Here is a 62,500-nt window from a genome sequence, read left to right as displayed (position 1 = left end):
ATTAATGTGCAGACAAACTAGTACAATATTTTCTTATCAGTTATCATACTGAATAGATTTTGCACCATCAAGACTATGAATGTACATGTGGTAATTTAATATGGGGGGGAAAAAGCAATATTATTGACGTACACGAATGTATTCCAGTCTTGAAATGGTATTATTGCTGTTTGCTGAAGGCTTGATGTTTTTCTGGCCTTGGCTCTCAAGACAAGTTCTTAAGACAAAGCCAGGGTTCATTTAAGTCAATAAAGGCTAAATGGCTATTATTGAAAAAACAAGATTATACATGTAGAAGACCAGAGTAGGTCACTCTACTGCAATAGTCTGAAACAGATACAGGTCCTTTCATCTGTGAGGTCTTTTTCCTTATCCCTTTCCTCTTGTTTTTCCTTTTTTTCTTTCCCTTTTTTGCCTCTGGCTCCTGTGTTTATATAACAATACCGCCTGAATCATTCTCCTCGGCTGGCTGAAGGTTACATGGGGCAAGAGGGGTAACAAATGGACTGTGTGCAGCGTCTGAGAGATAGCAGTCTGAAGACTGGATAATAGCCTGTCATAATGGACAATACGGCTAGGAAAGCGCCTGAGACCAGAAAAACCAAAGAACAAGTAGGTTTGAATTATTCATAGTCTCTGTGGAGGCCCGCGTAGCTGCATTACATTAGGCTCTTCATTAGGGTCTGTATTATACCGAAAAGGGGAAGAAAAAAAAGCTTTAAAATAAAATACGCCCAATATTTCACCGTGGAGAGAGAAAGGTGGGGGGCGTGGGTGTGCGTTGGGGGGGGGGGGGGGGTGGGGGGTTGGTAGGAGGAGACATTATCGTAAGCTCTCCGGAGGATTTTGTCACTACTTAAATGTGCCTGAGAGCTGACCTTCCGCTGTCTACGGTAATAATGTGCTAGGGATTAAAATGTGATTTCATTGCCGACAAGAGCCTTCTCGTGCTTATTCTAATGGCGGTTGCCGTGTGACAGGCTCTGGCTCTAACACCGTAACCGCAGTTATCCTGCCGTAATAAGACACTTAACACCGCCCCTCTTCTCTCCCACACTCTCCCTCTCTCTCTGCCATGAGAGAGGCGACACATGGCAGTCCAGGGATTTGTCATTTGGTGGGGTGAATTTGTCAGTGAATCCATAGCATCAGAAATAGCTGGGCTTTAGCTAAGCTTTGATGCCATCTGCTAGTATCGGTGTTGGGCTCTGCGGTGATACCTGTTGGATAGGCATTCTTACGTCTGCAGACACATACACGCACGTTTCTGCCCGCCTGTACGACGACCCGTAAAGCCTCATAAATGCAACCGGCTTCCTTTTTCTTTTCAGCACAACAAATCTTTGAAAGAAACTAAAACAGAAGTTCATCATGGCGCAGAGGTTAATTACAGCTGATGAGACAGAAAGAAAGAATTTACCTGTGTAGTTTGACTAATTATCCAAAATGGGAGTGATCTCCCTGTGTCCAAAAATATAATGGCCAGGTCGCTTTGCTAGCCTGTAATCTCATTACTCTCTGACATTCACGTCTGTGTCTTTGTGTTTGTGCCGTTGTATGTGTGTGTGTGTGCGTGTGTGTCTTTTGTACCTGCCTACGCCGCCTCTCCTCTCTGTTCCTCTAATTAACGCTGTTGTCTCTCTGTTTTCCGACAGTGGGGTTTGTTTGCCGTGGAGTCAGTCAGCAGTGGTTCCTCTGAGGAAATAAAGACGTGAGCACTAGCTTGTCACACCTCATCCCACTCCTGCCTAGCCATCCCAGCCAGCCTGCTGCAGCCCTGCTCTCTACACTAATGATTTATTCATAGTGTGCAGTCAGTCAGTCAGTCGGAGAACCAACGTTAGCTCTTTATCTAGACGGCCATGCCAGCTGGCCCGGCCGCCCGCCAGGGTTTGTATGACTGAAGCACAATACCAAGGTGAACAGAACTGCACAGCAATTAGGCTGTGATATCAGAGCAGGACTTCCTTTGCTTTGCCATAAAATGAGACTGTTTGGCCGCTATATAGGTAATTTTTTTTTTTGGAAAACTATAGGTCATTTTACTGACATTGGTTGTTGCAGCAAAGTGAGGCTAGTTGGATGGCGTGCATTGTTTTTTTTTTTTGCGCACACACACACACACACGCACACACACACGCACACACAGAACACAGCAGAAGCCTCTCCCTAGAGAAAGCATAGTGATTAGCGTTTCTGAAACACGAGTAGTTATTTAAAAATCAATGTATTGTCATTAAAGCTGAAGATTGTTCCCCGGGAGTGCAGGTATCGATTCAGTCTTGTGCCCACTGGTTATCGACCAGGTCAGTAATTTGCCTCCAAACATATGTGAAGCATGGGGGTGTGCAGCAATTATTGCCCTCCACTATTACTGCTGTCTTACTCAGCAGGCAGGGCACATTAATTACAGTCAGTGGAGCTTACTGAGAAACATCATTACAGTATTAAGGCTTTATGTTCTCAGACTGATGTTCTCAACACTGCTAAGAGAAAATTTCTCATAACACCAGCATTTGGGGGGTTGGGGGCAAGGCCACGCGAGGACTGCTTTGCTGTCAATTGAAAGAAGTGTATTGAAATATCAAAAGTGCTTTGAAATGAGTTGCCGTTTGTGGTTGTGCACTTATTGTACATTAAACAGTGATTTTTATTTAAATAATTCAAGTTGATTTTTTTCCATACAATCAAGACTGCAGCTGTAAGAAAATGACTTGTCTGTATACTGGAGTCTTAAAGCATGAGTGTTTTATTGTATGTGAATTATTTAAAATACAAGTGCTGAAATTTAATCAAAAGAATTTGAAAAATGTACTGTGCAGCACCTCAGCGTCCACAAGACACGCGCACACACACACACACACACACAAACGCACGCAAACCACACAGAGCGACTAACGTACATACAGACACATATGCGCACACACACACACACAAATAAGCACACATGCACACACACATAGACACACACACATACACACATTCCTGAGACGTTTCTCTAGGGAAGATCAACAAAGTGCGAATTGCCGTCTGCCGATCAGAAGTCTGTGTACACATCCCCAAGCGCCATAACTCTGTGGCTTCACTAGGTTTGTGTGATGAGCAGAACAATAATACATTATTTAAAGGATATTACTAAGAGGCAATTTAATAAGTACAGTCTTCTCTGAGGCGTAGGCCTTGAAGCTTTTGTGTTGATCTAATCCTCTGAGTTTCTGTAAGCTCTTTTTCTGCACTGTGTACTGGAACAAAACCCAATCATTAAAAAAACCCTCTCCTTTATATGCATAATCTCTTTTGAACTGTATCTGTAGTTTAAACTGATGACTCATTCAAAGAACTTATCTTTAATCCTCTCTTTGTACTGCAAGGTTTTAAACTTGGAGGAAAAACAGGTATAAGCTGTCAGTATTGGAATGCGTTGATATTCCAGGGAGACATAGATAATCAGGAGAAAGAAAGAGCCAGTGCAGTGGCAGTTGTGAGTGGTGAATGTTAGAACACATGAGAAGAGGCATTACATGACAGTTCAGTTAGACTGACCTTTGGAACATACAAGGAAGATGGTGAAATGGTGGATTATCATACGCCAATCGTTTGTTACAACCTTAAATATATTCTGTTATACTTAATATGTTTTGTACTATGCATCTTAGGCCTCTACAAACGTGAGGGATCATTGTAGTTGAAATAAAGATTTAAAAAAGGATCTCATTATTTAGAATAGCAGTGTACACTTTCAGTTTTAAAACCAAATGCAATTACATCATAAAATGATTGTCAAATAGAGACAACGCAGAAGTTGAACAAAATCACTGAACACTGAACAAGTAGCAATTTTGTTTCAAAAGCTTCCAGACTATCACAAGATTATCCAGCAATAAATGTCCAATTTATTTTCTTATGAGAAGTAACTTCATCAGATGGTAACACATTGTTTTTTTGTATGTATGTGTGTTTGTTTGATTTGACTGTGACTGATGATTTGAATGTTGCTGGAGACGAGGCTTTATTACTTATGGATTTGTGGTCTCCACGAACAAAGTTTATAAGAAGTTTTAATGACACATGACAAGTTGAAAAGATAGCTTGAATATGATGAAATTTTGTTTGACAGAGAAAAAGCACAGTTCTTGCTTTGCATGCAAATCCATTTGCACCCACCGCAGGAGGTAGAAGCCCAATACAGTACACAGCTGACCAATCACAGCAAACGTTCACTTTAAGACAACCAATTAAAGACATGGATTCAAAATTCCCACACCAACATGAGCCTTCATTTTTTTTTTTTTTTAAAAAATGCCAAGCATTAATTCTATCAGGGTTTCTGCGCATAAAACACCACAGGAAGTACGGTCTGCTTTTAGTGTCTTTAAAAAAAGAGTCTGTATTCTTCCACATCTAATCTGAATTTAACTTGCACTGCAACGCACTGCAGAACAAGGAGAAAGTGAAACAGAAGCTTTTGAACTCTTAAGAACTTTAAATAATATTATGTACAATGACAGCCTTGTCTAACATCTCTCAGTCGTCCGCCAATCAATAAAACATGCAGGCCTGCTTATGTTCTTATTAGCATATATTATAGACCCCGTTACAGTTGTTGGTACTGACAGTTTTAAAACACTCTTTGCTCCTCTCTTATTTGATACCACTGACGGAGACAGTTGAACTGCAAATGACTGAACAGTACAGACAGAGTCAATGTCTCTGTGTTGCTTATGTATGGAATTGATTCTCAGCGATGCCCTAGTGGCCAAGAGTTCTAATTTGCCTTGCCTAATTTGTAATTGGATAACGAGTGGGTGTCGTCAAGCTGCCAAGCCAATTGGCTTGTAGGACCAAAACGACCGTAAAGCGATTGATTCATATTGAAAAGGGAAGGAAAATGTTTTTACTTTCCTTAAAAATCACGAGAGAATCACATATTTTCAAAGAGCACTGAAGTATAGTTTTCTTTTTTTTTTCCCAAAACATGAAAGGTTAAGAGGTTAGCTGGACTCAATACCACAACAGCTTGTCATGTTTTGGAGTATCTTTGACGAGTATATGTGCTCTGGAATTGTTGTAGCAAACGCTTGCCAAAACAATTTGGAAAAAATTCTTTCACCATTATCCACTCTCTCGATTTATGAAATCTCAGTGAACCACAAGCAAGACAGCCTGTTGAGGTTAGTTTTTCAGATATTTTATGCCATGTTGGTCTTACCCAAAATTATAGTTTACCACTACAACTCTATCTTTACCATCATTTGAAGAAAAACTACAATGCTTTTGAAATACCAAATTGAGAATCATAGAGTTGATATTTATTTTGACATTTGATATTTTATAACGACATAAAATACAAATTTACAAGAAATAACCATGTCATAAGCACATTACAACTATTTTTGTTCACCCTGCTAGCTTTGCCATATCAGTATTTATAAAAAAGTTCTTATTTCCAAGTCTTGTGGTCACAAGATAAACACAACTATTTCCCATCCAGTCATTTAATGCACATTAGCCAAAGACCGACATACCAAGCTAGTCTTTTATTTACCACAGATCACAAACAGCACGTACAGGGTTATCCCCAATCCCCCACAAACCGCTGAAACCTGACAACGAAACAGAGACAAATCCATAAACAATTTATAGGGAAAAGATTGCATCATCTCTTTCTCATAAGATGTCATTGTAATATGTAATGAATTCATTATGAGGCTCTGGGCCTGAAATAAGGGGAGAGTATGACGCCCTGTAGTTTTGAATTGATTACCAGGGGGGTTTATCTGTTCCCAGTACCGAGAAAGGAAAAGCCAGGACACATATCACAGGAAATGAAAGAGCCGAATCTTCAATCGAGGTGGATAAAAAATGTATCAAAGGGAAGATAAGAGAGGCAGGCCATGAAATATCCTCCCTGAGAGCTTTGGGATTTTACATGGATATACGTAGCTATGGATACCAATCAGCCGTGTGCGCCACGACCTGAGATTCGGGTGAGATGAAAACTTGACTTGGAAATTTGGTCTGACAGTGATATCACTTTCCGCAACACGGTGCTGCGGTAAAAGTCTGTCTGTAACGCTGGGAGAGGGGAAGGCTGACAGGCAAGGCTGCTCTCAGCCTCTTCCCCAGATGGCAGGGACCCATGGGTGGTGCAGCTTGTAGTTTCTGATGAGCTGTGCACATGCAAAAAGCAGAACATCTGGAGCTGCCATGTGGCCCTTCCATTTGGCTAACCTCACACCTCCCTGAGCCAGATGCACCCAAACAACTGTGAGCTAAACAGCATGAATCATTCATAGGAACAGAGAGAGAGAGAGAGATGTACATACTCATACACACACACACACATACACACACACACACTTACACACTGCACACACAGGAGGCCCAACAGTGACTTTGATTAGACTTCTAAAAAGCAATGAATATGCAGCAGGCATTAAGACCGCTGGGAGTGACTGATTTGTCAAATTGTCCATGTTTCATCAGGATAGAATGAAACCCTAAGGGCTTCATAATTAAAAAATAAAAAAAAGGAATCCACCGTTTGATTGCCATGTTATCTCAATTATTAAGCTCTTCTGTGCTTAATTAACACTCACCAAGGAGTTAAGGAGCAGCCTGTTGTGATTGGTGGTGAGGGTTTAGGTGAATTGCATGCGAAGGTGAGTCCCTGCAGATTGTGCAAGAGAGAAACACACTCATGTGAGCACAAGGACAAAGTGTTTCACGCTCACCCCGTCAGTGTTCGATTGTTTTAATCAAGCTTAATTGCCGTTAGAATTGCAACGATGCGCTTGCTTTCCAATATCAAATCACTCAAGCACAAAAGACTGCTGGGGAGAGAGAGAGAGAGAGAGAGAGAGAGAGAGGACAGGCATAACTCAGAGGGCTGATGGCATGCAGCCAGACGTTATTAAAGGAGCACGTTAAATGCTAGCGCGGTTTAGTGGGTTGGCGGTCTCTGACAAGTGTCTAGATCATGTTCTTTGTGTTTTAGGGAACACACTGCGGCATCTCTGTGAAAGAGTCTCTTGGGAAAAGATAAACTCATGTCTACCAAACCACTATTATAACAAGTATGAAGAAATTAAATGCCAACGTTATCCCTTTCAAGGTCAGTGCACTATTTTCAAGGTCACAAGTTGATACGACACCTTTAGAGTGAGGTACAGAGCAGGAGAGATACAGTAGTTCACTGGAAATAAACACAGTCGTGTACACAAGCTTACTTGGAAATGTGTAATAATGTGATAAAAGTGCAGTTTGAAAACCATTTAGTTTAACATTTACATCAGAATTCCAGGCCTTTCAGCACAGACTCAGCGTAATAGTTACGGAGGTAGTGATGCGTAAGTGCATAGTGCAGGGGTGAGGCCACATAAGGGCCAGGGAGGGCCAGTGCCACCCAGATTGACAGCTGGCCCACCCAAATAAAACTGTTGTAGCCTATGGTTTGAAAATGAGAGAAGGAAAGAAAAAAACAACATAGCTTGTCACATGTGAAAATAACTCAACTAAAATGTATTTAATAAATTAGAAGCCTGCTCCACATACTTTTAGAAATACGATTTTCTTTAATTTCGAGGCTTATGCTTTATATGATTGGGTAGGCTACTCAAATGTAGCTAGCTACGTCAACGTTAGCTACATCAGTCGCTAACATTGGCCATATGCATTGGCTAGCTGAGCTAGCTATAGTTAGTCATTAGCTGAGCTTATAAACTAGCCGCTGTAACCTAATCATGTCGAAACAAACAGCGTTGAACTACTTAAAAAAATACACACAGAGGAGAACTAGGGATGAACTGATCCAACTTTTTCAGTTCAGATACTGATACTGATACCTGGGCTTTGGGTATCAGCTGATACCGAGTACCGATCCAATATATATACCGACATATATATATATATATATATATATTGAGAACCATTTCTGTTATTTTTGTCGCTTTCATACTATCACTGTGTAGTTTCTCGTGTCTTTTCAATACACCCAAAAAAGTTATCTCCTTCTTTGAATTGTCCTCTTTTTTTGTTTGGTTGAATTCGTCGTGTCCTTTGGCATTATGCTTCTGGAGGTGCTTGCCCTGTCCACGCTAACCTTGGTAAATGATAGTTTAATTTTAATGTAATATAGTTTACGACAGGTTGCCTCCAGTTTTGATTTTACTAAATGATAGTTTAATGTTAACGTAACATAGTTTACGACGGGTTGCCTCCAATCTTTGGTAGCTAGCTAACTGTTACATTAAGTTAGCTGGCAAGCTCTAGTTCAAGTTAGACGAGCTAGCACATATTAAAATCTCTCAACATTGTCAGGGCAATCATGGTTTGAGCAGAATATCAGAGCAACTCAAATTACACCATGGCTTGGTAATGCAGGCTAGTTTGACCATTTCCTAGCAATAACACTAATGAAAAGGAACTATCTTGCAGTCTTTGTCTTGCCTCTCATAGGAACAAGGCTTTGTTTAATTTTAGCTTATTGACCTTTTTTACATTCCTATTTTCACTTCGGTAATGTGTGTAATCAACATTGCATAAATTTGTTTCCTTTTAATTTCAAAGTTTCAGTGGTTAAAGTTACATGTAGAAATGAGTGAAGCAAAGAGGAGGAAGCTTACAGACTTCTTCAAAAGGTACGTCAGACATCACTGCTGATCTAGCTTAGCTAACCACACGTGCCAAAGCCAGTTGTATCTTTTGGTAGCAATATATTCACTAGGTAATCCAATCATGATTTCATTTCTTGATATAAAAGTACCAAACTGAATGGCCAAGCTAGTTCAAGTTGTCAACAGCTCTAGTTTTGCACACTGCCAACAATATCTAGAATGACTCTGATTACTGTTGTAGTGTTCAGAGCAGAGGGTTGTCTTACCTTGTTATATTTTATTTACAGTTTGTCAAATGATATCAGTTAGATTTTGTAGTCTATGCACACACGTGCACCCATGGCAACCCTGAAACCACAGAGCCCCCCCACATAACAAATCCAAATTTAACACCTGCATATCGTCCATGGGAACGCCCCATCTTTGTCACCAGGCACCTCTCGCTCATGAATGAGAGCACTAGACTACAATGAAATCATAACTATATACAGTATGAAGCCAGGGTGTTTATGTCTTGTGGTCTAACATGCTGAACAGGACAATGCAAAACAGGTAGGAGAGGTTGTTTTATAGATTAGCTAATGTTCATAAAATATGCAGCCGTAATGAGCTTGATTAGCCCATAAATATGGTTCGCCGTAATGAATCTAGGCTACCCCAGACTTTTATAACTAAAAAACGGTGCAGGCTGGTGACAGGCTTTTCTCTCTCTGTCTTCTCCCACCCCCGACCTCCCCTGCCATAAAAGTGGCCATCAGGCTGTGGAGTTCAGTTTTACGAATTTTTCTGACCTGTCAGCCCCCCTCAGCATACACACATACACAAAGATGAATCATTGTCATCACGTTCCATTATGTGGTCGGAAATTGTATCGTCCGAATCATGCATTTGTTTAATCAGATGTAAGTTTCAAAAAATAAATTTTAAAAAGGGGCTCTCTTCACTTCCATATGGTCATTTGACAGAAGTTTGAGTGTACAAAATAGTGGCCCACCCCATTTCACAAAAGTCGATCTTAATATTTTGTCACTGGTACAGTGAGCGTGTTCAGGCCAGCCATGAGCTGGTCAACTCATCTGGGAAGGGGAAGGACATAGTGAAATGGAGAGACAGAAGCTGAGAGAGTGGTGTCATCTGCCATGCTTAAAGCGCGTGGAGACTTTGCCACTCTATGCCTAATGAGATGAGCTCTCTGTGCTAATTAACTCATCCATAACTCTGAGCACTCAATTAATCATTGTAGCTAGCTAATTGAAAATAGATAAAGACTGACAAATGTTTTGGGCCCTCCTCAACGTCTCGTCGAGATTACAGAATGTGTTTGTGTTTTATTCAATCAATTAAAACAAATAAATCCGTTTCTCATTTTATTGTGCATTCTTTAACGAGGGCATTTATCCTGAATGGCAGATGACTTCGCCGTTTGGTCTATGCCTTGTCGGGGGTGTCTCGGCTGGCGTCAGGTTTGTGTTTTCACATTAATATCAATTACCGTCTAATGACAGACGAGGACAGAGGCAGGATTTATTCACCTTGCTTTTCAGGACACACCAGTTCCTCTCTGGCAGAGCTTTTTTTTAATGAAGTCAGTTGGATATTAATTCTTAAATGAAGACTGATTGAGTTTAAAAAAAAAAACTTGGACGTGGTCGGAATGTGGTCTTCTCTTCTTATATTTCTTACATTGTGACGGTTATACTGATTCACCCAGTGCTTAACATTAACAGTAAATCTGGTCACACATTTATTTCTTAATTAATTGAGGAGAAAAAACAACCACCTAACCACACAAACAAACAAAAAAACAATATGTTCCTTGGGTAATCTGTCCTCCCATGACCGGTTTGGAGAGAAACACTAAGCTTTTGTGCCTGCGCCGTGGACATGTCTATAGATAAGAGCAAAGACAGAAGTCCTCTTGTGACCTCACAGATGATTAGATTACCGTACAGCCAACTGAGCTTACACCTCAAAACCTGAAGAGATTAAGTGGAACACCAAAAATGTCGCTATGGAAACTAGAGTTATTTCAACATTGTAAATAGGATCACTGTACCGAACCAATGTGCGTGGTAGAACATCTCTGTCTAACCTAAGTCCACATCTTTAGACTAGGTCAGGTTTTGAAGTGTTTTCTGAGCTTGTTGATAGTGTTACACTCTCCCTGTCTCGTTTTATTTCAATCTACCTCAGTTTTCTGTCACACAGTCATCTTTGTCCCCTCCAATCACCCCTATCTCTGGAGCTCTGCCACTCACTGTGGAAGAATAATTATTTAGTCCTTTTGTAAGCAAGCAGTGTCCCAGTTCACTTATTAATCTTTCATGTGTTTCCAAGATCTAGCCTTCTGTAATCCCATCTGTACCAGACTCAACAAAGAGAAGCAAAAAGAGAGTTTCCATGAATTATTCATTGTTTGTCTCATAAAAGGGTTTAGTTGCGTCTGTCATGTTTCACTCTTGCGGCGAGAATCTATTGATCCTTGCCTTCTTATTGGCCTCTACCCCTTCTTCCCTCCTGAACAAGTGATATCACACTACAGTGAGTTTTCTTTCATACCAACACAAATGCTGATGTGTATGTTGGAAAAAAAAGAAGAGGGCAGTAACAAATGGCTTCTCTCTCTCTCTCTCCACACACACACACACACACACACACACACACACACACACACACAGAGGCAAGCCCAAAGAAAAAACACACATAGAGCCTCAGAGGAGCAGTAAGTTTTTAATGACCCCAGCCTGAGCAGGGGATGAAAAATTTAAAACATACAACTCATGTCAGTCTTAAAAATGATACAGGCTTAAACAGTAATCATTTACCCTCTAATGCTATTATAATACACTGCACAAGTCAGGCATCACACCTGCTGGCATTTCTAACGCAGTCAGCAGACAGAAAAACAGCAGTGTTAACAAGGAAAGGTTTTAAATCACGGACGCGGAGTACGTTCGCCGTGAAATATTAATGTGGAAACTCTGTTTGTGTACAGGGAACAAAGGCTAGAGTGTTGTACATCAATGGACTGGGAGAGCTGTTGGCTTCATAGGCCAAACACTGCTTACTCAAACACTGACAGCATGTGTGTGTGTGTGTGTGTGTGTGTGTAGAGGGAGTCATTTATTATACATGTAACTTCTGGTGCTTGTGTGTGTGTGTGTGTGTGACCAACTTTGTATATGGAAAGTACACAGCTAGACTCTGTATCTCTCCTAACACTTGTCTGAAATCCTATGAAAAAGAACACAATTTAAAAATCGACTGCACACAGTGTCAGCCTTTGATACCGTTCACCTCAGAAACATGGAATAAACCTTGAGATGGATATATATTCAACATGGCTTGCCCCTCCACTCATGAACAGAAAGTCTCACAGAGCTTTATCACAATGAAACAACACCAAAGACACTACTACAGTTACTCTCTTCCATTTCAAGGTCAGAATAGTTCAGTACAATCAAGGGCACACACTTATCATTTCCTCATACAACCAACCAGGAACTTATTGAGAAGAAAAGCCAAACACTGATTTTTATCAACATCCTGATAGTATCGCTCTTTTAGTCAGGCGATGGAGTCAGTGTCATTATTTGTACAATCTCCATAATAATGTGCATTGTCATGCAGATGTGTCACTACCTCTCTCTCTCTCTCTCTCTCACTCTTCAGCAACCCTTAGAGGCTTAGCAGTCATCGGCGATAAGTGAAAACCAGCAATGGCACGGGTATTGTTGGCGACACGGTGGAGAAGACTGCCAGTCGCCCGCTGGTCGCCCCGGGGCATGCCGCCCTTGTTGGTGTGGCTTGAAGCCTGTGAAGAGTAAGTCAGTCAGAGATGAGCATGGAGCTCTAGTCTGCAAGCTAATCCACGCTGCTCAGCATTGTCAAAGCGCCGTGTTTGAACAATGGAGCTGTCTTCTTGTCGGCTAATTTGGGAACAAACATTTGCCTGCGTGGCAAACAAGCTCTCCCAGGAAGTGCTATTAATAGGATAATTAAGCAGACGGTAATGAGCTGGATTACTGCTAATTATGACAAGATTTGTTTTGGCATTTGCCTGAGAGGCAGTAGAAAGCCGGAGTCGACCCAGGGAGTTCAACGCAGCGCAGAGCAGACACCTGAGTCAACAGACAAGCTAGTCACTGGGGGAGGGGGACGGGGATTTGGGGGGGGGGGGGGGGGGTGACAAGAGATAAGGGGAGATACAACTCGGCCCCTCCCCAGCCTATGCTGCTATACTGCCAGGGCACTGCCAACTACTACCTTTACTGTAACTGGGGGCACAATACACGCAGCCTTGACAACGGTGTGTTATCCTGGGCAGGCTAAAGATGTCGCGGCTGTAGAAGTGCACGGCCAATTAGAACTTAAAGCAGTAAAGAAGACTGAGTGTGGAACAGTCTGAAGACTACTAAGGCCTGGTGTGTGAGGACAGGCACTCGTTCACCCTGTGAGGTGGTAAACAGGCATTACACAGGCTCAGCAGACTGAGGACACTGAGGGCAGACAGAGAGAGAAAGATACAGGAAGATAGACAGGGTATAGTAGCCAGAGTGTTAGACTGTGAGAGGTATTGCAAGTTCACAAAGCATGAAATTACAAAAGGTAACTCAGGATCAGATAGAATAAATAATCATAACTGAGATAATGTAGGTAAGGAAATGTTAGACAATATGAGATCACAATTATTATGCCACCGAAAAAAATAAAAACAACAATAGACGGTCACTAGAGGAAGGTTCAAGGTTACTGCCAGGCAGGGGCAAAAAAAAAAAAAAAGCAACTGCTTCGGGAAAATTCATACAGCAGCCCAACACGACAAAAGGATAAACTATCCACATGTTTAACAATTTTCTAAAAGCACCATGACAGTAGCAACATCCTTTATTCTGTCAGCATTAACTGTCTTACCATAATGGGTATTTCAAAATTCCCTTCAAGTCCATTAAGGTACAATATCAGTACAAAAGCAAGCAAAGTAATTTGCTACTAAATGTGCTCTGTCCAATCCAGAGAGAAAAGCAGTCGGGGAAATGTCAAAGAGACGAATGGCTACGCAGAGAATTAACTGTGGAGCTTATGAGTCGAATTTCCCTCGTACATCCATGCAGCAACTTTAATTCATGACGCACTCCATCAAAAAAAAAAAAAAAAAAAAGGAAAGAAAAAGAAGAAGAAGAAAAAAAAAGGATCAGGAAGGCAGAAGAAGAAGGAAGGGAAAAAAAAAAAAAAAAAAAAAAAAAAAGAAATGAGGCACGGTGGCGAAGGCGAATCTTAATGCGATTGGAGTTAAACCCCAGACAGAGAGCCGCCTCCATTAAAGCATGCCACTCGCCCCAGCAGCCTCCGATAAGACAGCTGAGGCAGGGATTTACGGCTTTGGCTTATCATCATCTTCACACCAGCGTCTCACCGGGCGCAGGGACCACAGCCACAAATCCCGCATGATTGGGAAGCAAATTAAAGTAAGCAGCCTCATGCAAGGCAAGGCAAGGCAAGGCAAAGGCAAGGCAAAGGAAGGGAAGGGAAGGGAAGGGAAGGGAAGGGAAGCGGAGGCACGGCTGCAAAACAGGTGTGTTTGTTGGGGCGGGAGCTAACAGACAGAGAGAGAGAGAGAGAGCGAGAGAGAAATTGAGTGTAGGAGAAAGAGAGAGAGAGAGAGAGAGAGAGAGATGGAGTGTAGGAGAAAGAGAGAGAGAGTAAAAGAACACCTCCCGTCGTGTCTTTTGTCTCCTACCCTCCTTCAACACCCTCACACTGGCTTTTACACATAACAACGTCTTTTCATTTAGACAGGAAGGCGAAGATGAGATTATGGAGAAAGCTGCGGACTCCCGTTTCTGAAATAAAATTGCTTTTATTCCTCCCAACATGTGTTCAGAAAGATTAAGGCGTAATCTTACAACGTTTAATAAGAGCCTGTTTGTGGCCTGCCGGCTGACACAGAAAAGTGGAGCATGCCTGCTTTGCTTTTAATCCTGTTTATTGAATTATAAAGAACCTTAAAGGATGAGGAATATGACTCAAGGATTTAAATATTTCATGGTATTTCGAAGTCAAAGCGCTGTATCAAGGCAAACTGCTGCCAGGGAATGTTAGCTACAAGCTCAGTCTTAAGCCGTGGCCTGATTCTAAATCTATCTCAAACTAGATGTATTACAAACAAGACTAAAAGCAGCATATGGAATCATACTAAAGTAAACACGGATATCTGAAGGACTCTGCATCCGAAACTATGTTTTGAACTGATTATCCACTAACGTTAACCTAAGAGGGACTAATACGCGGATTCAAATCCAAAACATAAGATTAATGATCGCACAGCCCATCCTAATCATCCGGCAGAGTATGTCAAACTATTACAAAATGAGTCTCTGGAGCTGTCGCATGTATGCAGCCCCATGCACAGATCAGCATATTACAGAATTAATATGATTTGTCATTCATAGACCGGCCCTGCATTGATTCAAGGTCAGGACTTATCGTGGAATCAGCTCTTTGTGAGAATTTTTTTGTTTGGTTTTTTTTTTTTCTTGTTTTATGCAAGAAAAACAGGACGCAGACTGTTTCTGCCACACTTTACCTAAAACCAGACCTACCCCAGACAAGATGAGGGAACATATTGGGGATTCTGGTCCCTGTATGCAATTTTACATTAAAATAAAACCCCCGGCATGAAGTTTGCTCTGAGGCCTGGCTTTCAAGAGGTATTTGGAAGTTAAAGTCTCCGATCAGATTTAGACAGATTAGAATTAGGAGCTGGAAGTCTGGGCGGGGTGGATATGTGGATTTGCCGTGTTCCACGAGACAGCCCTGTCAATGATAAGTTACACTGAGCCACTGGGTAAGAGGATTGCCCAGACTAATCCGAATCAAAAGACATACCATGTGAATTACATCCTGAAAACAGGTTCGCTTACACAGATTAAGAAGGCCTGTATGTAAATCCTCTCGTACTCTACTTGGCTCTGGGAAAGATGCAGCAGAAAGAACACAAACACTAACATCTGCTTTTTTGAAAATGTTGCCATGCTGGATGGAGGGATGAGAGACAGGGTTGGGCTGTTTGGGGAGGCGGAGGCGAGGGGTGTTTTTGAGTTTGTCGTCAACTCTCAATCATGTTTGTGACATTTATCCCCGTTCCAACTGTCCTTGAGTGGACAGTGTACATTGGAAAGTAGAATTATAGTTCCCTTAATGGAAGATTTGGACATGTTCTCTCATTTTTTCCCCAAATGGCTCAAGCCACTACCTTGGGGTATATGAGGAACGCACACATTGAAAACTGACACGCAGGGACACTGCCTGTGTAAGTGTGCCCCCACTCACCCCCCAACCACCCTGCAATCCCCCCCACCCCCTCCAAACTATGATTTCATTCAGAGGAGCATTTATTTCCCTCACCGTTCGACAAGGGTGTTTCTATCATGGCTTTTGGCAGTATGTGCTGTAATACAAGGCCTTCTGTTAAGACGTCAAAGAGTGTTACACTTTGCTGTGCTGAGGGAACAAAAAATAGCCTGCATTTTCCTTCTCTCACTCTCTCTCTCTCTCTTTTAAAATGCACAGAACAAACAAGGTTGTATCCCTGGCCCAGAAATGCTTCAAAGAACACAGAGTCTATGGGGAACGATTCAGTAATGTAGAACAGTGCTGACTGCTTAGCTTTGCATTTCAATAAACGCACAAACACACGTACACACACACACACACTTAGACTCACAAGCAGGCTGCAGTTATATCAGCTATAGACTCATACAATCAGTGGCTGTGAGGAATGAGTTACCCTCTTTCCCCCCTCTCTCTCTCTCTCTCTCTCTCTCTCTCTGTGGCAATACAGGCTTTCAAATGTCACTTTTACGCTCAGAGCTGTTCATATGCCTAGAATTTCTCCTCCCTTATTTTTTCTTTCCCACATCATCTGCATTTCCTCTCCAATACACCCCAGAGTCTGTGTCCATTACACTTAATGTATAGTTATACTTTATACTGTTTGTGTAGGACGAGAAGAAAGGAGGAGTATGTGTTAAAATACTCTGTGCTAGTTGTAGCTACACAGTTAATTACATGATCTATTGGGTAATTACACAATGCCATAATGTTGAGAATCTCAACTATATTTTTATACATGATACTATTATGCAACATGAAAACAAATACTGATAAACACAATTCAGCAAGCAATAAGTAGCGACGTTATTGTAAGGGTATAAAGGAATCATGCTATTGAAGGTACTGCACCATGAACAATATAGAGCTGGGGTTAATATTGAAATGATATTTTGTTGTTGTTTAGCAGTAATGTATGGAAGATTCACAGCACACACTGAATGCATTGTCTGTTCATTATCAAAAGACTGTAAAACTTCACAAACACTCCATACTCCAAATCAAATCTGTGCTGTAAAGCATGTCATATATAACAAATTGATATTCTTGATATTAGGGGTGGAGAACTGATAAAAACAGAAAATTAAGTAGAAATTTTGATGTGACCCCTGCTGATGTCTAACAGGGACAAAAGCCCCACTACCTGGTTCATCAGACTAATAGCATATCACATAACGTATACTTAGGGTGTGACAGATTTCTAGGGATTAAGCTGCCATTGCTGCTTAGTTAATATAATGCAATTGCCTTCCCACGTCCATGAAAAGTATATAATAAATGAAATAATGAATGAAATTAATATTTTAAATTGTGTACTGTTGATATCCCTCATAAAGGGAAGAAAGTCAAATTAAGTTCAGTCTGAAACAATTAAAGAATAGTTAATTGTCAAATAGTTTATTAAGTTTTCCCTGTAAGTTTTGCTAAAGCGTTTTTCTCCATTTTAATTTTTAATGAAAGTTTAGCTCAATCTATTTGATGTGAAGTCTTAAATTTTTACATGAGCCAAAAAATATTACAGTTTTGTTTAGGCACAGACAAAGATCAAACATTAAATTCTTTATTATGTAGCCATGCACAATTTCAAAATATAATCATTTTAGCAAACTAAGCTAACTAAACTGGGTTCTCCTGATAATGAAAACGGATTGGTACAACATGAGGATTATGGGTCTGTTTACATGTCACATGTGATGAACAGTTGTTGTTGAGTTGATAAAGAATAGCACTGTTTGTTTTCTATGGACATTGATGTTGACAGCAGAGGTCGAGAATCTCAATCAAGCACAGGAAATGAACTTTTTTTTAAAATCATTTTCACCATGCTTATATGAGATTTACACTCTTCCTGAGGAAAACTGTATGAGGTGGTTTCACTAAGCAAATTCTGGCTTTGGAAAAGTAAATATTCAGTTTCCGCAAACAAACCATTGTGCTCGGAAGTCCCCCAAAATGTTTTTTTTTTTTTTTTTTTTTTAAACAGTGTATGCTGCTTACTCTTTCCCAGGATGATCCACTTTTCCCTGGTGAATGGTTGGGAGATTTTGGCTGCATCCCAAAAGGAAGTCTGGAATGGCAATGTTTCTTTTCCCACAGGGAAGTACTGTAAGTAGCGACAAGTGATTTTTAAAAGCCAAAAGCTTTCCAGCTTCCCTTGAAGCTAGTAGTAAAATTCTTCAAAACAAAGTTTCAGGCAAGATAAAGAAAGGCAGCAGTAATATGGTCATTTAATAGAGGGCAAGGACACACCATTGTGTAGTACACACAGCCTGCAATGAAATAACTGGATTAGCGACTTAGCAGTGCAGTGCCAGAGCAGGGCTAAAAATGTTTTGGTTACCGTAGCGATCCCAACAGGTTTAAAGATGTGTCACGTCCAAAGGTGTAAATGAGGAAGCAGGTAAATCCTCTCTGCCCAATGCGTTAAAATTTCTTTAAAAAAAATTCTTAGAACGAATACATAAATAGATAAATGAATATCTATTTATATTAGTCTGTGGGTGATTGAATGGGGAGGTTGACACGCAGTTAAGTGTTGTGAGGAAAGAATTGATTTGTTTCCTCTCTTTGTTACAAGTGTGCGATACCACTTTGGTAATAATCTGTGGCAATAATGGTCTATACACTGAAACCATATTAAGCTTATTTTGCAAACTTTGTACAGTCCCGTTTATTGACTGTAACACACTGGTTTGTTTTCCCTCTCTCTCCCCGAAACACACACAGACACACACACAAACACACAGCAGCAGTAGCTGGCACTGTGTCGAGGGGTCTGTAGGTGATCTATATGATACAGAGCTGAGACTCTAAACCAAAGATGCTAATTAACACAGAGTAGTTGCCTGGATTGCAAAAATCCCAGATTAGCACAGGGCTGGGTTTCTGACATGACACGCAAAATGGGATTACATCCAAACCCTACAGAATACAAACAGAGAGTAGAGAGCCACGGTTTGGGGCAAAGACCGACACTCCCTGTATGGCATCACATTATTCAGCCTCATTTAACCCTGTCAAATGAAACTTCAGATACTACACAGTCAGCATTACGGAAATGTTAGAGGGCTATTAATAGAGACCTTCAAATTTTAAACGGGTCAGGCTACTGTGATTCTAAGTCGTTTAACACACTAAAACGCATCATATATTAATTAGATGTGCAAGTGAGCACACGCTAACTGAGTAATCTTAAAGGGCTGAGAAGAAAAGCCAGCAGAGCAGAGAGGTATTTTTACTGTGTGTTGAACAACTTTTTTTTTTTTTTTACCCCACGAGCCTCCTGGTGTGTATGAGGAGCAAAATCGACGCATTGAGAAAGGAGCATTAGAGAGAGAAGTCGGAGTAAAAAGCCATCGAGCTCCGAAGCAACACCCGTCAGCAGGGCTATGGAGCATGCAGAATGGGCTTCTCTCTGCACAGTACAACGGCTCATGGAGCTGAAAATGGCATTTCCGCTTCATTCAGTCTCAGGGCCGCGTTCCAGCATCTCTCCTCACTGATGGAAACGAAGCCATTAGCAATCGATTAGAGAACCAGCAGGCAGGCACCCGCTCAGCAACCTGGGAGACTGGGGCGTGTCCACACAAGCGGGAGGGAGGGAGGGGCGAGGAGATGGGAGAGAGAGAGAGAGAGAGAGAGACAGAGGTGGGGGGGCTTGGGGATTGAGGTTAAAGTCTTTGTTTATGTAGAAATAGTGGTGAGTACTTTAACCCAGAGTGTTCCCCTGTGGAGCAGATTAAGACTGTGAGCCAGTCAACGAAGTCCCTGATCAGGAGTAAAGTCAAAGCTCCTCCCTGGGGGGGGGCCGAGGGGGACAAGACACTATCAACTCCGGCTTAACCCACACAAACAGACCACAGGACACAGGCCGAAGGGCGCAGGCCACCTTCAGGTCACAGCTCATCTGATTGGCTGGAAAAGCTAGAGTAGCCCTTACGGGGCCGGGTCACTGTAAGACAAAGTCAAATGCGATGTGAATGTTAACAAACCTTTGACCTTTTGGAAACTGATTCCAAATTCAGATCAAGCGACGAGCTGTCAATCCATCAAAACTGCCAGAGTTAAAAAAAAAAAAAAAAAAAAAGCTGAAAGGTTAGGAAATGGGGAAAAACTTTCTGGGGGAACTTTCCATGAATATTTTTCCATATATACCTCTATATTATTATGAACACAGAGTAAGGGGGTGAAAGAGCGACGTCTCCATTTTCAGAGTTACACTAGTCTATAAAATACATTATTTATGCCAATCCTACCTCTTTTCAGACTCGCTCGTCTCCCCACGCCCAACCCCCCCACCCCACAGCCCCACAGGCAGTACCACTGTCAGCCTTTACCGATGCTGCCGATCTTTATCTGTGTGGGCCTCATAACTGACATTTTCAATTACACTGCAAACAACCAATCGATATTCATGGATTTCCAGGCCAATGGCGAGGCAAACAAAGTCGTTTGTGGAGGGGGGGTGGCTAGAGGGGAGAGGGAGAGAGCTGAGCAGTGGTTGCCAGGGGAGAGAAATAGGGCAGACATGTCAAGGTTGAGATTCTGTTAATGAGGGACGGCCGGCTGCATAATTGAATGGGCCGAGCGGTATCGACTGCTCAAGCAGAAGCGTTTAAAGTGCTGGGCGATCGTTAAGGAAAATCCTCCCAGCACTTTATGTTCCGTGGCAGTAATTTATGCGCGGGCATCCGGGCGGGCGCCCCACGGTTCACGGCACTGAATGCACACAGCGATGAGTGGATTACCCAAGCACACTTTACAAACGGCAGCCATGCATGCAAGTCATTTCAGAGGATGAAGCGATGACTCTGGCAGCAGCACAATCATTTGTGTGTGTGTGTGTGTGTGAGTGAGAGAATGAGAGAGAGAGAGAGAGAGAGAGAGGGAGATTTAAAACCACAGTCACGTAACACACACATTTAAATACACACACTCTCTTATCTGTGTGTTTCTGAAAAGGCAGTCACGTAATACACATATTTAAACACACACACGTACACACGTACAGACAGGAGAGACAGAGGGGGATGGGAGAGACAACCAATGGGAGGGGGAGAGGGAGAGAGAGAGAGAAAGAGAGATAGAGAGAGGTCACATGCAGAATTTTCAATATCTATTGTGTGTATCTGTCAGTAAATACAGGCCCTAAGGGGGAAGTAAACTCCCTGTTAGACCAGGCTGTAATGGCCTGACGGTTGAAAAATATGCAAAATAACTGCTTTGATCATTCGAACTCTGACAGAGACAGAAAGGAAGCTAAAGGAAGGACAGAATTCAAACACATCTCTTGTTTGTGTAAGCAGACTTTTTCTCCCCCCAATCTGTCCTGCAAAAAACAGCGATTTAATAATTGAGTCAAAGCAGGCCTCACAGCACTCAGCTCATACAGCATCGTGCATGGTAAGAATGCATATAGCTCTGAGCATAAAAACGACAAGCCGGGCAATGGTCTTCTGCATGGAGTGAATTTAAAATTCTGTAAACCACATTACAGCTATGGAAACACTAACAAGGTAAGACACAAACAATTTAATCAATACTTGGAAAAGCTTAAGACAGAGGGAAAATTTAAGTGTTATTTATAGCAAACATGTCCTCAGCATCTCCATTAAAACGTAATTCTTCCTAATCACATGAATTAGCAGCTAATTAGATGCTGGTCTATGCTTGATTAATACTTTGTGCGCGGTCAACTAAAAATAAGCAACAAACAAATTATTTTTGGGATAATCCTCGTTAGCAAAAGGGGCAATCCCGAACATTCTTAGAGAGAGACAGGGATTTACCTGGTTATACCATTACTGCTGTGTGTAAATTTAACACCATGGCTTTGGCTGACACACAGCTAAAGAGCATCACCTCACTGCTCTAAGGACCCCCCTCCCCCTTACACACACACACACACACACACACACACACAAACACTTACCCCACAGGATAGTAGGGTTATTTTGAGGGGGATAGGGTGGGAGGTGGGGGGTGTGCTCCTTAATCCCACTATGTAATTACTGCTCCCCACTGAGGTTCAACCAATTCTCGACGAATCAGATTAGATGACCTAAATCATTCTTGTTCGTCCTTACCTCATCAAACATTTCCTTATCTGACTGAATGAGAGCTAAACATCACACAGACACCACACCACTCATCCTGTCTCGCCCACCAGAACTCCAGAGAGAGGGAGAGAGAGAGAGAGAGAGAACGGGCTATTTATTTTATCACCGCTCCCCTGTGATCCACACATGGGCAGGCAGGAGGCAGACGGGCAGGGGAGAGCTCAGGCATGCTGGGAGGGCAGTCACGGAGATCAAGGGGAGGCCCTGGGTATCAGCTGTAGAGTAAGATAACACCCACCACATCTTCTGCCATGCTCTCACACCGCAAACCCCCCCCCCCCCCTTTTTTTTTGGTACTCTCTAAAATTTCATTTCCTGAATATTTATGGTCACATCATGTATATGTGGCTTTTTTTTCACAGTTTTATGTTAACCAAACGCTGTGGTCACAGATTTGCCAGGAAGCTTAAAAAAAAAAAAAAACATGGGAAAAAAAAGCACTGTGTCTGTGGTGGGAGGCAGGGCTTAGGAAATACAACCTCTCAGTGGATACAGAGATGGGCCAAAGTAAAGAGGGAGAACAAATGAGGTCTGTGATCCCAAAAGCCCCCCCCTCCCCTCACCTCTCTCATCTCCCACCCTCGTCACCCCCTCCAGCCACCTCCCCCATCCCCAATCAGTCTGAGCCGGGGCTCTCAGCCCCACAGCCAGGCCTTTGTTGCCATCTGAATGGAGGTTAAATATCCCTTGAAATCAGAGCTCTTTGGCTTTCTGGACGCATAGTCAGAGTCCCTGAGCCTTTCACATGCAAATGGGAGTGCTTTTTATTCGCTTTTGTAGCCATAGTTGGGCAGTAGTGTCATGCTGAAGGACGATGAATGAAGCTGGTGAATATGAGGCTTTTCTCTGCTTTTTTTCTCTCCTTTCCCTCTTTTTCCCTCTCTTTTTTTTTTATTGCCATCTCTACCCAGCCAGGCCATAGTCCGCCCCGTACTCCCCCCTCCCCCTCCGCCTCCCACCCCACCTCCCCCATTTCCCCCCTCCTGCCGAGGTTTAAATAAGCACAGATGGTCTCTTCTGACCTGCTATTCATCATTGTGTCAAAAGCTCTGTCAGAGTAATGCTTCCTCAACAACGCGCTGAAGGATTTTGTTTGTTTCCATTGATGAGGCCTGTTAATTTCACAGCCGTCTCATTAGGGCTTAAACCACCAATTAATTTCCTTTGTTCTCATCAAATGGCTAATTCTAAACATGAACCGAACCGACAAAGAGGCCCTGCTCAGAGCCAGACAACACTGCTGCTGGAACAGAGGCAACGAGGCATGAAGCAGGTAGAGAGAGAGAGTGAGAGAGAGAGGGAGAGAGACGAAGAGAGAACAGAGGGAGGGAGGGAGGGATTGGAAAGAGTGTGAAAGAGAGAGAGGGAGGGAGAGAGAGAGCGGCAACAGAAAATGAGAGAGGCAGTGAGTGCAGAGAAAGGGGAGTAAAGGAGTGGGAAATAGAGAGTGAAAATCGTGACAAAAGCCTCTGTTAATTCGTAGCCACCCCCAACGGCGGGCATGGGCGGCAACTCATTAACTGCAAGAAGATTTTTTTTTTTTTTTTTACAAGGAGAGGATCAAGTGGTGCTCATGAGTAAAGGCTGCAATCATCTGGTGGTAGCATCACCCTGTGCTCATCTTCAGCATTAATAAAGAAAATAAAACGGATACAGGAATAAATCAAAACACAAATGGAGAAGAAAAAAGGAAAAAGAAAGAAAGAAAGAAAGAAAAGAAAGAGGAAAAAACTGGAGGTTGTGGCAGCAATTTTTCCATTTGAAGTGCGTTCATGAGAAAAGAAGGGGGAAAAAAAGCCATTTTGTGCCTGCACTCCATTATTGCAGTGGAAGCTGTCATTACGGCTTGGATTGTATGGGTACCTCATAATACTCAGAGATTGGTAGTTTGTTAGACAGGACTATACAATTTGCTGCAGCCTTGAAGGACCCTTTAGCTTTTCTTGACGATTTTCCGAGGGGAATTGGTGGAGCGTTGGCTTTTGTCTGTTGGAGACACAGGGGCAATTATCCAGCCTCCTGTAATGTTTCCCCTGCTTTAATCTCCCGACTGAGAGCGGAAAAGCAGAATGTCTAAGGTTTCAGAGCGCCTCTGGGTTCTATTAGCACAGAACCATGTTTTTTTTTTCTCTCTCTCTCTCTCCCTCCTTTTTTTTCCAGGGGAAAGGCAGGCGAAGAGAGAGAGAGCTACAGTCTGACAGGCGGCCGTCCCCGGGGCTTTCAGAAGAAAACATGATTATGTCATAATATATTTTCGAAAAGAGATCCATTTAAAAGATTGCTCCTCTGCCTTTTCAATCTAGCTTGGCCCCGCTTTTGTCTGGCCCGGCAGGAGAGGCAGGGGATGACAGATGCATCAATGAAGCTGACAGGACATAGGGAGAGTTTTTACCTCAGTCACAAATGCATCATTTGAAAGGTGGATACCTTTTTTCTCTGACCAGAGAGTGGTACAGGGATCAGCCAAATGTGTTTTATCACATCACGAGTCCAGACGTAAATCATAATTTAATAACACACACACACATACATACATACATATATATATATACACACACACACACACACACACACATCACAAAAACCAAGCTAAATCAGTGCAGTTGTGTCTTATTGCAATTGCAGTGATAATGTCATTTAGTAACTACACAACAGGTATGTTTGTCCAGAGCTCCGTTTTGCGTTATAGAAATAGAGTTGTATTCTAATGAATGTGTTCTTTTTTTGGTGGTGGTGGTAGTGGTGGTGGGGGGTTAACTACACTAACAGCAGAGTATGGTGAAGAGAGAACTTCACTCAAGGGCAGCCATTTCAGACTCTCCTCTCATTCAGAAAGAGAGACCAGTCAGTCCTGTTTAATGGAGAGCAGGAGTGAATTGGACAGGCTAAGCATGAGCACCCTTATCTATTGTGCTCTGACCCTCAGTCAGAATAAGGTTTCTCCAAATACACCTTCTGAGGGACAGGTTCACATTTTCCGTCATTCTGTCCCATACAGCCTTTTGTTTTTCAGTTCCTTTACAGCTGAACTGTTATCAAAAATAGCTCACACTGAGCAGATCACAGTAACTGAGAAGAGAAAAAATGCCCCTAATCCCAACACTGCTTAATGATGACTCAGACAGGCAACTGAATGAGAAACAGTGCTCAGTCTGGCCTGGTGGTTTAACAGCGACAACCAGGCTTGGTTTACAGCAGCATCAATCCCCCACATAAGCCCTCCCCTTGTATGTGTATATGTGTGAATATGTGTTCATTTTTCATGATGACACTCTGAATCATCAGAATACATTAAGCTACAGTTAAGGGATCCAGATCTGTGGAGAAATACTCTTTTAGACATTGAAGTGATCATGAGGAGACCTTCTGTCTATCTTTGCATTTTTCTGATATATATATATATATATATACACACACACACACACACACCTATATACATATACATATATACACACACACACACACACACACACACACACACACACACACACATATATATATTTTATTGTAGCATGTGCTTATTGATCTATGGATAGTTACATCTGTTCTATCTTTGTTGAACTGTAAAAATAACTAACTAAATAAATAAATAAAACAGGCTGTGTTTCAGCAAATTAGTGTCAAAAATGGTTCATTTGACCCTGACAACCAAATGAACCAATGATGACAAGATACAGTTTAGCAATTGACTGTGAGGTCAAAAACATTTACTTTCATAAATACAGGACTGCTGATTTTATTAAGCAGATAATACCCACTAGAATGTTTTATGTATATTAGCTTCTGATGGATACTTTAGTGTCAGTAAGCCTTTTTGAGACCCTTCATTTGTAGAGATCAGTTTTAAATACATTCCATACAATAAAACTGTAGCCACACAAAAAAGGCAATAAAGAGTTCATTCATACATGATGACGAAGAGATGGCAGACAACCAGAATGTGGAGAAGAACCTCACTGATGACACTGGAAGCCCTCGCTTAAAGAGAGGCCAACAAGGCACAGCTAATTGTTCTGTCAGGGTCAACTGGGCATCTGATCATCCATTCAGACAACCCCCTCCCCCCTCCCCATAATCTTCGTCTTTATCCCTTTCTAGCAACACAACAGAAATATGCCTGTGGCTCAGGGCATAGTCATTTAACCAGAGCAACTAACCTGGCTTTAGGAATACGTTAAGCTATTGAGCTGCTTCACTGCCCTGTACACAAACACGTCTATAAGTATGTGTTTAAGTGAATGAGACAGGGTGAGCACCAATTTTCTTACAACCTGAGGGGATAATTGTTGGACAAGCAAAAGGAAACATAACAATACCCGTTTGTATTAGGGTGTGTTAATGTGGTAGTTTAATTGCCGGGTCATTTAAAGGTAGCATTTGAATTTGTTAAGCTTCTAATAGAGCAAAACAGAGGGAAACAAAATACCCCCAAGATACAATTATCAACAGCAGGCCTTTATCTTGCAAATATTGTCATGCAAATAGACGCTGCATCATTTCAAGTAGAATTATTATCATAGTCTGTCCACACAGAAACCACTCCTGAAAAGGATCACATCAGTCATATTACATAGCAAGGCTGGTAATCACATCTAATAGTAAGAAAAATAAGCATCTAATTTTTATGTCAATAATAAATGTATAGGTATACTGTATATTTATTTATTGTCCTTATTGTACTCTAGAGCATTTTTAAGGTATGAATTGCCTGTGTATGCAAATAGATGTCTTTCTAAAAACTGATTTCTCCTTAGTTTTCAGGTCTTTGTGGTGGTGTCTTTTAACCAATTATGTATGGTGGAACTGGCCATGACAGACAACAATGTGAAAATACTGTTAGACATTGACTTGGCACATGTCTGACATACAGAGCTTACTCACTGTTGTTGAACAGGATTAAGGCCCACTGACCTTCAGGTTTGCATAATTGCACCTGAAATATACACATTTGGCTACACGTATCTGACCTTGAGAATGAGGGCTTGGGTATGGATACCTACACTAGGCAAATAAGGCTGAGGCTATTTCACCACTGCAAGTTTGCATAACCAATCCGCTTGTACCCCATGGCTAAATTATTTCCTTAAATAATCCAAAGACTCAAAGAGTGATTTTTCATGTCACAAATCATGGGCGTATTTAAATGTAGTGAAATTAAATCAGGTCTATGACCATGATGGGAGACCAGCGCGGTCAGCAGAAGCGTCACAGCTTTTTGTTTAAGTCAAGAGAGCAAATCATAAAAGGGCTTTGCCTGGCCAGACATTTGCTTACACGTTGAACACACACAAAACATAATCTCCTAGATTTGCCTGGAAAATTAGATGGGACTAAGGAGTCATGCTGTGACCTTCAAATATTGTTTTTCTGTTGACATCAACTACTCCTTTTTAAAAATCCACTGTGAATTACTGAGGTTTGACATTAGAAAAGTGCTCCAAAAACTATAAATGACTTTTTTTAATGAATCTTTTCTTTTTCTTTAATTCTAGTAAATGGCAATTTAAACTGGCAATCTATTGTTGCCCCACCCATAATTCCAATTTTGGAACTATTTAAGTGGGAGGTTCCTTCCAGGACAAGTGAGAATTGTGCCTGTCTTTGAAAAAGATTAATGTTTGAAGACTCCTAACAGGTGGGCTTAACTGTCAGTTAAATATGGTTGATTAAAGATGTTGATTACAATTACAGAAATGAGCATGAAAAGTCAAAAGGTTGACATGAGTGGGAAAGAGAACATTGCAATTATTCCAAATTAGGCGCTGTTCGGTTAGGATCTGACCCCTCTCGGTAACCCATTAAAGCTAATTATTACTTAAATTGAACTCATTACATGAAGGATTCTATTCACCTAAGCTGTTCCACATGGCCACTAGTCCAGGGTCTGTGAACTCTGTACTGAAATTAGTTAAAAAGGAGGAGGAGGGAAAAAGACAGAAGAAAAGGAGCAACCTAATGGCCGCTACGTTCCAACCATTTCAGAAGTAAAGAAATGGACAGCTGATAATTTATGCAATCTTTGCACTGTAACCAATTATGACGTATAATTAAATTACGACTTGTAATTAAAACGTTTACGCAAAGTAATGTGATAAATGTGATATTTAAAAATGTGATATTTAGCAGGTCTATCCTGTAGGACATTCGCACGACACTGCAGTCCTACTGGCTCTTTAGGATTGAGTTAGGACTATCAATCTGTCATTAAATAGCGACACTACGAATTAAATATTTAGCACTGCACACTTGTACCAAAACTGGCAGTGAAATATTTCACTACCAACAGTATCCAAAAAGCACTGAACCAACTTTAACTTCTCTCCACGATCATGAAAGCAGCACAGTTTGAACGAAAATGTTCGAATTACAGTACAGGTTTGCCACTGGACCACGGATATGAGTGAGCCCTATGGCGAATCTAAACCCTATGGCGATGAAGAAGTCTATAGACTCAGTCCCCTTATGTCCTGTGTCGCAGCACGGACAACTATTATCCTTCCCTTACAGGATATCGCCATAGTCTCCTACTGTGAACGCGGGAAATGGGATGAGAAGACTCAAAATAGAGAGACTGCATGTGTTTTATAAAGTAATATTTGTTTCTTGTGTTTGTAATTAGCGTCGCTCGTTTCGCACCCCCAGCTGTGCCTAAACCCCTTCGTTTGCGTGAAAACGAAATTACCATGTAAGCTTAATGCGCGCCATAAAAGGGCTCTTGTACTTGTCTTCTTGATCTTAACTTCAAAGTGAGCGAGCGCCGGTAGTACCTTCTCAGAGCGAACGTATCACACAAATCTCATTACCGCCAATATCTAATTACTGCCTGGAATTCGACGGTTACTTGGAACGAATACAAAGCGACGGCCTCAAAAAGTGGTCTGAAAATACCTCGTCCTTACGACCGCGTGGTCTGAGTCTGATCAGGGAAAATTAGCCACACGTCAGGAGCACAGGAAGGGTGTCATATGACCCGCGAGCACAGTCCAGTTGTAAAGAGGGTCAATTAGAGACAAACGGTCGGGTATATAAAACGGCTCGAGACAAACACCTCACACCGAACTTTGGAATGGAATGCTGCTTTGAAAGCCATTATTCACGAGATGTAGGTCACTGATACCATGTTGTGTCCAACTGCACAAAATGGAGGTTACAGTAAAACTGATATTTCAAGCATTTCACGATATTTTAAGAGTGTGGAATTTGAGGAAAGGTAGGAGACGGGAAAAAAATGTTCCCACATGAACCATGTTGTACCTTCAGACATCAGCATTCTGAACACAGAGGTAGTAATCCAATCCAATCCACTCTAATCCAAATGAACACAGTGCAGGGTCTAGCTGCGGTTATCCTAGGCTATGGGAGAGTAGACTGCCTGGCTGCTTATCAGCTGTCAGTGGTCTTGCTGCTGTACAGGCTGAGTGTTATCAGGGGTCAGCCGTGCTCAAGGATTGGAGGGCCCTACTGTGTCGAGTAAACACAGAACCTGTCCTTACGCTTATCTGTCCCAGGAGAGAGACAGGGAGAGGGGGATGTGAGGCAGAGAGAGAAGAGAGAGATGGAGTGATGAGAGAGAAAAACATGGATTGGGGGGGTGAATGAAAGGGAAAGTGAGAGGGAGAGAGCAAGAGGATCTGTCTCCATAGCAACTGCTGCCCCCCTCCTCTTCATCCCCTTCTCCTCCTCTCCCTCCCTTTTTTTTCCTCTCGTCTGCAGAGAACTCCGGTGGTCTTTGTGTAACGCGATTCCACTAGAATGCAGTGTGTGGATTAGAGAACCGCTCTGTGCCTGCAGGCTCAGGCAGGGCCACAGTAAAGACATTATTACCCAGATCAAACGGCGTAATCACACAGCACCGAGGGGGCTTTCGCATCCACAGCAGATAAAGCCCAGGCCTGGCACCGCTCAGGTGATTAGAGGATTATGACTCTGTCTTTCAGCACGGTGCCAGGGCCTCACCACTGGAAACATCCTCATCTGCACTGGGGCTAAGAGAGACAGACACACACACACACACACACACACTCACACGCACCAGCACAAAACCACTGAGCATCTCTCAGCTACATGTACATGCATGAGCACAAAACCATTGAGCATCTCTCAGCTACACACACACACTCTTTCTGTGCTGGCTTCACTAGGCCAGTGTTCTAGGTCTTCCTTGGCTCCATAAGTGGGTTTTATGTGCTCAAGTGAAAGAGAAATAAAAAAAAAATGTTTCAACCAACATGATTAATATGTAACTATGACTGAATGGTGAGGAAAAAAAAAAGAAACCATAAGAGGTACACATGGTAAGACTTTTAAAGACTGTTTGGCCATTCCCACACAACACTTAAAAACTGCTGGATTTACTGTGCTACATCTCTGGGATACTGGCTTTACATTTACTCAAATTTCATAAATGTGTACAGGCTCGTAGCAAAAGAGAAGACGAAGCAGGATATCATAGCTTCAGTCAAAAGCCAAGTTTGAATTAGTTTCTCACTAATGGGGCTGTTACTAAGGACTGGTGCTGATACACTACATTTGTAAAGAGGGCTTAAGTGAACTAATTGGTCTCCATCGCATTAGAAACCAGAGCTAAGACTGGCATCTACACTGGGACCAAGGGTGAGTGGGCACACAGAAAGAGAAAGATCGATAGAAAGTGGAGTAATAACTAAAGGCCATCCACTCCTTCAGTGTCCAGTGTCAAGCACTCTGAATGGCCTGGGCTTTCAGAGGTTCATATACACCTCAGCCATTTCAGAGAAAGCAGGGAGCCACTTTTTGCAAATGCACTCAGGAAATGCCCACTTCAGAAGTGAAGGAAGAGGAAAGGAAAAAAGAGGATTCGGATGGGACGAAGGGGGGGTTGGGGGGTAGGTAAAGAAAGAGGCCACATCCCCTGAGTGCAGGGGAGAGCAAGGCAACCGCCTTGGAGCTGAAAGCAGCCGCCTTTGCCTTTATAATCCAACAACAACTTTACTGAAGAGCAGGCTTAGTGAGAGCCTCAAAAAAAAGGCCCAGTATCTGAGAGCACCAGAGAAAGGAAGAAAGAAAGAAAGGAGGGGAGAAAGAAAGGGAAAGAGGGATGGGGAGCATTCATTGCCGGAGCGCCAAAAGTACTTGACCACCAACAGAACATTCAGCGAGCTGAACAGCAAAGCTTGCATCCTGATTCAAGTGCCCTAAAATTAAATTCTCCATCCAGTCTCTCCACAACTCTACAATTAAGACTGTAAAATGGAATAAAACTAAGTCCCCATCTAAAGTAAGTCCCCGACTATCAAAGATACAACAAATCAATTACTAGGTTTTTTTTTTGTTTGTTTTTTTTACAAAAACAGTTTATTGAATTATCAACAACTGTACATATCTTCAGTGACAACACGGTTTTGCTACATACTTTGGTGTGTAATTTGAGAAGTGACTTTGTTTCATCCAGCTCTTTGTAGGGGGGAGGTGGGGGAGGGCAGTGTGGTGTACATGGGGAAATAAGAAATCTGTGTGTGTGTGTGTGTGTGTGTGTCAGACAGTGAGAGTTAAGTTTTGTTTGGCTTAGCTGCAGAACATGTTATTTTATGCTGTGCTTCCTGCAGACATAACACTATGCACACAAACCCCAGTCTCTCTCACTGGGACTAAAAAATATCTGTTTGGGAGTGGGCGGAAACATCAACCAATTAATCCAAATCCTATTCTTCCATTACATGTCAGGACGCTGTGTCCCGTTCACACGGAACAATAGAGTCACAGATACGAGAGGAGTCCTCCCCCGATTAAATGTTTAGTATAATCCAAATCCACAGTGAGATGACTTCTGCCCGCTGTGTGGCTTTGAGACAAAAGCGGTTCTTCTCAGATCAGACTGGTCTCCTTATCCATAAAGGCAGTAGCAGGAGAAGGGGGAGGGTGGAGCTGAGCAGACAGTTTCTGATTCTGGGGGTTAGGAGTGGCTTTAGTGTGGAGCAGTGTGGCGTGTTCTCACGTTATGTCCGAATGCTCCTTGTGTTTCGTTGTGCCTCAGCTGTAGTCCAGATTCTCACACACCGCAGAGACAGGAGCCATTAAAAAAAAAAAAAAGAGAGAGAGAGAAAGAAAGAAAGAAAGAAAGAAAGAAAGAAAGAAGGAAAAAAAAAAAAACACACAAAAAAATCCACAGGACATTTTACAAAACGCCTCTGTAATGCTATCTAGCTCAAAATTGTTTTTCAGCGAGGAAAGAGAGGAAAAAAAAAAAAAGTAAATTAGATTTCCATAAAAGGTCAGCTTGGAAAATGAACTTCTCAGAGAGAGAGAGAGAGAAAAAAAGTGGAATCGGATATCCGAAAAAAAAAGAAAAAAAAAAATCCTAATCTCATTTTCTTCCCCACAGAGGGAACGAAGCATCAGGAGAGAACAAGAGAGAGAGAGAGAGAGAGAGAGAGAGAGAACCATCACAAGTGTAACTGGACACCAAAATATAAATCTATAAAAGGCCTTTCAATACTCCATTATGTACACTTTTCACAGAGGCTCCATACGGATAGGTTTCAGAACGAAGCGCTGCTTCTCGCTGCGTTATGGAACACTCTCACCGTATTGAAAAAAAACAAAAAACACAACAACAAATAAAAAATAAAACCCACATAGAACAATAAGGAAAAAAAAGAAACGGGAAGAGACGGGAGAAAACAGAGAAGGTCATTTTTCTGTTCTCTAGTGCCATAGGAACTGCGCTGGGTGGTGGACGTGGTAAAGGTGGAGGTGGAGTGCAGGGGGAAAAAAACAAACAAACAAAAAAAAACAAAACAGATGGATGGGTTTGCAGGCCAGGGTGCAGCTTAGTCCAGTCCAGCAAGCTCCTGCCCAGTTTGCCCAGTTTAATCCAGTCCAGTCTAGCACGGGCCCACTTATCCACAACGCAGTTAGTCAGTCAGTCAGGCAGGCAGGTAGGCGGGCAGACAGTGGCCATCCTGGCTGTCTGGTTGGTCAATTAAAAAAAAAAAACAAAAAAACACCCCCCCCCCCAAAAATAAGGAAGGAGTTGCCTCAGTTCCTGATGCCTGAGCTGCTCCAGTCCGTTGTCTTTCTGTCTTAGTAGATCACTTCATAGACCGTGGCCTTCTTGTCACCAGAGCCTGTGACGATATACTTGTCATCTGCAGAAATGTCACAGCTCAAGACTGATGAAGATTCCTTTGACTATAACGACAAGAGAGAAAAGGAACAAAAGAGAGAAAAAAACGGTTACGATGACAAGTATATCATTCTTCTCTGAACTAAACTTCAGAGGTGATATGTTAAGTATCCAGCTAAGACTTCTGTGCTGTCTTAAATCTCGTCCATTTGAAAAATGCTGACAGAGGGCTAGCTCTTTTTTTTCTTCCTGTAAGCACTTCACAGCATCATAAGCAATGCATTAGTAGCAGTTACAGCCCCCCACCCCCAACCACCAACCAAACACTCTGGGGCTAGCTAGCTGTATTTACTCCTGACTTAGTGAATGTGGGCTACAAAACGGCCTTTCGTCTGGCCTCCCCACATCCTCACTAAGTGGTCAGGGTCCGGCTTTAATAACACACTCTGGCCCATTTCCGCTGATAAAGACCGGCCTGTCAGGCAGCGGTCATTGTGCCCTTTAATACTGACTCAGGCAGCCCACACATTTCCGCCGCCGCAGTTACTACTGGCTGGCTGCAGACAGCAGGTATTGATCGCTGTACCTGGAATATGCTGGCGCCGTAGGGAGTCCTCCATGCGTTCAACAGATTGTCCTTCCCTGTACTCACGAACCATTTACCTTGTCAAGGGAAATCAAACATAATTAGAGCTCTGGTAGGACTAGAGAGAGAGCGGCAGAGAAAAAAAAATGTTAAATGGAGGAATGTGCAGAAAACCAAATAAAATGGCAGCTTAATGGCAAAGGACAGTCAAGGTGCTGTTAAACTGGGAATACTGTGCTTAAAGTTCTGCTCTGCAACTTTTCCCTCAATGCAGCAAAAAAGGCAGAGCACTAACATTAAAGATTCAGTGAGAGAGAGGTAGAAATACAGCCATTTGCTACTGCAGAAAACAGTTTAGTCTGTTCTAAATGCAGTCCCTGGTGTGGAGGTGAACCATATACGCAACAGGTAAACGAGGTATCGTGAGAGGCTCTTACCACAGTAGGCAAACTTGAGGGAGAGTACGCAACTCTCATGCAGGTGGAGTTGGTATTTGTCTGGTTTGGTGTGGTGAAGCACTTCCACATTGCTGCTCTCCATGCCTACAGCCAGCCATTCGCCCGTAGGACAGTAGCCCAGCGAGAAGATCTGTCCATGGAACAGATGCACACACACACACACACACAGAGTCAGTACAGACCAAAGCAATGGGCTGGAGGCCATGCTTAGGAGATGAGCTTGTTTTATTCCTGCAGAGGTGAATGAGTAGAGGAGTAGAGGAGCAGTGGAGTATCACCTGTGAGGTGAAGTCGTGCTGCTGAAGCTGCCGTCCCTCCCTCAGATCCCAGGAGCGCACCGTGTTGTCCAGACCTCCCGTCCACAGCTTGGTGCCGTCGTGAGAGATATCGATGCAGCTGGCACCGTCTGTGTGGCCCTGGAACTGCCTGCAGTACCCACAAACCAAAAGGGTTAGCAACAGAACTGTTAAACACAAAGAGGGGAAACAAAAAAGAATCTGTCTCTGCTCCTCCTAAAACCGTTCTCCTAAAGGAGACTCTACAGCAGTGGTAGCCAACAGAGAGAAACCTTTCAAGACTCTTTTCCAGTCAATGTACCTAGTTGACAGCATACCTGACCAGGGTCTGGTTATGAAGATCCCAGACAGCGATGTTTCCGTCACTGCAGCAGGAGAAGCAGACCTTGGCGTCGGGGCTGATAGCCAAGGCGTAGCAGGCTGGGGCGGAAGAGGTGAGTTCAGCTTTGATACGAGGTGTCTGGGAGGCCAGGTCCCAGATGGTCAACGTGCTGGCCTCTCCACCCACGATCAGTGTGCGGCCGTCAGGGAGCAGTTTACAGGAGCGGATGTAGTTATCCCGATTCTGTGCCATGGGAGAAACATGCTGTCAGTCCGAGTGGAAAACAAAGCAGATTCGCTCCAAGGCTCCACAGAGACTCAATCATCTGAATCACCAGGAGTTGGAGGAAAGATGTAAAAAAAAAAAAAAAAAAGTGCTGCATATTATTGAAACAAATGGAATTTCATGGTTCTGTTAAAATGGAGTGCTAATGAAGGCTGATACAAACCTAGACCAATGTGCATTCATATGAGAGCATCTTTAGTTAACTTTCAACAGACTCTGCTGAACAATTAAAAGTGCATGTTTGCCGTAGTGTTGTTCTGGCATAATAGCACCATGTTGTTTGACTATTACCTAAGGTTAATAATTTTTACAGTGTTAGCTATGCTCTAGGCAAGTACACGCTAACAAAGAAGGAAGTTTAATCAATGATTCACAGTTACTGTTTGCCTTGCCAAAGTTTACACAGAGTAGATCTCCTAAGTTCCAGCCCTGGAGGTCTACCTATTGGTTTATTAATCAACACAGGTGTACACACCTTTTTCCAGGTAAATAGTGGTCTCTGATTAGGCAAAAACCATCAGGATTGTTAACCTCCAGGACCAGATTTTGCGGGAACCCTGCAATACAATGCACTCTTACCAGGCAGTCCAGCTGTGACACCGGGCTCTTGCTACCCGGCTGGCTGATGTCCCATATCTTAACGCAGCCTTTGCCACCCGTGTAGACATGACGAGTGGGGTTGCTGATGGTAACCGCACACACCACCTCCCCGTGACTCAGCGTGTTGATCTGACGGGCATGGCGTGGGATCCCTGGTCCAATCAGAGCATCTGGAGGGAAGGGCACAGGCTGCATCTGTCCGTCAGCACTGACGTGGAATGAGTAAGCTCTGAGAAACAGAGAGAGAGAAAGAAGAGAAAACAAAAAAAAAAAACTCCTTAGCAATTTCATTTGTCAGTCTTAAGCATGTGGCAGCTGATTGAAGTGAGCTAATTAAATCAATTAGAGCAATGTGTGTAAGTAGCTTGAAACGAGTTCTCGAGAGGAAGAGGAGCTGTGCAGTGTGGGCTCTCGAGCAGACGGTCTACACGACTGCTGGGACGAGGCAGAGATGCCATCAGTACGGGACACTTACGGCTTTCCTCCTGAGATGGACGTGAGACTGGCGGGCAGACCTGGGGCTCTCATGTGGTGGTCAAACCCCGCCTGCAGGACACAACCCAGAGTGAATCAGTATACAGAGTACACAGAGCAGCATACACACAGTACTACAGCCACGCAAGCTAAGGATGACTCTATATGTCAGCGGGAGGAGATGATTAGGGCAGTCTTAAATTTTGTCTAGATTCAGGTTACCCAGCTAACTGTGTAATGGGGAAAGGTGTCTCCTCCCAACGTATGTCTACATCATGTATTATTAATGAACTGATAGTAAAAAGCAAGTATTCTGAATACAGCTAAACACTACAAGAATACAGGCATATGGTTGAGCGATCTGTGAACACAAATGCAGAGACCCTAAAGACACCAGTCATGCAGAACAGGAATAGCAAACACAAGGATAAAGCAATCAGAGACTGCCAGATACAGTGTGAGACCGGTCAATGTAACACTCATTTCACACCCAGTCACACAGAGAGAGAGAGCGAGAGAGAGAGAGATCGATCAGGTGAATCAAAAGGTAGAGTTTTCTGACCATGGGCGAACGGCCATAGGCTGCTGCGGCGGCTGCGCTCATTTGCGGGGAGATATGCAGGCCAGCGTAAACTCCAGGGCTGGTCAGCGTCCCGTTCATCTCGTGATGGCCCATCATGGCAAAAGGTGTGGGGTAAGAGCCGGCGATGGAGAGGGGTGTTCTCAGGGCAGGAGCAGCTACAGAGAAACACAGATTAATACATCAGAGCAATTCAGTTACCAGCTGCTAATGAGGAAGGTGATAAACCTAAATGAGAAACTTGACACACATCTAAGCATCCACACATAAAGACTACAGAACAGTAGGGACACAACCTGGCTTAAGACAAACGCAGACAGTTATAGCTACTGAAGTGTGAGGAGGACTATATCCATACTTAGGGGTTTTAAATCTGTTGTTTATTATACACCTACAGTGTGAAAAGTCAACAGTACTGAAGTCACCAGAGTGCCAAAAGTCTGAGACCGTCCACTCACCAAGAGCCTCCATAGGGGGTTTTCCAAGGATGGGCCTCAGTCCCGGGGTGGTACTGGTTCCAGGGGTGGGGGCGTCATTTCGAGGTGTGGGAGTGTTGGACTTGAGACCAGGCGTAGAGGATTTATCATTCTATTTGTGTGAGCAGGGGAGAGAAGGAAGGGAGGGGGAGGGGGGGGGGGGGGCAACAGAGACTTAAAACCTCCCGCCAAAAAAATGAGGCAGCATTCAGGCAGAAGATTTGAAAGCAGGCTAAACTTAATCCAATCCAATTCTGACAAACTCGCTACTCCTACGAAGCCATAAACTCTGCTATTTATCCCCAAACCCATTACTGCTACAATGGAGATGAGAGTCGTTTTTATCCTTCCTCCTCGCTTTACCCTTTAATCTTTTTTTTTTTTTTTTCCCCAAGCAGAGGCCCAGAATGGTTAAATGCATTGAGTTATTAGCGGGGAAGACACGACTGATCCGGCTATGGGAATGCATTATCCGTGACATTTACAGATGTATTTAAAAGGCGGGGCTGGGGAAACAGACATTTACTCCTAAAGCCATTAAAAAGACTGCCGCATTATCAGCGAGCGCCTGTCATTGGCTGAGATTTCAGTACTAGAGTTCCTCCCCTCTCCCAATATAACGTACCCTAATCATTCATGCTAGAGCTACACAGGCCCAGACTCAATCAAACTTTGAATGGAAAGATGTAGATTAATAGAGGCTGTAAAAATCTTCAGCAAGATGAACTCCATCAAACCAAAAAAAAAGAAAGAAAGAAAAAAAGGAAGAAAATGGAGTTCGATAAGAAATGCATTAGACTGGGAGACAGGCAGATGGTCTCTTACATGGCTGTGCTCCTTGGTTTTAGAGGAAGGAGTGCTGCCAGAAGAGGCCACGGAGGCAGGGCTGTTCGGAGTGTCCTTTTTAGGGGGGCGGGGCTTGTCAATGCCATTCTCAGGAGGTGAGTGGGCGGGACTGGCTCTGGGCGTGGCTGGGTCCTACAGGGTTAACCGGGGCAGAAACAGGGAGTCAAGAGGACATCCAAAACATGTTGACTGTCTTTTTAAAAGGAATTAATGAATGACTGAGAGCACGAGGGGGAAAAAAACGATTTTGGGTTTTGAGTTGGCTAAAATTCAAAATGTTCTGGCGAATGATCTCATTGTCAAGGTCAGTGAGAAAAGTCGTTAAGTAAATTGAAAAACAAAATTTCACACCCATAAACACGGTGGCTATCTCTCACCTCGTTGGAGACGTCAACCACTAGATCATCACTTTTATCTCCATCACTGTCCTGTAAAAACAATAAAAACGATTGTTGCATTAACCTTCAGTTATACTGCCTTGGCTGTGTGTGCAGGCAGGTGCATACTGATTGTTTCACACACACACACACTCACACTCACATATCTGCTCATGTTGTCCTTCTCCTCCACTTTACGTTTCTTGGACTCCAGGCTGTAGTCTGAGGAGCCCCGGTGTTTCTCACTGGCAGTGCGGAGGCTGTCGGATGGAGAGATGGAGTTATTCTGCAAAAGGGGGAAAAAGAAAAAGGGGAAAAAAAAAACAAACAAAAAAAAAACAATGACAAAAGCCCATCAAATCGGTCACTGAATTTTCTGCTGCTCAGCTCAGCTGGATCACGGCAAACGCATGGATTCAGTCTACTTTATACATGTGAGACAAAATTAATATGGGTGAGTGTGCGAGTATGCTCATATCAGGGGGAAAAAACCCTTTCAGCTTCATGAGTTTCAGAAGTGGATTGTTTTTGCTTTGCAATTAATTATGTGTACGCCTTTGTGACAACGGTATTAATCTAGACCCGATTTTAAAACTGCTATCACGCTAACAGGTACTTTGCAGCTGTGGATTTTGACACCAGTCCAAGCCTGAGTAACAACAGCAACAACAGCAAAAGGGAAAAAAAACCCCACAATAATGGTGAGGAGGGGAGAAAAAAGAAAAACAGAACAGCTCTTATCACTACAAACCGCACACTTTAAAAAGCCATAGATCCCTATTCATTCTAATCGGCCGGCTCCAAAACCAAAACGGTTCAAACACAATGCACGAAAACCAGCCAAGCCGTATCTAACAACATAAAGTAGACTAAACACACAAGAATGTGCTGGCTACACAACAGAGGAGACACAGTTAGCTTGTCTAGAGGAGGAGACTGTTTTCACTGCCTCCTCATCACCCCGCCCCCTTCTTCCTCTCCTAAAAGAGACAACAACCTGGTTCAGCATGACATGAGCTGTGTGTTCGAGCCTAACAACAGGCCTTTATCTGAGAGCAGCCAGGCTTTGTGTGTGTGTGTGTGTGTCGTAGCCATTGATTGCTGTGGTGTCTGGGCACCTCCTAATTCTACTCTTTTTGCTAAACTGTCAATCTGTGGTTGTGGTAGAGTACTGCGCAGTCAGAGAAGAAAAAAAAATCTCAGGGTGTGTGTGTGTGTGTCCACTGTGCACAGCAGTGGGTGCCCCTGTAATATCAGTCCATTGAGACTCATGCTGATTCACTGTACTTTCATGCCCACTCACAGAGACACATTCTTGCCAGACCACACACTTGCATCACACGCGGTTGGCTGGCTAGCCTCCAGAACAATCCCTGATGAGTGTTTTCGTGGCAGAAATCTCTTCTCTTTTTTTCCCCCCACTCTCAAAAGGGACCAATTCCTCCTAATTCCTCCAGTGAGTCCTCTGAGCTTTTTAGTATGCATGTTACACTTTCACAAAGAGCTGCCAGAAACAGAGACAGAGAGAGAGAGAGAGAGAAAGACAGTGTGTGTCTCAGAACACACTGCGACTTCTTTCTAAAGATAATCCAAGTCAAAGACTCTCTGTAGTCTCTTTCTCACAGCCACACAGCAAACAGGACACAGCACAAGGTAAGCCTCCGGTTTACTGGAACTGTAAAAGGAAACAATGTTCTCTGAGAGGGATGAAGTAGCAGGCTGGGCAAGGGGCCCAAAGACTCGGTGCATAATGCCTTTGACCTTCTAAAGAGATGCTTAGCGTGACTCATTAAGAGGAGTCACCACCACACTATCAGATGACCTGGGAGAGCACCGCGGAATAAACATGACGACTTGCTGCTAATGGCCGCAGGAGCTCCGCTCCTTCAGACATGACTGCACCCATTCAGGCCCGGCATTTCTGCCTCCGCCAGAAACCCTACCTCCCCGACGCCCTGCCCAATCAGAGGCCGTCGCTAAGACTCTGAGCCGTCACGTAAACGCCTTTTACAAGGGCACTGAGATGAGAGGAAAACAACCCAGCATCTGGGTTCATACATATTTATCTCAGACGAAAAGAAACGGAGAATAAGAAAAAGAAGAGTGGTAAACAAAAGAGAGCGGGGAAGGGAGGGGGATGCAGGGTCAAATAAATCCGTTAAGAATGGAGGGGGTTGAGTCTCCTTTTAATTGTGATGAAATTATAGAGCCTCCTTTAATCCCTACGCTGTGATACGAGTCATTTCCCATCTGGAAGAGCTGCAAAGGGCTTATTGCACAAAACCTCATTTCCCCATTAGTCATTTTAAATGAAAGCAGATTACTGTACGGAGAGCAACTTCTGCTTGTTTCAAACCAGGAGTCTTACTTGACATTTACCTTAATGGAAATTCTTAAGTGTGAAAAAAACAGCTAGCAATACGAGAGAGAGAGAGAGAGAGAGAGAGAGAAAGAAAAGAAATAGAAAACTCACCGTGCTCTCTTTTATGATTGGTAGTTGAAGGAAACGAGGACGTTGGCCAGACGTTGGAAAAACAAACAATAAAAGAAAAAAAAAGAAACAAAAAACAAACAAAAAAAAAACAGAAGTGAGTGAACAGGTCTGACTGGTATTTGGAATAAAAATAAAAAATTTCATTGCTGGGCAGTGCAACGTGATTTGAACACACATTGTCTAGCATACATTGGTTAAAAGCATATCGACCTTTTGACCTTGACAGACAGTGTGTATACTGCAAAAGCAAAGTACTTCTTCAGTTTCACACACTCCTTATCCAAACAGACTTTGCCTCATTCGCTGGCCAAAATTCAAGAATGTGCCACGCTCTAAATAATCTTAAAAGGACTTGTAAAGAAAAAACTGCTGTCATTACAGTGGCAATATTTCTCCATTCGTTCCTCTGTGTCTCCCACAACTGCACATTATATGGTAAAGTCCTGAACAGACAGCTCTGATTCAATGTCTAGTCAAGGGCCCTATTATTTTTTAATGTGCTGAATCAGGTGTGACAACGCTGGGGAGAAAAGCACAACAACCAGGCCTCGAGGAACAGGCTGGGAGTAGCAGTAAAAACAAGGACAGGGGTTTGATGTATTTCAGAAGGGGATTTTAATGAATATGAGAATTATGGGCACTTTGACTCCTGTCTCTGCTGAAGCTTGACCGCTGCAGCTTCCCCTCACCTCTGTGCTCCAGGTCGTGGTGATTCTTCTCGTCCTTTACTGGGAGGTGTGGCTGACTGCCCAGCGCTCCCAGTGCCAGCAGGCCTGAACCGGTGCCTGTCACTGGGGGGATGCCGGGGGGCTGTAAGCCTGAAGGGTGGGGGGGCAGTGCCACAGGGCCGTGGGCAGCGTGAGATAGGTGTTGGGCCTGGAGCTGCTGCTGCTGTGGAAAGACAAACTACGAGTGGGCCAGAGTGAAGAAACAGAGAGATTTAACCATCTTAACACACACTCACAGGCAGAGAGAGAGAAAAAAAACCGAATACTAATCCTGTCTGAGCAGAGCAGAGTGCATGACAGGGCCTAGCATTCTCACACAGCTATTAAGGCTAATTGTGTTCACAGCCATATTTCAGTGCTGAGTAAGGAAAGCATGGTGTAAAGATTAGTGTTAAGGGGAAAAAATAGAACTTCAGAAAAGAAGTGGTGACATGAGGTTAGAAATACTACATACACACACAATCTGTAAATTGAGCATTAAAAAAAGACTTCACAATATGATTACAGTATCATGAGACTGAGGTCCAGTCAAACAAGAAAAGCATGGAGTACAAACAACCTGCAATTAAAGTGGTGAATTTCACAAGAACGCACATGCATACAAACACACACACATATGCCAAGAGAGAAGTGTCAAGCCCTCTAGGATCCAAAAAAAGAGACAGCAGGCCAGTGGAATCCTGTTGGCTTCCTGGCTTAGCAGCACCTGCCCATGAGTCCCCATTAGAAAACACTGGACGACTATATTTACTCCTCTCACACTTGGCTTTGCTTAATTCACTCGGCCTGAGTCATCCATCAAAACCCAAACTTTCAAAACCACTCCAATGGCAGCTGGGCTCACTTTGTGTACTCACTGTGTGTGTGTGTGTGTGTGTGTATGCGCGTGTGAAGCCAACAAGCAGGGGTTTCGTGCTGGCTTCTGTTCAAGCCTCCAATACTGCCATCAATATTTGAAAGGCTTGGGGAGATGGATGGGAGTTAAAAGGCACTCAGCATGGAAGCGAGCAGTTTAAAGCGAGGTTAAATAATACTTAGCTGAGGCACCAATAAAACAAAAAAACCCTCTACAATTTATTACCATTCTCAGACATGCTAAATTATTCAGCTACTGCTATTATGGCATGTTCTGCTCTCTCCCCTCAACTCAATCACTGCCCATTTATGGTTGTTTTCAGAGAATCTTGAGGTGTGTGTGCGCGTGTGTTGACGAAAAAGAGTAGGTATTGTGTGTTTGGGGAGTGGGGTGAGAAGGGAGAGATATCCAACCTTTTGGAATAATCAGCAGGTCATTAATGGCACGTCAAGAGTAAATATCAATACTCAGGGCTTATTTATAAGACAGGGGAACTCTGAAAGACTGCCCTTTGCAGAGGCTAAATCATTATTAAGATGTCCGTCTGAAGCCCTTATTCGGGGCTGTCTATAATTGCTAACAGCTTAGCAGATTATTTGCACAGCTGGTTGTATATTGAGGATGAGGGCCTTGGAGAATGGCACACAGAGAATGGTATATAGAGGAGCCCCACCTGGGATTTGAACCTGCAACCTTACCCTCAGTTCAACAAGGCCTTCAAGCCAATTATGAAGTGTGTGTGTGTGAGAGTGTGTGTGTGAGTGTGAGAGAGAGAGAGAGAGAGAGAGAGAACGAGAGAGAGAGAGAACGAGAGAGAGAGAGAGAGAGAGAGAGAGAGAACGAGAGAGAGAGAGAGAGAGAGAGAACGAGAGAGAGAGAGAGAGAGAGAGAGAGAGGAGTAGACAGAGAATAAATGACAAAAGAATAAAATCAGAGAGAGCTAACGCATGGGTAGTCTGATGCGAGTCTAAGACTGTGGCAGAGACAAAAGCGAGAGTGACAGTGCAATAGAGAGAGAGAGAGAGAGAGAGAGAGAGAGAGAGAGAGAGAGAGAGAGAGAGAGAGACAGAGTAGGGATGTGTGTGTGTGTGTGTGTGGAGATGAGTGACCACGAGGGAAATTAAAGAGCCAGTTGAATCAGGGGGGAGGCCCAGTCTTGCTCATTCTGCCTAATGAGCCACTGATGTGTAATACGCATGGACAATCATCCAGCACCCTCATTAGAGAGCCAGCAATGAAGACAAAAATAAATAAATAAATAAAATGCCTTCTCTAATTTAATATTCCTAGATAAAGACCTCTTTTCTTGGTGTTAATTTCCTTCCCATCTGTGAAATACCACTGCCAAACTCTGGCCGTTAACAAGATTTCTTCTTCTTTTTTTTAATAAAGATTCTGTACTTAAAAGCCAACTGGCCACATTAAGCATCCACTTACTGTAGTCTTCTACTGCAAAGGGAAAACTCACAGTCCTGAGCTGTCACCATGCAACATCAGGGCACGCCAGGAGACAAAACCCTTTCATTTTGGAAGCTTAAGGGGTGTGTGTATATCTACAGACTTGTGTACTAGCAACCCTCACAGCCACACATTCATACACACAGTCTTAATTGGAATCTTGGCACAGGCCTGAGCTGTCTAAGTAGAGTGCTATGATGTCTGACTAGACAGAAAGCAGCTACATGAGAACTTGAGCATATTTGGCTAGGTAAGAAAAGCTCCCATCACACACGAACACAGAGAGAGAGACCAGCAGTGAACCCCTACATCTTTAATCTCCCTTCAAATTCAAGCTCTACATCAAAAACACATCCACAAATGATTAAAGCTCGCCCTGTTTGGGAGAAAAAGGTGTATCGCAAATACACGTTTCTAAAATAAACAAGACTGGTGAAACAAACACAGAGACAGACAGACAGAGAGAGAGAGAGAGACAGAGAGAGAGAGAGGGAGAGAAACGTAGCAGTGAGGGCAGAGATGCTGAGCTGCTGCAGGAGGCCATCTTGAGAGTGCTGATCAAAGTCACAGCGCGGCAGAAAAGCACGGCTGGCCTAGATGCATCCTATTACAGACTCTGGGCTCCATCAATAAGAGATGCTCCCAGCTCTTGCTCCGCTGGAACTGAACTGAACGGATTCTGCTGCCGCTGCCACACAACCGACATCTCACCTTGGACTTCCACTATTCATGAGAATTCCGTCTGCTGCTCTTACGCTCCGCTCTCCGAAAGTCAAAACAGCTTGCCTCCCTCATAAAAAAGTTTATTAATACCGCCACTCTGACTGCAACTACCATTCCCTGATTTTCAAAAAATAAAACATCTATGGGTGCCTCAAAGAAAAAAATAATCAGTAATAAGAGATAAACAGATAGATATTTTTTTTATCCATAATATCGCACTGAAAATTCTACCTTCATCCTATTAAGATATATGAATGGATAAAAGGTATGACTGATTCCTGAAAGCAATTCAGAAATAATCCAATTTCAAACGCCTCTCAGAGGAATTTCGCTGCGCAACTTTCTAAAATTTCTCTTCTGAGGAAAAATCATTAAGCAATAAACTTTATTTGTTGTAATGCATCATCAAAAAAAGGGTCTTTCCAGAACGGAATCGGGCATTAGAGCCTCACACGAGCCGGCAGAATTCCGGGAAGTAATTATCGTAGAATGACCGTCCATGATCAGGCCCCTACTGAATTCCAATATCAGGCTACAACGGGTCAACCCTTACACCAGCCACACCCCACTTCAAAATCTCTACAAGGACCCTGAGGAGTAGGCTAATCAAACCCAGGTTAGATCCAGTAATAAGATCACCATTTAAACAATTCTACGAACAGGGACTGGATCCTTTGTCTTAGGTTGACTCAGAGGAAGATCGTTCACCGATCAATAATCGGGAGCGGATGGAGCACAAAAGACGGTTAGAGGAGAAGTTTGGCAGGGGGGTTGAGTAAGACTTGTACTGATTTGGGTAGGGGGTGTGTTAAGTGGTAAAGTAGGGGAGGGCCAGCGTGCAGGCCCCCTCATCTGTCTTTAATTCCCAGAGTTATCCAGGTCAGTGGTGAGGGATGAGCCTCCTCAGGATAACCTCATCCAATTAAAGTGATACAGGCCCTAAAGAGAACAGCCAAGGGCTTTTCCATTCACTCACAGGGACAGCAGCCATTAAGGACAAACAGGCCACATATAGAGCACAGGTACTCAGAGCAAAGTAAGGTCTCTCTCACACACACACACACACACACACACACACTTCACAAAACATGGTAATAGTTCAAACAGATGCTAGTGAACCCAGCATACTAGACCTGAGCCAAGAGTAAAAAGAAAAAAAACCCAAAACAAAACAAAGAACAAAACCCCGAAAACATACAGTAAGATATAAACAGACATGCATACAGAGCCACTCTCTCTTCTATTCAGCCTTACACAACACATTACACTCTACAATATACAGTATCCACAGCGCTATATAATTAACTTTTTTTTTTTAAATACACAATACAAAAAAATTTATGAAAGAAGCAAAACTGCACACTGAGTGGGTGGAGTGAGAGAATGTGTGAGACCTACAAACAGGGCTTGTAATTGGTGTGTGAGTCAGTCATTTTGGGCTGGGTGCAGGTTTGCCTCTTGTCACAGTTATATGAGAGGAATTAAAGGGGTATACACACGGTGAGGGGCAGATTGGGAAGTCCACGTACCCCGATGATGGCATTCAGCTCACTCATTGTCACTTGCTTGGCACGTTCAACAGCCTGTGCCACCTGCTGTTGGTGCTGAAACCAAGAAAAAAAAAAACACACACACAGACAAATATTTCAGTTACAAAAATACACCGCTTCCCACAGGGCATGCAGTAACATCAACAACAAACCCGTAGACAACTAAAAAGCAAAAGCTGTCATCACCTCATATAGTAAACTTTGTTCATAGAGTTAAAAGGAAAATATAAAGTGGAAACACGCAAATTTAAAATCTCTCATGTAAAATCTTAATCTAAACATGTTTATGTTGCAACTGTAGATTTATGACTATAAAAACCTGTCAAATTTCTAAGTTAAGTTACTTATAAAACAAGCAAGCAAATAAGGCAACCCACCTCTTGTGACAGAAAAGGCATAATTTGGGCTAAAATTGCATTAAGCCGTTTGGCGATCTCCGTCTGCAAAAACAAAAGATGGGGTGATTCACTGATGCTGGCAGCATGATGGTACAATGACTTGACACAGCCCCCTTTTTAGTGTTTACAACGATTAAGTCAATTACCATGGCAATCAGAAGTGCTTGACTCGGCACACTCCAAACAGCTTGATATTGACATGTGAAATATTTAAAACATTACGAGAGCCCAGGGGAGACTGAGCGCAGCTGTGATGAACGAACACTCCAAACCACATGGAAATGAGCGAGGCAGAGCAGTGAACGGCTGTGTTAAGAGCCCGTTTCACATCACTCTGTAAGGCCCTGCACTACAGAGTGTTGCTGCTGCACAGGACTTCCCCAGTCTTCACAACAAGCCACTCCATGCATCACTTTTATTGTGAGCAAAAATGTCATTTACTAAATATGCCACTGGTTTAACAGGAGGGGGGGGGACCCCAAAAACTTATGTTGTGACACAGCCATCTTCACTACAAACCTTACGATTCACACTGTAAGACATCCAGGCTTAAACACGTACAGGGATAGTGGAAGGCCACAGGGTTTGTGTTGGGAGCTGTGCCCCTTCGCTCTGCGGTGAGAGAGGGCTTGTGGCTGCTGCACTCTAATTGAGTGAGGGGCAGGCTCTGTTCAGACCTGTCAGAGGTTGGAGTCTAATTCGACTCCACCTCCCCCACCCCCCTTTTCTCTTCCCACCCACTCACCACAACCATCAAACATTTTCCCAGCATCCCCTCGCTGCCTTTCCATCCAGCTCGCCACAGGGACCCCGACCTCCATTCTTCCCCCGCCTGGCTCACCATTGCCATGGCAACAGCGAGCTGCGGGGAGGGGGGGGGGGTTGTGGCGGGCCCCCCGTGCTCTCCTATCGTGCTCAGATCATTATGCAAATCGTACCTCGGCTTGACCGTAACAGCCTGTAAAATCATATTACGTGCACACAGGCAGGTCATTAAATTGAATTTTCAGGCTGTCGATCAGATGAACGCCGCACATGCAACGGAGGAGATGAAGGAGGGGGAGTGGTGGCGGGGGGGGGGGGGGGGGGGGGGTTCAGATGGGGGTGTGAGTGAGAGAGGAAGCAGATTTATGCTTTCTTTCCTTCGCACCACTGACAAAATGATTTTTCCCCACCTCCACGCCAAAGCTCCAACTCACCCCAAAACAAGGCTACAGCCCGGATCCGCACTGGTCCAGTAACACCTCCCAGAAAGCGGAGAGAGCAGAGCAGTGCCAACATCAGAGCTGCATCCTCTGATGAAAGAGCCCAACATCACAGGTCTGGGCTTGGGCTTTGGCTGAGACCAAAGGCAGAAGAGAAGGGGGGGAAAAAAAACTCCACTAGATACATCATCTATGGAATTTATGAGGCTCAGTTCAAGCCAGGGCCAGAGCAGAGCAGAGCACAGACACATCACAGGGATTTCAGCCTATTTTTCATTTCAGTGGCAAACACACCGTTCTGCACCGACCAGGAAATTATTTATAACCCCGTTGCAGAAAATGCCGAGCGGTTGCAGCAGCCAAACATAATATTTCTTTACAAGATTATCAGCAGCACCCGAGAAAAGTTTTTCTGCTCCCTCCTTTTCTCTGGTGAAAGGGGAGAGTGGAGGGAGCTCGGTCAGGCCAAGCGATAGGTAATAAACAGTCTGCTGTGCCCGTGAGGACGGCTGAAAATCACGGCTATATTGACAGTAATCTGAGGCGGATATTACACAACTTCAAAGGCACGGAGTAGCATCAACATGAAACTGGTCAAGAGAACATACCATAAATTCTTCTCTCCCTGTACATACTGTTCTCAAAACCAACTATCAAAACAACAGCTTTCACATACACTTTAAAAGAAAATTAACCTGTAATTGCATGGCTGAATATCCCCCTAACGTAGCAATTTCATTTTAAAAAATGTTTTAAAATACAAAATGTCTCGCTCTACATCTCTAAGAAAAACAAACGAACAAACAAACAAAACAAAAAAAAACACGAAGGAGCAGACATCAGCACATGCTCTTCCAGCCTGCTCAGTATATAATCCTTATTTGCGGAGATAAACCTGGTCAATAGCGCTCTAACATTTGACAGGATTTGCCGAGAGGCCTGGAAAGCATCGAACGAATTCCTTAAGGGCTTAGCACCACACTGACAGCTGGCCACAAGGGGTCAAGGGTTGACTTACATGGGGGGGGGGGGGGAATCAAAACCTGCTTAATAAAAGCGGGGAAAAAAAAAACCAAAACACCATATACAACATTGGAGCACATAAAAGGTGATGTTGGATGCATAATGGATTCGATGGTTTTTGCCGTAAACAGGCCACACAGCCTGCCATGGAGCTGGATGCACAGGCTTTTAGCTCCAACGACGGATAAAAATAGGGATGTTGTCACTTTAAGCAGATGAAAGCTTAGCTCTTGAGTGGCGAGGCTCACGCTCTGGTACACAATTACAGGTACTCGGACCTGTCTAGCACTGTTTCAAGAGCACTCTAGGGCCAGCTTGTCAATGGCACACTGAAAGCTATTTGTCTGTTGCTATCAGCAGTGGCAGAATTGAGTGAGATACTGATGAGCATTGAATATAGAGGGAAAACAACTGCTGCTTCCAGGCATGTGTCCTCATCGCAAACAATACTTGACCCAGCAAGGCCGATGGATCTCCTATTATTTCTACGGGGATGTGTGAGAGAGAGAAAATAGTCACTCATTACTCTTGCTCTCACATACAGGTCATAAAGGAATAACACTCTAGAAATATGTGAGACCTGGTGTGTGATTGAGTGTGTGTGACTGGCACAGAGCACATTAAAGACTGATTCATGAATACGGCTGTTCTGTATATAACACAGCCTAACTCTACAGAGATTATCTAACTTTTTTTTTTAACAAAAGGAAAATGCTAGAAGCCTCTCCTTGTAACGCTCATGTACACATCCCTCTGAAAGTGAAAAAAAAAACAAAAAAAAAAAACAGCAGCAGTAGCAACAACAACAACAACAACAAAAACCCCATTCAACCCTAACCTGATGCACTACTCCTGCGTTTACACTGTGATCTTGTGAGCGCATTCCACTTAGCTGCGTAACTTAACCACAAAATAAAACAAGAGGGTGGAACAAGTGCCGTGTTTCCCAACCATCAATCATTATGACCATTTTTTTTTTGTCAGCGAGGGCTGTATGTGTGTGTGACCTCACAGAGCCGGAACGTTTGTTTTGGCACAGGGAGATGAGTACCGACCCACGGTTAGCAAACAGCTCCTAGAGTCTGCACATAAATCATTGATCAGAGTCTCGGTGTCACAGACCCGCTCAATCCGGCCCCCGGCACTAAAAAGGGGTTTCCCTGCACGGGCTAAATCAGGTGAGAGGAATTCACCAAATCAACCCAAAAATGAGCCAGACCGCCTGTGGTCCAACTAAATCCATCGCCTTGGGCAAAGGGCTGGGGCTGTTCCTGAGTGTGGAGCTTTAGTCACTGGGCCTCATGTCACACTATGGCGGTCTGAGAAAAGTCACACAGATGCATGCCATCCTCAGCATTACCGCGTTTCGCAACAGCACACCCTGAAACCCACATTATGCCTCTACTGTTTTAGAATACAAAAAGACCATTTGAGGGTGGGAGAGGGGTCGGTGCGGTACAGATAGAGGAACGGGCTTTCCTTACAGTGAGAAATAAATCCTTAGGCTGTTGAATAATATGGTTGTGTGGATCCAGTAATCCAGCCCACCTCAGGCGTGTTAACCACTCCCAGCCTGCTCTCTCAGTCCTGGGATTGGGAGGTGTGGGAGGCCTGATCAGGGATAAAGAGAATGAAGGGATCTGTGTGTTTGCCAACGAACAACTCCCCCACACCCACCTCCCTCCCCCAGGTTACAGCCTCAACTGGATGAATTATTCAAGTGCCTCAATCAGCTCTGTGGTGTTTCCTGATAAAAGTCGAGGCGCTAAACTGGATCAGTCGATTAACCCGTTTACACAAGGCATGCCCTCCTATCCTGCATCCTACCCATCCCCCATTCACTCACTCACTCTCTCTCTCATCCGCTCTCTCTCTGCCTCCCTCTGCTCCTCACAGGGAGATAAGTGGGTGACAGAAAGCATAATAAGAGTGAGCGGACTGACAGACAGTCACCACACTGACACACATTGATGGATCACCAAACTCCCAGACACACACCAGTCTCTCACTGGCTCCATTAACCTTGTGGTCTGTGCGTGTTTGTGTAAGCCAAGCACTAAACTGGCATTAACATCGCCTGTGTGTGTGCAGATTAAATGTTTCCCCATCATCACCTGAATCATCAAAACCACAGGCTAGGTCTTAAATAAAAATATGTTTTTCCAGCCTTATTTCTGAAAAAACTACAAGGGGGGAAAAATTCCCAAATATCGCATTCGAGAGCGTGCACACGAGGGACACAAGGAAAAAAAAGACCCTGAGTCAGGGGTGTACAGTGAAATTTCAGTTGAAATAATTGATTTCAAAGACAGAATTTACAGCGGTGACGATTTTTCTCGCGCCTTAATTTACAGAGCTCGTCTTAAATGTGCTGACACAATCGGGTCTGCGCAGACTGCTCTCTCTTCAGTCATTAAGTCACATGGCCTCTCCTGCCAAAGTCCTGCCTTTAATCTTATCAAAGCTGTCCAACCACATAGCATATGTACCGTTAGATCAGCACAAGCAGACAGAGGGAATGACTCAGAGAGTGTGTGTGTGTGTGTCCAGTTCAAGCTCTCCAAAGCACACAGTCGACAGCATACCTCTCACGTCTACAAGCCACACTTACACTTGTCTCCTAACACACCCACATGACTGGGCTGACTGACATCCACACACACTCTGGGAAGGTTTCTTCTCCTTTGAGGGGCAGATACTGTGTGTCTGTGCGACTTTGTGTGTGTGTGTGTGTGGTCAATAGGAGATCAAAAGGGCTGCTTACCTGTTTGTGCATTTCAATATTAAGCCCATAAGACATCTCGTAGTACTGGAAAGAAAGACAAAAATAAAATGAGTTATTTTCTCAGTAGCAATACAACGAGTCTTTGATGCATATTTGAAACTCTTTTTGAAAGCCCTGTTTCCAGTTCTACGTGCTGAGGATAGCAGGGTTATTCAGGTCAGAACAAAGGCTATGCATTAATTTTGTTCTGGAACAAACAGACAGGTGAGTATGACAGTATGTCAAACAGTCCTGGTCCTAATTTTTCAGCCTGTTTTCCAGCTGGTCAGGGTTTTTGGAGAGGAAAAAAAAAAAGCTTTAAATCAGCTCTCCATATAACCATAAGAGCTGGAAGCTGACACTATCAGCAGAGACATTCCGTACAGGGATTCTCCTCAGTGTTTACCTAACCTCTCCTCCTCCTTTTAAGGCTGACATGGTTTTTCCTGTGAAAGGAATGTTTAACTTGTGTCCCTGGGTATTGGTTAAAGTCATCCCTTGTGTGTTTGCCCAAGATAAGAGAATACACTTCCACAGTTTGACCCTGTAATAGTTACAACATGTCACGGCTTTGTTCTTCCCCCACAGACTGGAGAGAATACTGACATAGCCCTATGTGATTATACAACATACTCATTTCAGTTTTTGTGCCTTTGAAAGCCTGTTATTTACGCATGTCATTCATACCAAGTTCTGGCGATTTTTTAAAACTATTTATCTGTTTGTTGGTATGTAAATTGCCTTTATTTACAAAAATTGCAAGGTTTTATTGCAAGGTTTTTGAAGTTCTATTGCGATTGAGCTTTTTTCCCACAGCCAAGCCTGGCCTTTCTCCATCACCCCTCACCTAATTTACAGCCATGCATTTGTCTGAGAGCAGCGTCTCCTTGGAGAATAATCAGATCCACACACAGAGGGAGGTAGAGAGAGTGGGGGTGAGAGAGGGAGAGAAAGAGAACAGAAGGGACAATGCTGTAGTCATTGACCCCTGTGGCTAAGGGGGCTGTCTGCAAAGGAGCCTGGGGCTGAGTGTAGTCAGTCAGGGCTCTTTAATAGAGCAGCAGGCTCAACTGCAAGGGCCTGGAAGAGGTTTCTCACACACAAACCCAACCCAATGCAATGCAATGGCAAAGGTGTACACACACACACACACACACACAAACTCAGAGATCACCTACTGACACCCCACCCCTGGACACGACACACATAAGAGCATAATTACAGCTTGGCTTGTGGATAATCTTACCATGACATAGTGACGCTGCATCTCTGTCTTCTCATTGGCCAGTTTGTCATACTCCACCTTGAGACTTAAATGGGAAAACAAGGCATCAATTTTCAGGCGTCAGGATTGTTTACCTATTTCTTCTTCTCTCTGTGAGAGTCTGTCTCCAAGTTTTACATTATTTAAAAATCATTTTAAGTCAAATAAAACCATTTTTGAGTAGTATTTGGAAATTAATTTTGTCCGTAATATCCAAGACTCCTTAATGTTACGTCAATATGACTGAACTCTGAAATTGTCTGCATTCTGTTTTTTACATTAGAGAACACAAATATTCTACTAGTATCTTTTATTTAAGAATTTCAAATACAAAAACATTCTTTCATCTGTTGTGTAATATTAGAGCGCCCTGTTTTTTTTTAATGTTGTTTTTCACAGAAATGCAGTTTTGAGATGATTACCTGTGATACTGGGCTTGCAGGAACTGAAATTCGTCTTTGATCCTGTCACAGGACTCGGCCACTGTGAATTTGAAGCCTGGTTGACCAGGTTGGTGGGGTGCCTGAAACACAGATCAACGTCCATCAAACTCAATTACATCTGCACAGAGAAAACATTGTTCTCTGCCGTCTGCCGCGCGAGGCTCAAATGCATTGTCGACCAAGAGAAAGAAAGCGGTTCAAATATTTCAGCTAGCGTAAGGGCTAACACGGTGACATCCCTTCTACGCTGACATCTCTGTGCTGCAGGATCAGTAGCATTTTGACACACCGAAGCGGGGGAATCTTTGCTGTTATGGTTCGCCTGAAGGGGCGGCGGTTTTAATGCTTCACATAAACACCAGCGGGAGAAATGGGGTCGCCTCGCATGGATGGGTCTGTGCGTGCCAAACTACGCCTAAAAATTCTGTTGGTTCCCTCCCCCGGCCACCCCCTTTTCTTCCGTGGAGTTAAAACCAGGTGTTCAGTGAAAACATGAACTAAAGCATGGTCATTGTTGATTAGACATTGTCTAAGTTATTTCCTCGGAGACCAGTTTGTAGTCGATTTTTATATGGACGTCGTGTCAGGTTGCAGTCGATTTTAACGGCTCTCTTTTTGCTTGATGGTGCTTCCTGCTGATCTAATGTTCAAAGCGCTACAGTGCTAGATAGGGTTCTATCAAATGGGGGAGGCACTTCATAAACATCAGGATGTCGTTCGTCATGGACTGACGGCTCTCCTTTGCTCACTTAGCTAAATCGACGCAGATGTAGCAATTATGTTTTCTATAAATTCAAGATGTGCGACTTACCGGATGCCGGCCCTGTGGATACATCTTGAAATGTATCCTTTATTTATTGGAGGTCTGTGAATTGTGCACCCCAACACAATCCCCTGCGTTCAGATCTTTGCCGCTTCCACTCCTCGGGAGGAAAAGAGACAAATACAGGTACTTTAGGTAACTGTTTCTAAGTTGAAGCAAACAGAATTAAACGTGCCGTCCAAGTTCTCAAACCATATTAAGAAACAGAACAGAACCGGAGAATTTATTCTCAAAAGTTAGGGATTTCTGCTACAAATAATTACTACTTTATAAATGTGTTAAGTGACCTTTAAAAAAATCCCACCAACCTTACGAGAGTAACAGTGTGCTGAAACGTTGGCTTATCATTTCAACAAGATACTTAGCAAATGATTATGGTTGTACAACGACCGATACACTAACAAGACAGCAGGGCTCAAAAACACAACCTCACGTTAGAAAGCCACGAAGACTGACTGACCGTAACGACATTCGGTGGTTAGCAATCTCCAACAGGGCTAGTGGAGTAGCGAGCTAGCCGTTTTCTTTGTTTGGCGATTAATTTAGAAAGTAAGGGAAAATAGTCTACGAAAAGTATGTAACGCAACCGACAGGACCACGTGAAATGTGTGCAATCAAGACAACAAAACAATAAACAATTTAGATAGGTGAATTTCCCATCCTACACGCTAACCAAGCTACGTTTCAAGACTTTGTTAGATAACAAGCTATTGTGGCTAGCTAACCTGCTAGCCACCGTACCTGGGTTTGCGTCTCCAAGCGTCGACTCACATCCACCGCTGTATAAACGGAGAATAGCTACAAAGCACGTAGCTGGGAATACCACAACTGACTTATTATTGGTAAGGTTACTTGATGGTGTCAAAATGTCGAAGATGTTCCTGTTTGACGCCAGACGCGTCAAACATTTCCCAAGTGCGCTCGCTCTCTGTCACGGAGGCGTCTCGAGACCGACTGGTTTTCCGAATGCAGGTCCGAAACACGAACCGTTGAGAGACTTTCCTCCTCCTTCTGACCATACAAAACTCCAAAGCTTGGTCGAGTGGTCTCAGAAAGACGGCGAAGTAATCCAAAAAATCGTGCCAAAATGTACTTCCGATTTTGAAGAGGTTTGGACCGTTTAAAAGTGTAACGTTGTACTCCTTCGACACTCTCACATTTCCCCGTCGTCCAGCAATGCTACCCTGTGCCACACACAGACAGTCTACTGACACGAGGGCTGAACTACCGCGAAAGCACCTCTCTCTAACCAATCAAGTAAATGTACGGGGAGTCTGGCTTCATCAACCAATCGGAGCACAAACCCCCACGTGGGGTTTTCGGTTCAATACATGACATCATCTTCGCCATTTTAGATCCGAACAGGTAGCCTGCAATCACCAAACACTTCGAGTAGGTTTTTCTTCACACACTGTGCCGATGACATTAATTATTTGTTTGTTTGGAAGGATGCTAAAATGGAAAATGATGCAAACACAAATTAAATATTTTAGGAATTGAAATTCAGGATGCTTTTCTGATATGAAACGGTAAAGCAGCTGTAGTCACAAACCTGTTTTTTTTTCGCTTGTTTGTTTTTTCAGAATGCGTCAGTTCACATGTTATAATTACGCTTCGATATAAAGCTATTTATTCTGTGTTTACTATGTGAGAGTGGCGACTTATTGCATTTTACTGGGCCCATTTGAGATGACATATAATTCACTTATTTACCAACAGCAAATCAAAAGAAGTACTGGTAATCTTGATTCAAAGAACAGTGATATTCGTCGGTTCTAGACTGTTATAAATTATCAATGAAGGTTATATACACCGTGGAGTGGAATGCTGCTCTAATGGATGACACTTCAATCAAAGTTTTCCCTCTCAAATCGATTTTAAAATGGACAGATTGGCGTCTGCGTCATGTGGTAATGTAAGTAACGATATTTTGAACGGTGAAGAGCCGTGTGAATCTGAGCCATCATCTAGATGGACAAATAGCTAGGATAGGGAATAAGATGATTGTTCAGGTCTGATCTCCGTGAACATCGGCCATGTCTTAGCTCTAAAGAAGCAGCCTATCGTGTGTTGCCTGTTTCACTGTGCCCACGTGGGTTTGCTTTGCGGCTTTACAGTTTGCCGACCAATCGCTGTCTCGTGTGCTTATTCGCTCGCTTCCTATTGGACAGGGAAGGTTAAGTCTGTCATTCAAGAAGGTTTGTTGTCAATCAATACCACGCGGGGTCAAGCGCTGACAAATGCCTGTGCTTCTCGGTCTTCTGCCCGTGAATAGTGCCTGGAATGGCTGCTTAATTAGCTTCGAATGGCTTTTCTTTCCAGTTCAAACAATCTGTTACTACCACGTGGTAATAAGAGCCTTACATAAAACAAAGGCGCAAAGAAGCATGCAAACACTTAATAACAGAACGATATTTTTTAAAAAGCGTTTCGGTCACATATTGATAACACATCCCATCTTGTCAAATTTATACATAAATGATCGTAACATATCGCCGCAGTCTCCGGTATAAACTGATGCATTTCAGCTAGAGAGTTAGATGGGAATTTGATCCAAAGATAATTATTGTCGGAGTTTCACAGATGTGTCTTTTAAGCTATTTCTGTTTATCTAGGCTACCACTGAAAGCGTGACTGAATGTCTTTTTAATTGATTACGATTAATTTGGTTTCGAGCTAAGATTTGATCGCCGACTGATTCCAAGATTGTTTTATATCGTTCAAAAGCTTAGGCTGAAAAGAAATTGTAAACCCAGGTATTTCACAGCGAACTACGGCACGTCTTCTCGTGGGAATGTGATAGTCATCAACAGTATCAAAATACTGGGTGAGAGGAGCTGTCTTTGGGATTGTAAAAAACGCGGTGTACCATGAATACGGTTAATGGATATTCCAGGTCTGGTACTGTTTAACCCTCAGTGACGTTATTGTTTGAATAGTTATAGATTCTGTGGCTTTGGTTGAGAGTTGAAGATTTCAGTGAGAGAGACACACATCATATTTTTGTGGTTGGTGACTTAAATTCCTGTTTCTGACCATCTTTGTCAAAAAGAGGCGGAATGTGGGTTATCTGGGCCATTCCTTTGGCAGAGAGAGTGGCAGTCTGTGTGTGTGTGTGTGTGTGTGTGTGTGTCTGTGTGTGTGCGTGCGTGCGCGCATGTGTGCGCACACATGTGTGTCTATGTGTGTGTGTGTGGTTCTCTCTTTCACACACACACACACACACACACACACACACACACACACACACACACAAGTGCTGGCAGACTAATCTCTCCCAGGCAACCCCCTTCATTCTCCTCAATAGAAAGTGCTTGGATTTAGAACAACAAAAGCCTGGGCCTAACCCCAGGGAGAAGGCCAGGGCCCCTCCACCCACGCAGACCTCCTCACTGTTTATTTACACGGAAACTCCAGCCTCTGTGAAACTCCCACCCCCTGGATTTACACATGGCTCTATTTGCAGAGGTGGCTTTAATTCTTCACAGAACAGGGACTTCACCCTCCCTTACTTTCAGCTAGACCACTGCCTGATTCCCACACACCCACCTGGCCCCACACACACACACACACACACAGACACAGACATACAAACATAACACAACGTAAACAAGCCGAGTAAAAGAACAAGCTGGCTGTTTTCTAACGATTAAGCAACAATGACCACAAAGATTGCAGTTTTTTCAGGTACTGGTGTGTGGGGTTTTTTTGTTTTTGTTTTTGTTGTTTTTTTGGTTTTTTTTTGAAGTTGTTAACAGTCATATAACTTGCCATTTGCGACCCAACCACAACGGATGGTTTATGCAGAGAGTAAGTTGCTAAATGACGTGTCGTCCGTTCAGTAGGAAGCCATGTATTGTCTTAACTTCACTAATGCTTGTATGCTGAAAACAAGGCACAGATAAATTATAGAATGCAAGTGTATTTTATCACCAGCTGATTGCTGCCATACGCAGATGGCTCAGTATTTGGTCATTAAAAATGACAAAAATAGGGACGAATGAAAAGTCTCATCACGTTAATGAATAATGTGCTTGGCTCCCATCTCGTATTTAATTGGTGTTTCCTGTTCACAGAGCAGAAAATGGGGGTCTTATTTCCATGACTGGGGGAAGAGGGGTATTATGCTGCGATGCTGTCCCCAGGGTATTGACATGCTTTTCTGCATGGGCTTAGGCCAGGGAGAGAAAACACACACGCACGCACACACATACACACACATTCCAACCCACAAAGGGCCCAGTGTGTTGTAGAGGAGTATGAATGGGCCACAGTGTATCAGGGTGACTCGTCAGGCTGTAATCAATGCAAACAGGATGAAAGACCTTATCAAACGGGACAAATGCAGACATGAACAGTGTCGCCAAACAAAAAAAGGGATGGAGCCGCTGGCAGGAACTCAGGCCCACGATGAATGCAGCCAGCCCAGGGGGAAACTGAGCCAATTACTACTCTGAAATTCTAATTCACTGACATCAACAGCCACTCACTGATATCTTAAGACCTCAAGTAGAGGCATTAGCGCAGAGAGCTGTAAGTTAAAGGAGGGGTAGCATTCTCACTATGTGCCATACTGTATTCGGCTTTATGTAGTAAACAAAAATGTATTGCTCGCTGTTTGTTAAGAAGATTATGTGTGTGTGCACGCGTGCACTTGTGTATTTGTGTGCACGCACACAGACACACACACAAAAACATAAAACCCTCTTCATGTTGTGACCTGTATTCGGTTGTGCTGTTGCTTAGACCCTTGACAGTGTGTGAGACTCTCAGAAAAACAGCTGTCGATCAGACCAATTTGCCGAAAATGTAAAGGTAAAGGAGTTGGCAGAATGACCAGAGAAGATTCACCTCCTTCCTCCTCCCTCCACCCCACGCGGCCAAAAAAAAAAAGCCTCTCTCAGTCACAATGACCTCTTCACTGCTTTGTCTGGAAAATCAATACCACTGTCTCTGCTGGCTTCAGCAGGTTCCTAACAGTGTCACAGGAGCTCTACAAATTCTCTGTGTCCCCTGATAATATTTCACTAAGAATCAAATGGCCACTTTGTCCCTTACTTTTACGGATCTGTTTTGATTACATTCATATCCTTGGACCAAGGGTTAATGCCATTCAACCAGCGACAATAAAATGCTACGCTGAAGCCCGTTTGGAGAACAGAGGCCCATTAAAGCCTATTGTGTGTGCTCCTGACTCATCTGTCAAGAGGCTTGTATGCTCCGATTTACAAAGCCTCTCCCCCACCATAACGCTAACAGTCCATCCTCTTTTCCTCTCAGGCAGTCAGGCAGTGTGATATCAAGCCCTTGATGTGTGACCCCTCCTGTCATTAGCCTTTCTTCGCTTTTCTTTTGCTCCAGGAAGTCTCTCTCTCTCTCTCTCTCTCTCTCTCTCACACACACACACACACACACACAAGCACACATTCCCTGTTGTTATTGTTAATTAGTAATCTATAAATTTTGAATTCAAAATTTTATATCATATGGCCTCTGGATATTAGGACAAAAGTAATATCACAGCAATGATGTCTGATTGGTGCATTTTTTTTTTAATTGTCTGCTCACTGACTCCAGTAGTTGTATTTGATGCCATTTGTCATGCCTTGTTTTCCTACTGCATGGGAGGGCTGAAGAAAAGCCTTCAGTGTTCCACATTTTAACAGTGCATGCTTAATCACAGGTACCTCTCACTCAGGCTACGCTGCAGTGATTTTCACTCTACTGCTGAGTAATTGTCACACGCTCTCGTTCCAGCATTTACATCAATTTCACAATGAGCTGCTAAAGTTCCCACAGCCTTCCCTTTGAACCTCTCTTTAAACTAAACTGTTCTTTGTCTTCTTTTTACTCTCTCTCTCTCTCTCTCTCTCTCTCTCTCTCTCTCTCTCTCTCTCTTTCCCTCTCTCTCTCTCTCTCTCTCTCATTAAACTGAGAGATGATTGCTCACCAGGAGGGCAGGTCTAATGGGACATTGGGTTGTCATTATTTTACACCGATCAACAGGCTGCTTCCTCACATGCTCTAGCTCCTGCCTCTCCTCCCTCCCCCAACCACAAATGTGACACTAGCCCCCAGCCCTCTACCCACAAGAATGTCTTCTGATTTTCCCTCCAGAGTCATAAACTTCACAAATCTCCTGCACAAACTGTCCTTCATAGAATGAACAACACAATAGGTTGTAATCAAGGTGTGAGAGCAGTCACACCTGGCATGCCCAGGGCATGACAGTGAATTGGGCAGAGTTATAGCCCCTCTCTCAGAATTTAGGGAGAACAGAGAGATGTGTGTGTGTGTGTGTGTGTGTGTGTGTTGGGTGGGGGTAGGGGTGGGTGGGGAGGTTCCTCATTATATCCATCTACTAATATAATCTATAGTGGAGCAGAACATTGTTAAGTTAGACACTAAAGAAAAAAAACTATTAAACTGTTTAAGATTAATCAGATGCTGATTGGAGTCACTTCTACCCTTTAACCCCCCCTCCCCCTCTATCTCTATCTGTCTCTCTATCTCTGTCTCATTGCACATTTTCATGCAAATCAGGACTTGCTGTTGTACATCTGTGATGCGCTCTGGTCCAGAGCAGCGATTGGATAAAATCAATGGGGTGTGATTGATGTAAGCATGGTAACTGACAGCGACGTGCATGAATCTGAGCAAAACTAATTGTCTGACAGGTTTTTTTCTTTTTTTCCTTTTTTTTTGTGTCTGAGTGCCGAGCAGCTGGGGAGTGAACATTACAGGAACGCTGAAATGCATTATTTTGTAGATCACTTCATGACTTCATGGAGATCGGTTGCCATGGGAACTGAAAGCCCAGTGGATTGTGGGTCAATCACTGGGGGAAAAAAAGGGGGAATTAAACTTGCCTGAGTAGATAGTGGGTGAATTGTCTGAGTAGAGCTGAGATTTTTCACCCCAAGGCAGGGCTGAAGGTGTTAAACCAAACCATCCTGTCAACTTTGCAGTAGATACTATAGGAAGACACTGGAGCCCTAGCACTGCTCAAGCACAAAACGTCACAAGTCATCTCCATTTCCACACACCAGCCACAGAGACAAGCACATTGATGTTTATGAAAACAAGTGGTGATGCCTCTTTCCAGTCTGTAGGGGGCAGTATCAGGGTTTCTGTGTTTACATGTCCAGTAACTAACACTTCCCAGTACTGAAACAATGGTTCTGCCAAAGCTCACACTCTCACACCTCCTCTAATATATGACAGCACCTCTGTGCTTTTAACATGTTTATTGCTTACATGGCCGTGCTCTCTCTCTCTCTCTCTCTCTGCTGTCTGTTTTCTGTGGAACGTGTCTTATCACAGGACTGGAGAGCTGCCCATTTGCCAAGTTGCCATCTCCAACGAGCTTGTTATTCACTTTTACTGTGTCCTCAACATTAAACATTCCTGCTCCTCCCTCGCTTTCTCTCTCTCTCTCTCTCTCACACACACACACATACACACACACACACAGGGAGAGAGAAAAAGAAAGAAAAACAGCGCATAACCACAGGGCTAATCAGCTGCAGACGTGCTACTGTGTGATAACAGTGTGGAGAGATGTTTGGACAGGCACCTCAGAGTGTGTGTGTGTGTGTGTGTGTGTGTGTGTGTGTGTGTGTGTCTGAGCATGCATGCACATGTGAGCACACACGTGTAACGTTGTAAAAGTCACTTTTTATTATGAAAATACCTGTTGTCTGATGTCAAGTTTGACGAGTGGATGTTCACTCACGACACCCAACCTGATGTGATCTTGCTCCTCAGCTCTGTACTCTTAGATGTTAACTGTGGAAACCTAATTGTACACAGGTGATTTTGACATTGTCACATTTATTCAGCTGAAAGGACAATACAATAACAACCAAATTTTCTGCGTTTTTGATGTTTACATTCACATCATGACTTTGGCAAGGATGAGAACTCAGTTGCTATGGAAACATTTAAATATGAAAAGTGCAATTTATGGGAGAATCAGGTACATTTAAGAAAATTGCACACATTGACGGGGAAGTACCAAAGGTCATTTTCATGTTTATTATATCAGGGTTCAAAAGAATGAAGTGTTTGGTTCATTATGTCTCCCTGTCTAGAAATAAACTCGAGTCTGATGAAAAAAGAAACCCCTTAAATTGGTCCTTAATGTACCTATAGGATTTTTGAAGCACTACTTGACATGAATGTAGCTTCAGATATACGCCCCTGCTTGAGATAATAACTGTGTTTTTACTGCAAGACTCT

The 62,500-nt window shown here is 43.3% G+C and overlaps 1 protein-coding gene across 1 annotated transcript; it reads right to left on the bottom strand.

The window, feature by feature from the left end:
- Positions 1–33,187: 33,187 nt before the first annotated feature.
- Positions 33,188–55,079, bottom strand: tle3a (TLE family member 3, transcriptional corepressor a). Its single transcript, XM_030766949.1, has 21 exons — positions 55,001–55,079; positions 54,248–54,359; positions 53,416–53,516; positions 52,976–53,039; positions 51,730–51,774; positions 46,717–46,779; positions 46,289–46,393; positions 41,714–41,930; positions 41,004–41,011; positions 38,694–38,816; positions 38,531–38,581; positions 38,133–38,285; positions 37,290–37,419; positions 36,814–36,989; positions 36,253–36,323; positions 35,757–36,006; positions 34,888–35,135; positions 34,553–34,700; positions 34,254–34,404; positions 33,817–33,893; positions 33,188–33,295 (listed from the first exon to the last, which is right to left on the bottom strand). Exons 2-21 carry the CDS (start codon positions 54,269–54,271, stop codon positions 33,188–33,190), a joined length of 2,313 nt encoding a protein of 770 aa, XP_030622809.1. The 5' UTR covers positions 54,272–54,359; positions 55,001–55,079.
- Positions 55,080–62,500: the final 7,421 nt, after the last annotated feature.

This window comes from Chanos chanos, chromosome 2, assembly GCF_902362185.1.
Source record: "Chanos chanos chromosome 2, fChaCha1.1, whole genome shotgun sequence".
Classification (NCBI taxonomy): Eukaryota; Metazoa; Chordata; class Actinopteri; order Gonorynchiformes; family Chanidae; genus Chanos; species Chanos chanos.
Note: the sequence above shows the minus strand (reverse complement) of the source record. Positions and strands in the feature narration are given on the sequence as shown.

Coding starts and splice junctions, on each gene's coding strand:
- tle3a (XM_030766949.1), bottom strand. CDS start 54,271: ATGTATCCACAGGGCCGGCATCCG. Junction 41,931..46,288: donor TTCCCAATCTGCCCCTCACC/GTGTGTATACCC, acceptor GCCCACTCGTAG/TTTGTCTTTCCACAGCAGCA. Junction 34,405..34,552: donor AGCACGACTTCACCTCACAG/GTGATACTCCAC, acceptor TTCCATGGACAG/ATCTTCTCGCTGGGCTACTG.